Genomic DNA, 72,089 nt, shown 5'->3' on the forward strand with positions numbered 1-72,089 from the left:
AAAAAAGATGCCAAAAGTCTTTCCCATGCAAGAGCCCCACATTTTGAACTCACATGAGACTCTATATATGGACAACTAGATCGTTCTAGAGCATATCCAAGCCGTCCACATAAAAAAGGTTTTTCTTTCACACCATCTGCTGAAGTTTGAGGGAAAAACTTACCATGGGTGAACCACACTAGTGGAAACAATCCAAAATTATCACACAATGCTCATGTAGCTGTGTGCCACATACAACTATATATATATATATATATATATATATATATATATATAAATGATCATGACGTGGGTTCGCGGTTGTCCAATTAAAGTGAATGGAAATCAACCAATGAGTAGTGCCAATCATTGATTTAGTAGTGTGAATCATTGATTTAGTAGGATGCATACCCCATTTTCAAATTGACATAGGGAAGGACGTAAGGTCGAGCACTATCTTCCTTGGGAGGATAACTGTTCCGAATCCGCAGAACTTCTCTGGACTCCTCACATAGAAACTTCGAATCCACGAGGAAGAGAAAATAGAAATAATTCTAAAATGTTCTAAATAATTTTATTGATTATGAAAAATGAGTTTACAACTCTTTAAATAATGCTACATACCCTACAGAGAAGTTTCAGAATCATACTGTTACTGAAGCTCCTATAAATTGCGATTAACTATAAATAGTAAACTTATTATTTATAGATGCCGTGATTTCCACTAGACCTCATGGTTTTTGGCTAAAAATAATAAGTGTCTTGTTTGGTTCAACTGTGATATTCTTCTAATTATTCTAAGGGCCTGTTTGGCCGGGCAAATCCCATGGTATTACAAGGGATGGGATTGCGATATCCCACTCGTCCATCCCGCGTCCGTATTTGGGTAGGGTTGTATCCCTCGGTACGGTGCAGTCCCACGGGATCAATTGAGGGAGTAGAGTCTTCGGTCGAGGGATTGCGAAATCCCTGTAGGATTCGTTGCCATCCCTCTTCCGTCTTCGAGTCAATCCCATTGATTTTTCTCCCATCTAGTTGTATGGAACGAAGTGATGAAGGTGAGCATAGTTTCTCCCATAAAGATAGTGAATTTCCAATCGAAGTTAAATGTAGCGGCGAATTGCAAATGGAGTGCAATTCGAGTTCATCCTAGGCCTGCGATTCCTTTAACGCCAGTAGCGAGGCCTTGTAAGAGGAATGTGGGGGCACATGAGATGAGGAAGAGTGGAACGGTGACAATTGGATCGGGGCTCGAGCCATCTGTGGATTGAATGGAAACAAGATCTTCTACAAGTTCGCAGCTGGTGCTTGTGCTGATGAAGGTGTTCTGAGGGGAGAGACTACATGCGTTGTTGTTGCAGCCAGGACGAGGTCTTGAGAAGCAACTGCTGCAACTGTTAGCATTGGGTAATGAGCATTGGGAAGAATGACAACGGGACGGATGGTAAGAAGATGACACGTAGCTTGAGTTGCAATTAACCCAAAGGAATCGACCGTTGAGATCGATTACTAGCTTTACAGGGACAAGTGGGGTCCATTGATTAATGTAGGCCACGTACTGGAGGGTCCTGACATCTTTGAGTATCGGAAGAACGAGGACATGTGGTTGGAATGATGTTTGGGCGTGGGTGAGAGAGATGAGAAGGGGAAAGAGAGGAGAGGAAGAAACGTTGCTTGCTCAGTTATCGGCAAGGATTTGTGAGTTGTGGGGTCCACCATTTTCTTTATGATAGATCACAGCCCTTGCTTGCTCAGCCATCAGCGAGGATTCGTCTTCAAGTTTGATTTTGGCCATTGAATCTGACATTTTCGTCTGGTATGCAGTGAGAGATAGTATGGTGTGTCTTTTTTCCGCGTCTTTTTTAGTTCCCTCTACTTTACTAAAAGAGTAGAAACGTTGATACTTTGTAATCCCATGCCTAACCAAATATGCCGGATGTCCCTGGTCTCAGGATATGGCCCACATCCCACGGACGTCTCAAACAAACCGTCCAATTCCATCTCGGGATTGGTCTATCCCATGGGATTCCCAGCAATCCACTCACACCACCATCATTACCTTAAATTTGATCCCATCCCTCTTAATACCATGGGATTTGTCCAGCCAAATAAGCCCTAAGTACTTCTCATGTTGGGCACAACTCCTAATGCTCAATGGATGAAGAGTTATACTTAAACTAAAACATACTATAAATATTAAAAATAAATTTAAAATAACAATTTGACGGTCAAGTTGATGATATGTTGCAAATTCCACGTGGGCAACTCGTTATAACAGGTTTGGGTGGCTAAAGTAGCTCCTCCTGCACAAAATCATATGGTACATTTGATAGTAATACTGATATGCGAGATACACACGTTAGTTTCAAGTTCTGACTGTCCGAATCACTTGTGTCATTGACTGGTCCTTGTTTTTTAATCCATCTCAGATAAGAAAGCGTACGCGACGACACGCTCCACGTAATGTTAATGTCTAACCTTTATGACATCATAATTTGGGGCAATTTTAATTAATAACAATATCAACCGCATATCACATTCTGTCATCCCTAACCCGTATACACGTGTTTCAAGATTGAAACTGGGCCAAGTATACGGTAATCCAGACCGTTAGTCTGTTGCATCTCACCGTCAATAGTGCACTTCCATAAAATCACCGAAGATTAACGAAATGACACTTTTTTTTTCAGACGAATTGGACTTTTTTTTATGCAGACTACAAATCAAACGATTATACTTATCCTATGTATGAAATTTTTGGATTTCGTAGTCCATCAACGGTGAATAACAACAAATCAACGGTGTAGATTGCCGAAGGATGGGCCATACTGGTTAGAAATTACGCGCGTATGTTGCGCGAAGACGCGACTCGTGTACCATAGATTCCCTCAGTACAAAAGCACCACCTTCAGCCAAACACTCCACGCTCCTCATTCTCTCTCTCTCGACTCTTTTCTCCAGTAGGAGAAAATCCTCCGACACGTATCGGTACGTGTCCCGAATCCCGAGACTCGAAATGTCGGAAAACCTGAATCTGAAATCCCTTTCCTCAGCTACTTAAGAACCAGAACTCTTGCAAAAGATGATTTCCATTTCTCGTGAGACGGACGGTAGCGAAGACGATCAGGCGGGCGTCAGATTCCGGTGGTGATTTCGCCTGAGAAGTCAGATGCCTTCGGAAATTTCGGCCGAGGAGTCGCCTGAATGGCTGCCGGACGGCTGGATTGTGGAGGTCCGTACGAGGAAGGGCGGTTTCTCAGCTGGAGCCAAAGACAAGGTAATCCGATAGGAAAATGCTGAGGATCGCCACCATGTTTTCCAATCCAGACCGTTCTTTTAGAAGGTCCCACCGTAGGTGGTCCACATGGAAAAGAATTCGTTGTCCACGTGATCCTAACCGTTCGGAAGTGAGATTTCTGGCATGCGCCCATCTAGGTGGGAGCTTCTAGATCAACGGTCTGGATTATCAAGGAGTAGGGCTGATGGGGAAAATGCTGTGGAGGATCGCCACTATGTAATGATCCTGACCGTTCATCTAGAGCTTCCCACCGTAAATGGCCCACACGGCAAAAACCTCAATGTCCGTACAAATCAGATCCAGAAAAGTGAAACTTTTTAACGGATCATTAATGGTTGGAGCTTCTAGATGAACGGTTCGGATTATCACGTCGTGGGGCAGATATAAGGCGAGCGGTACGGGTCAGTCCCTTGCCATTTCTAAAACCGCATCGTCTCTCTATTTTGAAGAGCGCCAAGTGCAAACTCGCTTCGCACGTGTAAACGAGAAAGCGTGTTTTAGATCGGAGCCACTCATCAGACGATTCCCACTGTATAGATGCCAAATCTTTAAAACGAGATTGTAATAATCCTCAGGTGAACGAGTTAAAAAAAATGAACGGTTGAGATGAATTAGCTAAGGGTCCGAATTCTTCATACATATGTGGCCCACCTGATGATCACATCAGCCATCTATGCTCTGGGTATTGCCTAATGGGCGGCTCTGATATTTCACTCGTGCTCCTTGCATCCACGTGTGTGACTGAACTTACTATTTCTGACGCATACTCAAAAATCTATTTAAAATATACGTGTCTGACTGACACTCTGACATCCACAACAATAATCGAACTACTGCGATCTGAGCCGTTGATCTCGCGTTCGCAGTTTGCACGTGGTTCGTTTTTTTCCTTTTTTTTTTTAATTGCTGGATGACGTGTTTCGTATAAAAGCAGTTACTTGAGGCAGAGAACCGTTTTAAGGAAGTTGCGCGAGTATGTTTGGTCATGAAGTTGGTGGAATAAGAAACATACTCACGGTCACATGTGCCAGCTAGGGACACGTGTGGGGGATCTGGTCCATATATTGAAAATAAAAAATATTTAAAAGTATTTATTATGGAGAAATGTTCCAGTGCTCTCAGGGCACTGTAAACTATAGTGCCCCTAGTTGCATTGGTTCACTTCAATAGTCCAGTCAATCGATCTGATCCGTCCATTAAGTCCAGAGCACATTTCATAGGCTACCATTCAGAAATCATGCTGATCGGATGATCCAATCTACCTTTGATTTGGCCTTATTTTCTACAGCCATCTGTTTTCAAGGTCATGTATGGGATGTTTACAATTGCCTAATTAAAGTTATTCTTTAGAATCATAAGCAGTTCATGGTGGGCCTAATAAATAGATGGATCACTTTGTCAATTGGGCCTATTTTTTGAGTAAATTATCACGACCATCCATATTAAAGACCACTGATCAAATGGTTCATATTTGTCAGATTGGTGTGATTTTTGCACGGTAGCCCATGATATGTGTGTTGAACCTAATGAACTGTCTAGATGGATGGATTGAACTTCCTAAGTGTCCCAATGCAACTAGGAACAGTATAACTTACAATGCTTGGAGAGCACTTGGGCATATCTCTTTTTTTAGAAGGTATCAAGTCCAACTGGTTGGACCACAAGTTGTGGCCCACCTAGTGTATAACTTCCAACCTATTAAGTGAATGCACCATCCAATCCTAACAATATGTTGGCCCATCATGGGGATCATCTACTACAGGTGGGCTAAAATATAAAAATCATTTCTAGGCATTGATAAATAGAAAAATACAAGTTTGGTCCATTCGATGAGTGGATTTAACTGAATTTTGGCTAAGAAAATCCTTATGAGGAGGCCAACCGATTGAACGGATTGGATGTGCACGGACGTTAAAGGTTGGAAGTTATGAAACGAGTGGACCATAACATGTGGCCCCACCAGTTGGACTGGAGACATTCTCCTCTTTATTATAAGTAAATATTTTTAATTATTAAAGTAGGATTTTTATGAAACACCACCCTTTTTTGGCACAATTACTAATTAGATGGAGGCGCCCAAAAAATTTATCTTTATACATCAACACCCATATTTTGAGTAGTCTCTTTATTTCACAGCTTCTCCTCAGATATAAGTTATGTCCAATTAGCCCATTCCTAACAATGAAGAAAATACCCCTAAGAAATGGTCATATCATTGCATGTATTGATGGTAGGATTAGTCCATATCAATGTCTCTTGGAATGGTCCAAATCATTACTCACCCACTTTTGAATGGTCTAGATCACTATTCACCAAGTTGGAATGGTCCAGATCATTGTCCACATAAATTTGAATGGTCTAGATAGTTGTCCACCTACTTTTAAATGTCTAAATAACAGACCACCTTATGTTGAACAGTCTAGATAACAATCACCATCTTGGAAAGATCTAGATCAATATCCAAGTACTTTTTGACTTGTCCAAATCATTGCCACAAATAGTTATAATCCATGTAATCGAAGAAACTATCAAAATGAAACGGTTGACGATGATAAGTATACAAAAGAGAAAGAACCCTGTTTTTGTGGTTCCTATGATGCACTTGGTTACCAATTCTTAGGGCTATTTTTGTCATTTTTAAGAAATAGGCAGAAAGGGCTAAAAAATAAAGATGCCCTCAAAATGTGGGTGCTGACATCTAAAGCAAAATTAAAATTTTTTGGGGGCGGGTTCGTTTAATTAGGCCAAGCAATAGGCGGCATGCCATTAAAAAATAAAATAAAATCCTTTAAAACATGTAATGATTTACTTAAAAACTTTAATAAAATTAAGATTATTAATGCAATAAATTTGCGACAAGATCGAGAAAAATCAAAGCTTGTTGATATTTTAAAAATCTCATGATATTACCATGATTATATCATTTGGTTGGGCTTTCATGAATATATCATTGAATAGTGGGGTTTTCAAAATCATGGCAATATTTGTCAAGGTGGCTTCAAGCCTATCTTACAACCGAGCACTAAGCCCCATCTATTTTTATAGGATATGATGGGACCATGGCCATTTGATGATCCAAATCGTTGATCTAATGAGAAACACAACCGATAGTGGTTGCCTCAAAAATCTTCAAGATTAGAGGATCCTAAAATTTCAATCAATGGCCCACTATACAATGGTTAAGAAGAGCCCATGCTAAACGGTTTTGATCATATGGCTGTGATCATTGAAATATGGCACTACTTCCACCGGCTGAGGCCTGACATATCCTGCAGCAGCATGTCAAATGCATTGTAGCATACCTCTTACGGCCGCGCACATTCAAGATGATTGCAGTAAGTACTATTTCCTACTAAGGTGCTAGAGAGAGAGAGAGAGAGGAATATACGTACATGCATGCTATAGGGAGACAGAAGGGAATGGTGGGTGAACGATCTAATATTTTTCCTTGTTATGGCTCACTCAAGTCCCTGATCCGGCTAATTTTTTAGGCTGATGTCCTAAGCCTACGTAACATATGTACACGGTGGAAATTGGTAACATAAAAGACATCTCTATTTTTTCCCAACAGATCTCTAGAATTACGACTGCTTAGCTTTCAATTTGTCTCCGATCTCTCAAGTCATTCGTTTGTTGCACGGTCTCCCTAGCTTCACCTGGGGCTACATGTGGAGAGGTTGGTGCATGATACACACATTAAAAGAATTGAAAGGAAGCAAGTGCAATCTATGCCGTCCCTTGTGCAGTAAAATCTCAACCATTCCTTGCCAAGCAGGTACATGTTTATGATGAATTTACCCTCTCTTAACCAATGCTGTGAAGACTAATTGTGAGGGAAAAACTGTCCAAAGCTATTGGCATTACATATAGTAGAGTTATAGAGAAACATAAACTACTTGATCATTTAAAAGAACCGTAGAATTAAATAGTCATACGTATGATCGCCGATTACTCTAACAATAATGACTAAGACTTTTTTTTCTTTTTCTTTTTCTACTTGTGGGTTTGTAGTACTACATTGACCCAACAATGCAATGCAAATTCCGTTCCAAGGACGAGGTCCTTCGCTATCTTGCAAAAGGAAAGCCCGGCAAGCTCATGTCCCAACCGATGTCTGTGCCAACTATATCTGTGCCAACGATGTCTGTGCCAGTAAGTTTGAAGTTTATGCTTCTTTCGTATCCCTTGTTCTTAGATACTTTCAAGTTTCAACCCATGTTTTTAGTTCAAGTTGTGGATTATCTGAGTTATTTACAAGCTTCTAGTGCAGATGGAAGGTTCACCAAAATGGTTGCCTATGGGCTGGACTGTGGAGATCAAAACCCGAAAGAAAGGTAGAAGACTAGGATCCAGATACAAGGTATGATGGATATTTAACTAGAGAATTTTAGTTTTTTTCAGTGCCTTCTATTTTTATGCTTGTTTCAACATTTGGTGGGCCAGCTTTTGGTTTCATGGTGCACTTGGTGATGAAGTACAGATGCACGGCTCACATGAAAATGGGCCTATGATATCCATGCCCATGATACCCATAAGCAGTGCTATCATCACTTGCACGAATAATGTTTTGGATGGAGTTCTGAAATACATGTCCCTGGAAGGTAAAGTAATTCTCCACCTTCCCTTGAGTGATATGACCAGCGTGTTTCATGTGGATGACATCAGAACCATCCAAAAGGTGGGCCCTGCCTTTAAGATAATTAGGCTCAAACATCAAGATACGTCCATTCATTGGGAAGGCCAAACGAAGAAAAAAAATGATTGACAGCCTTACATCATTGTTTGTGATGATCAGTGTGGCCTGGCCTGATTTTTGTCCCAAGTGATCTTCAAAGTGGGGCCTACCTTCTGGACAGCTCAGATTTCATACAGACATGAAATGTTGGTTGGATACACAAGGTGGATGTTAATTTTACCACCCAGTGAGTTGTGTTTGAACAATCTTGTTTTTACTGAAAGCGCCCCTTTTTCTATGTAATACACATTATAGAGTAGGTTGCATGTATAAGAAAAGGATGGGTGTAAGATATTCCTTAAAAGGCTCTCTCATCTTAGAAATCCTTTTTACTTGACACTGGTCACTCAGTAGGGCTGTAATTGGCCCGGCCTTGGCCAAACAAAATTAAAATTTTCAAAAGGTCCAGCCTGGTAGGACTGGTAAGATCAAAATGCTTGTTGAAGCCAAAGAAGAAGAAGAAGAAGAAGAAGAAGAATCTATTAAAACTACTAATGGCTGTTTGTGCCTTTTCGTAGTGTTACATTGACCCAATAGATGGATACAAATTCTATTCCAAGCAAGACATTTTTCGCTATCTTGAGACTGGAAAGCGTGGCAGACAAACACCCAGAAGGAAGAAAAAAAGCATAAGATTGCTCTCCACAGACAACAATGTTTGCATTTCTCAAACTTCTGAACTTTATTATTTTTGTTACAACATATTTATGCACTTACATTATTCATTTTTCACTAGATGTGCATTAATTGATCCTAATTCAGCAAGATGTGTGTAGCGTTCTGATGCATCTGATCTTTACAAGTGAGGCCATGGTTTAGCAATTTGATATTTATCTGATGGGTTGCATAGCATATGGTGTAATCTAGAATGAAAAAGAAAGATCCTTCCCAAGAAGGGCCCAATATGTGGTGTTTGGTAAACAAAAATAATGTAGGGGCATTTTCACACAGGGCTCGAGCGGGGTTGCCTGTGGGATGTAGGGGCATGCTCGGGGTAGGCGGCCTGTGTGAGGCGGTACCCATGAGATGTGGGGCCCATGAGGGGAGTTCGGCGCTGAGGTCCTAACCCATGGGATGTGGGCCCTGGGTTATGAGATGAAGGGATTAATTCGCCATGCTTTATCAGTTCAGGCTTTTAGAGCAAGTGGTTAATTGTCCTATATCAAAGTGGTATCAGAGCGGGAGGTCTCGTGTTCGAGACTCCTCATCCGGGCTGATTAATACAGGGGCATTTTCACACCGGGACAAACAGCCAAAGCAAACAACTGTCCGAGAAAAAAAAAAAAAAGGGCAAAGATTAGAGTGATAGGATTTCCGAATTTGGGAGATCTTTTGGGTTTCCACCATCCGCAGTAGGATCCATCAGATAAATGGCATTTGTCACCAAACTATGGGCCCCAATTGTGCAAATTTGGGACCATCATTACACTATGTCCCTATGCATAGAGACCCTACAAATACTCTTCTTTGGAACACCATCTCTCCACTACTGAAAATTCCTGATTATTCAGTGCACTATGGGAAGTTCACTGACCTGCCTGCCTCCATGGTGGAATGTGGAAACCAAATTTGAAAAGAGATTTTCGATGGACGGATTCCAAATAGTCACGGTACCAACTTCTACAATGCTAAGCTTTCCCTTTTCTTTTCCACATTTCTTTCATTTTCTGCTTCAGATTGGGTTCTGATTTTTGGTGCATACTTGTTTTGATGAGCTGCTGAAGTTGATTTCTCGATTCCAAATATTGCCAAATTGCTTCCATTTCTAGGATGACAATATTAAATTGTGTTTTTTTTTTTTTTTAATTCTATATTGATAGCCGGTGGGTACTTCCACATGGAATTATAAGGTTTCTGAGTCAAGATTTTTCATGATATGATTGTGTTTTCAGTTCCAAAATGTTGGACGCACAGTTCGGTAACCACAGATCATTGGTCTGTTGTGTGCCATCCACCGTGGAACCTGCCCCAAAACCCTTAGATCGGAGGACCCTATCCTATCTCATGGTTCTAAAACTCGGTGACTCAGCTCCAGACTTGGCTGAGCCGACTTGAGTCTCAACAAGATTTTTCACCTGGGTCGCCATGGAACTCGGTCTTGACTTGAGTTGACTCGGTCACTCGTTGACTTGACTTGATGACTCGGTCAACTCAACGCTACTCGCAACGACTTGAAGCAAGTCACATGTTGGAAAATCATGTCGTTATGAAAGTTAGGAGGCAATAATTGAACCTGGAATCTTTTGAGGTGATTTGGCATAGAAACCTAGCACACAAGTGCTATCTATTTGATATTCCTTGAAATTTTCATATTTTATCTTGATACAACTAGGTAAAATATTTATAAATATTATTCAATTAATTACTAGATATTGAATTGAGTCAAATAAAAGCAAGTCGAGTCGAGTTTTTGAACTAGGTCCTATCTTGGACTTAATTTGAATGTGGATCTTTGCTGTCATTCTCTTCTGAACTATTGGTATGCCACAAGTTGAAAGGCTGTAATGTCTTTTTAGGAGATTTTCAGGATGCATGGTGGGGCCCAACAGACCAATGGTCTGGGTCAATGAACCAATGGGCTCCACTTGTGAGAATTGGAAATTCAAGCATTTAGTGCTCCTTGGGTTGAGGATCTTATATCACTTAATTGCACTGCACTAGTGGTGATTGCGGCAATTATCTTCATGAAATTTAATTATCAGATGGTCTCATTTCGATATTGCCAATGCTTTGAACATGTATGCTTGACTCAAGGTATTCAATAACTGTAATGATAGCCTTAGCAAGCAGCCATAACGGCCCTGCAATGGTCAAAAAAAAATTTAAAGGAAAAAATGTATCAGCTTCATATTGGCCCACAGGACTTTTTTTTTTTCCTTCCAAATAAGACGTTACGGCCTCATATCGCATAACAGGCACCAGTGTTACCATTATGTAATGGTCACTACAGCCATAATATCACTGTATTTTGAATACCATCATGCTTGTACATCCATGCGGAGCCCCTATTTAGGACCCATTTTGCATGTGGGCCACCTCGTGAATTTACAATTAAAAACTAATGGATTCTAATGGCTTTTACGTTTTGGTTTTGTACTTCTCTCAGCCTCCTAGTGGAGCCGAAAGACAGAAATTAGCAAATACCACAGTAAGGAGATGCCTTTTGGGGAGCTATAGCTTGATTTCGGATGGAAGGATGTCACAACAGATTAGCGGAATGCTTTGGGAAGAGCGGCCACTACAACTTACTAACCATGGTATTAATCAGTGTAATGTTCGAAACTTCCTTATAACTCCCTTTGGAAGAGCAGAGTGTGATGGTCGATGCACTGGCACTTAGAAATTGTACATGGCTTACCTTAAATTAAACCATCCAAGTTGTGGGACCCAAATTGGATGGCTCATCATAGGGCTGCAAGCCTGACTGACCCAACCAGAGTTTGGGTTGGTTTGGTCAGGTTGTCAGGGTCCTTGGGTCAGGTTATGGTTGGAAAACTCTAACCCAGTTTTAAACTGGGTTGGGTTCGGGTTGAGCAAATTCAGGTTGGTCAAGTTGGGCTGGGAATAATCACATATAATCACATGCATTTGGGTTGGGTCGGGTCTGGGTTGGTTTAGGTTTGAGTATACAGGAATTTGGTTGGGTTCAGGTTGGGCACTTTGGGTTGTAATCTATGTTGGGTTGGGTCGCTGATTGGGTCCTCTCAAGGTGGGATCGAGCACAGGTTGACCCTCAACCTGACCCAACCCGTCCAAGTTGCACCCCTAGTTCATCATTGCAAAATAAGATTGATTGGATAATCACAACCTCCAATTAATAGGCATTTGTTTGTTGAATTCGTATGATTGACTATTTCTCATTTCAAGTATTGATTAAATATTAACTAAACAGCCAGTTAGGAAATTAAATCATTGTAATTTATGATATTTAATCTATCTTAAACCACAATTTGGACAGCTTAATTTGAGTTACTAAGCTTTGCTAGGCCCACTCAAGTGTGCAATAAAGTTCATGTACATGTCACAAATATGCCAACATGGCCAGATAAGTACAGATCCAATCTATCCATTAGAATGACAACACTATATTGATGCCCTATCCCAAGAATCAGGTCAATCCAATGGTCAGGTCGGCAACAGTTTGCAAAACATATGTATGGATCTGAAAAACTTGGCTGAAGTTTTTTAACCCATCTGCATGTTTTTAATTCAGGGCTTACATACTGATTAGAGCAAATTTTATTTTGGGAAACACATAGAAGGTAAGACAAGCTTGATGGATGGATTAGATCTCTCACGAATGTGCCATGCTGGCAAACCTGTAGCATGCACACGACATGGGCTTTGAAGCTCTGAATTGCTTATATGCCAAATGTATGATTTTTTTAGTGCACACATAGCAACCATCATACTCTTCATGGGCTACGTACACCAATTCGGCTTTAAAGGCCAGCCATTGTTCAATAGAGAAATGGGCTCAAACCAAGTGTAGTATGGTCATTTTCACTAAGGTGATCCTGTAAGAAATTCAGCTAGACTGTCAATAGCTGGGTAGTCCAATAGGCTTTTAAGCTCCAATTTTATTTGATATGAGAGACCCAGTATTTTGAGGCCCACCCTATCTTTGTAGTGATTTCGTACCTATCATCATTGTCACCTAAGCCTTATCGGGTCAGCTACATGAATCCTTTTCCGCCATTCCACTTTGTTGAGGGCCATAACTTCAATTAGACTATAGATCATCCTGTCTTTTCTTACTGCCTCCATCCAAGTCCTTTGGGGCCTCCCCTTCGTCCATTTAGAGCCTCCAACTTGTGACAACTCACTTCTAACTCGCACGGTTCTTGGTCTTCGTCGCATATGACAAAACCATCTGAGTCTACTTTCCCTCATCTTATTATCTAATTTCATCTTTTTATAAAATATAAAAAGAAATAAAAGAAGAAATTTGAATCCTTAGCACGTGCTACTCCGAAGTTCACTCAAATGAATTCATTTCTAATGCTGTCATTCCTCATCTTGCCACTCATCCATCTCAACATCCTCACTTCAGCTACACACATCCTATGAACATGGTTGTTCTGTAACTGCCCATTTTTCTATCGCATAAAGCATGGTTGGTCATATGGCGATGCCATAAAACTTCCCATTCAATTCAATTGGTATGAGGATATCATAAACTCAAGAAGCACACTTCTTCCAGCCAGTTTGAATTCAACAGCAGACATCCTTCCGAATCCCTCCACTCTTATTAATGATTGACCAAAGAAATCGAAAGTGGTCATTTTGGAAAACTTCTTGGTCAGCAATCTTAACTAATTCCTCATTTTTCACTCCTATTGTTACTAAAACTGTACTCCACAAATTGCTTGAGAAATGTTTAGATACAAGTTGTATATGAACTTGATTGTCTCTTCCCGCCAACATATCACTCACACAGAAATCTGACCATTCAATACCGAACGCATGATCAAGATCACCTGTGGTGAAAATCAGGCCAATTCACTCATTAGGTAGGCTACATCATTGATTGAGTCAAACAATCAATGCAACCATTGATTTTGATGGGATAGCCTGCAAGTGGACAATCTAAGGTTTTGGCCCAAATGAACTTTATGGTATGGCCTGTATTTTGCATGGCTCAGATGTTCTAGGCGAGTGACATGTGGGTAGGAAAGAAAGCTTTGTATTTAAAAGTTTGTTTACATGTTGCATATGGACATTTCACTTGTTAGTTGATGAATAAAGGAAAGAGAATTTCAAGGATAAAAGTCTCTTAATTGGGTGAAAAAGTCATTGCATTTTATAGTTGTGGTGAATTGTCCACATATACATGATGTGGGTTTTTAGAGATCTGGACCACTCAAATCGTGGGGCTTGTTTTGGATGGAGCATTGCATGAAAATCACACTAAACGGAAGATCTTAACCATCCGATTTTGGACCATTGACCATGGCATTTCTAACCATGAGCAGAAATTGATTGGATTGGCTTGTTAGAATTATTTGATCCATGTGATTTTTGGCTATCATCCATCGGCAGCTTGCCCCAACATTTGGACCATCTAAATTTCCATCCATCTATTTTGAGGTTTCGTTGAATCACTGCCATTTCGGTGGCGAATGATGTGGGCTTGTTCATCTTAACCTTACATCGGAAGTGCTACTGATTTTGAGCTTGCAGGTTGGGATGGCAGTGGGCCGAGTTGGTGCGCACCTCGAGATGCTGATGACTTAATGCAGGCAATGAGGGGCGCCCAAGCCACCCAGCAGGAAAAGCAGCCTTTTAAATTGGATGAGAAGAAGCAATCAGAATTCAAAGATAGTAAGCCATTGGAGAGTAGGCCGCTGCTGGAACATGAACACAAGGTGTTGTGGGAGCAGCAGTCAATGGAATCAGCTGATCAGAATTCATCACAGATCATGTTGTGGGAGAAGCAGTCGATGGAACCGGATAATAAGAATTCATTACAGAATGCAGCGCTGTTGGAATCAGAAGACAGGTCGATGTTGGAATTTGGGGTGGAAAAGTTCAAGACAGAGAGGGCCCCACCACTCCAATCAAGGAAACACAGAGCTGAAAAACAGACCATTCTGCCTTGCCGGGCATCAAGACGGTTGGCTGGTCTCAAAGCTGACCCAGCACCAGAGCCCACAGTCCCTGATCAATCTTGTAGGCCATTGTCAAAATGGCCCACTTTGCCTGAAGTGGACACTGCCCCTTGTGCTACTGAAGGAATGGAAGTGCCAAAAGCAAAGTTCAAACCTGAAGAGCCAGAATCTCTGCTGACATTTCCGTCCGAGGATTTGTGGCAGGACCCATGTCTTGAATTTGCATTCAAGATGCTTACGGGTGCAATTCCGGTGGCGGATGATAATTTAGCAATCCAAGACTACTTCCAGCAGCAGCTACGGGTGGCCCAATCTCGGATACCAGCTGGGCTCCAAACTCCAAGCTAAGATTTTCTTCCGGCGTGGCAACGACAGCTGCTTATGGCGTTTTTGGGAGGAGAAATGATCAGACAGGCATTTTGAACTTTCAATTGCCTTCTTTCTCCAAGGTGTTGTATCTAGGAGATCCTAAGCCTTGCCGAAAGGTGGGCCACACCATGAGAATTACCTGCTGCAAAAATCAGACTGATCCAGTTATTAGGTGGGCCACCGTTTGCTGTCCCATTGATTTTGAAAGTGTGGCCTACCTGATGAGTGGATCAACCTGATTTTTTGCCCAGGTGATCTTCATGGTGTGGGTCCACCTTACTTTCTCAGATGTCCTACACAGGTGATACATTGGTGGGAAAGATGGGTAATGGTGGCTGTACTCAGCTGTATGCAGCCCCATCTTTCCCACCTTACTTGTAGGACATCCATCCTCCCATGCAAAAGGTGGGCCCCACATTGAAGAAAATAAGGTGGGCTACAGCATAAAAAATAATGGATAATTGTCGCGTGAGCAATGGATGATTGACGTTTCAACTTGACGTACAGGTGTGGCGCACTTAAATGAATCGATCGGCTGAATTTTTTAGCCAAGTAAATCTTCATGGTGTGGCCCACCTATTTCAGGATAGAATGTCCTACAAATGTGACATATTGATGGGCCCCACCACGAAGAAAATAATCAATTCGACTTATAGGTGTGGCCCACTTAAATGAATCGATTGGCTGAATTTTTTAGCCAAGTAATCTTCATGGTGAGGCCCATCTATTTCAGATTAGAGTGTCCTACAAATGTGACATATTGGCGGGCCAAATCGCCATGCAGCAGATTGTAGCTGATCAGACCATCTCTTTTCTTGTCTGGGGGTATGAACTACAATCTAATAGGAAAGAGAGAAAGGAATCCCAAACAGAGAGACCTTTTGCTTGAAGAATTAAGACCAAAGCAAACAAAAAGATGAAAGCGCAAATGCCTTTTAAGTCTCTCTTCCTACCTTCCTTTTTGTTGGGAATCCGGACCATTGGTCCCTTGGGATGGACCGCTTGCCAGGAATCTCCTAGATCTATGGGACCATCCTAGGATTATTAATTTTTATTTTTATTTTCAGTTGGATGTGGACAGCTGTTGTATTTTTCTCCCTGATTGTTTGTCTTTTGACTGAAGGTCGAAAGGTTTAAGATTCTCTTGGTGAGAAGACTTTCAAGGCATAGTCCATAAATGGTTGGACACGGTAGACCAACGATCTGGATAACGAACCGTGGGCCCTAGTTGTCAGACTCTAAGCACCGGACGCGGATTTCCTGCAAAAGCCTTTCGCAAGAAGATACTGCGCTGGAAACCTACGTTGGGCCCATCGTGATGTTTGTGAGAAATATACTCCGTCCATCCGTTTTGTGAGCTCATTTTAGGACTTAAGACCAAAACTTTAGCAGGATCGAAGACTAAAGTGGGCCACACTAAAGGAAAAGGTGTGTAGGGAAATTCTCACCATAGAAACCTCCCTGGGTCGACAGTGATGTTTACATGCCATCCATACCGTTCATAACTTCATTCCTACTAAGAGGAACTGAAAACACAAATATTATCCTGATTCAAAACTTGTGGACCCACGAATATTTCAACTGTGGACGTTCAATCCTTACTTTTTCGGCTCATTTGAGTATTGGATCCGGCTCATAATTTTGGCCGCATGTCCTAAAATGATCTCAAAAAACGTATGGGCGGGTTGGACTTCTCACAAGCATCATAGTGGGGCCCACCTAGGTTTACAGCGCAGGAACTTCGTCCGAAAGCCTTTGGCAATAAATCCGAGTTCATAACCTGAGATTCTGAGAATAGGAAGCGGATTGGCTGGTGTACCACACACCAGCTATGTAGCCGCTGTAGGTACGTGTCGTGCGAAGACGAGCACTGACGCTCCTCGAGCTCCGACTTGTACGAACGGTTCTAAGGAGATCAAAGTTACATGGCCCCACAGTGATGTATTTATTATATCTACACGTTCATCTATTTTTAGTGATCATTTTTAGAGCATTATCCAAAAAATGAATCATATCCAAATATCATCTTGAGCACACCACAAATAGCAGCTGAGATAATGATTTTCACTGTTAAACAATTCGTAGGGTCCACCATAACGTTTATTATCCATCTAATTTGTTCATAAGGTCACAAAGACCTAAATGAAGAGCTAAAACAAATTTCATAATGATCCAAAACTTCTGTGACCTCGAAAAGGGTTTCATTGTTTCAATGGTAGACGTTCAATGCCCCCACTGCTTTTTGCAGTGTGGTCTACTTGATATTTAGATCTGTCTTATTTTTCGTCTTAAGCCTTAAGACGAGCTCACCAAATGGATGAACGGTTTGGATATAACACATTCCTCATGATAAGATCGACAGAACTTGCTGACGTCAATACACTAGCTATATAGCTGGTGTGAGGTACACCAGCCAATCGGCTTCCCTGAGAATATACCTGTATAAGTGTATTTGGGACGCGGATTTCTGCATAAGCCTTCGGCAGGAAGTTCCTGCCTGGAAACCTAGGTGGGGCCCACCGTAATGTTTGTGAGAAATCCACCCTGTCCATCCGTCTTTTGAGTTCATTTTAGGAAATGGGTTCAAAATTGAGCAGGATCGAAGACTTAAGTGGGCCGCACTAAAGGAAACGGTGGTTAGCGAAGTTCCCACCTTTGAAACTTCCCTGTGGTCGACAGTGATGTTTACCTGCCATCCATAACGTCATTCCCACTGGGATCAAACGAAAACACAAATATTAGCATGATTCAAAACTTCTGTGGCCTCAAGAATATTTCAACCTTGAACGTTCAATTTTCACGTTTTCAGCCCATCTGAGTATTGAATCCAGCTCATTTTTAGCCGCCTCATGTCCTAAGATGAACTCACAAAATGGATGGACGGGATGAATTTCTTACAAACATCACAGTGGGCCCCACCTGGGTTGGAGCTTCCTGCGAAAGGCTTTGGCAGGAAATCCGCGTAAAGAATATTATGCACCAACAAGGCGCGCTGATCATATGCGAGTCTCCTAATCTTTTCAAAAGTGAGCTGATATTTCGTAGGCAATGGTGTGCTCTTGCACGAGCTCGTGGGTACTTGTTTGTAGGTTTTCGGGTCCACTAGGTGGGCCACACGGATGTTTTAACGGATTCTTAAACATGGTCCACATGTATTTGGGCCAGGCCTTGATGAACAACCTTAAACCCTTGCCACGTCAATCCATTTCTCTTTCAGAGAATAGTGAAATGGCCAAAGATGGACCAGCTAAACCATTGCCTGATTGTGTGGACGGCAAGGATTGTCTGATTACATCACTATCAATTGCATTTGAGTAATTGAAAGGTGGGGTCCACCTGAAATTGGATGCTGGCCCAAAGAGAATTGCATTCGTTGAGGTGAGGAACTAAATATTCTGTCGTTGAATAAACATGCGGTTGATGCTTTGCGCAGCAATCGTAACTCATCTAAGTGAGGTTGATCTTTTTGCAGTTTTAAGCGTTCATGTGGTGGAATGCAACTTTTGTAGGAACGGTTACGGAGAAAGCGTGGTTGGGAGATTCTTCAAAAAGGTTTATTTGATAAAGATGCTTTATTAGTCAAAAGGATACTAGGTTGATGAGGAAGTTTCTAATAGAAATAGAGACGAAGATATACATTTTAAGTAAACTTAACAGATTCACAACTGATGTTGGTCACCTTTATTAGTATGTAACTCGAATTCCATGTTTAAAGGAAATATGTGGATGAATGGTATGAATGAAATACATACATTAATTTGAGTCCCACAAATATGGTGGATTTCAAAATTCACCAAAAAATTCACATGGGACCAAATGCAATTTCATCCCACTTAATCCTAATCTTTCGGGTTGTCTCCAAATAATGGATACCTAATTTCAATCCTTATTATTGTCTCCAAACATTGGATGAAATTTGCATGGGATCAAATGCAATTCTATGTCACCAAAGCCCATGTACCAAACAGGCTTATAAGCAAATGTAGGATTAGGCAGAATGAAGTTACATTTGGTATATTGTAAGTTTCATCCTAACATGGATGGAATGGATTTGATTAGTCCAAGTATTATATTATTTGTTCCAACACGAGATGCAACTGGACTTTGGGTGGAATCCAAAATCCATTATTGTTGTGAGCTCATGTTGATGCATGTGTTTTATCTACACCGCCAATTCATATGCACACTTTACATATGCCACTCGGCTTTTATACATATAGGTTGTGAAATCTGGTCTGTTGATTACGATTCGGCAGTCCACCAAATGCTACTTTCACTTAATATATAGTTTTTCTCAAAAGGTGGGAGTAAAAAATCCAAAGTATTTCCAGACATATAATCATTATTCAATGATGGTGTTAATTCCTACTAATGCAATACCTAATACCACTTTTCAAAATGGGCGGGATCGGATAGACTTATTTTAGTCTATCATATGGAGTTGAGTATATTTGAAATTATAGCTTTAATGTGAGAGTTCAAAAAGAGCTTTTTTTGGAGGATTTGGATTTATCTCAAATCCAAATTTCACTAATTTCTTACCTTCAAAAAATCAAAAGATAGCAACTCCCTACAACCAACTCTAATTCCAAGCTGCCAAATGAGCCTAAATGCATGTCCACGAAATTAAGAAAAAAAAAAAGACCACATATATGGCTAACTCATAATCTCTACCAAACTGGTTTTAAAACTTACAGATTTAACTCAGATCTTTGAGCGCATGCTCCGGTAGCATGACATTTTGGTGCGCACACTCATTTTTGGACCATGAGACATTTGACTTACAATCCCTTTCTGGACGAGTTAGCTCATCACTCAACTGTAGCTAAGCTACTTTTAAAGAGAAAATAGCACAAAAGAGACGCTCGAGCAGCGACTCGATACTTGATGGTGCTTTGTGGGCCCCACCATAATTTTATTTGTTTTATCCATGAATCCAAAAATGAGTTAGATCAAAATCTCAGGTGGACCACAAACTGTGGTGATTGAACTCTCACAATTAAAAACTTCTTGGGAGACACGAAAGTTTTGAATCAAGTTGGTATTTGCGTTTGCCCTTCATCCATGTATTTGTGACCTGTTCAACAGGTTGGATGGCAAATAAACATTACAATGTGCCTTAGGAAGTTTTTAATGGCGGTTGTTCAATCACCATTGTTTTCCTGTGGTGTGGTTTACCTGAGATTTGGATATGCCTCTTCTTTTTCTTTTTTTTTTCGAGCATACCCTAAAATAATAATAAAAAATGGATGGTCAGCGTGGAAAAAATATATACATAACCGTGGGGCCCACAGAGCACCGTCCAGTAGATTCAGTACGGAATCCGCCTCCCATGCAGTCCTGATAACATTCTAGCTCCTTTACGTGGATGGTGAGGATGAAATAATCTTTTAGCTATGTACATTAATGGTTAGTTTTTTTTAGCTATTTACATGAATGGTTAGGATGAAGTAATATGGTGTCATCTAACGACCAAGATTCCTTGGGAAACTGTGATTTCTCTGCACACTATTTGCATGGTCTATGGTGTACAATAACCAATGGCAGAGCCAGCATGATGTCTGGCTGGGATCATCACAAGCATGTGTAGGATACATGGTTAGGATCATTGAAAACATGTGGCACGTGTGCCGCATGCAAGATGGTGGCGCGAAAAGAGCCTGCTAAGAAATAAAAGGAAAGGAACCAACGGTCCACATTCAAAGTAAATACTCAAATGTAAATGGGCCACATTTGATGATTGGATCATCGTCACTTTTGGGCCATGGCATGTTCATGATGGATTGAAGGGCTCTGGCCATCTTATGCAGAAGCGGATTGCGTACTGCGTACTGAGTAAACTCTGTGGGGTCCACCGTGATTTACGTATTTTATTCACTCCGTCCATCCATTTTAACAGATAATTTTAGGGCTTGAACCTAAAAATTAAGTATATCCAAATCTCAAGTGGACCACACTATAGGAAACAGTGTGAATTGAACATCTACTATTGAAAATTTCTTGAGAGCCATAGAAGTTTTGGATCAAGCTTGTATTTGTGTTTTCCCTTCATCCATTTCTTTGCGATCTTATGAACAGGTTGGATGAGAAATAAACATCATTGTGGCCCTAGAAAGGTTTCAACGGTGGATGTCATTATTCCAACTTTTTCCCATGATGTGGACCACTTTATTTTCGGGTATGCTTTAATTTTTGTGTCAACCCCTAAAATAAGATGGAAAAAGGGATGGACTGCGTGGATAGGCTAGATACATTCACGGTGGGCCTAACATAGTTTACTCGGTACGATAAGATCGTACTGAGTACGCAATCCGATTTCATCTTATGCATGCAAGGATACCTTTTAGCATATTCCTCGTATATTTCTCCCCCCTGACGTTGGGAGCGGAATGGGTGTTAACCGGGTAAAACCGTAGTGAGTGTTTCCCTGACCGTGGGCCCACTTTGATATATATTTTATATATCCACGCCGTCCATCATATTTTAAAGATTATTTTATATCATTTTTCAAGAAATGAAGTAGATCAAAACCTCAAGTGGATCACACAGTACGTACTTAATTTCCACCATTAAAAAATTATTGGGAGCCACAAAAGTTTCGGATCAAGATGATATTTTTGTGTTTTCCCTTCATTCATATCTTTTTGACCTTATAAACATGATGGATGGAAAATAAACATTACAGTTGGCCTTATGAAAATTTTAATGGTGGGTGTCCAATGAAACCGGTTTCCTGTGGTGTGGTCCATTGAGATATAGATCGGTTTCATTTTTTCGAAATATTGACTAAAATTATCTGATAAAGCTTATTTACGGAGTGGATATACAAAATATCTTGATGGCCCCTACGGTCAGGAAAACACCCACTGTGGTATTACCGGGGTAACACCAAATCGGCTTTCTATAGAGTTTCGTCAGCATGCGGGAGCGCCAAAATGAGGTGTCCGTGCGTACCACAGAGTCCAAACTTCCAAGTGTCGGTGCAACTGGGATGCGGACGGTAGCGAGCCTCGCTGCTGAAGTGACGTCACCATGTTCTTTGGGCCTCACCATGATGTATGTGTTGTATCCAGGCCGTCCATACATTTGGAGAGATAATTTTAGTGGATGATCCAAAGAATGAGACATATCTAAAGCTAAAGTGGACCCCACCACAGAAAAGAGTGGGACAGTGACGCCTACCGTTGAAACCTTCCTAGGGCTCACCATGATGTTTATTTGAGATCCAACCTGTTTATAAGTTAACACAGACATGGAATAAGGGAAAACACAAATATCAGCTTGATCGAAAACTTCTATATCCCCAAGGAGTTTTTAATGGTAGGCATTCAATCCCCACTGTTTTCTGTAGTGGGGTCCACTTACATTTGGATTTGCCTAATTTTTTGTCTCATGATCTCTCCAAATGTTTGGACGGTGTGGATACACCACATAAATCATGGTGGGCCCCACAGAAGGTGGTGACGTCAACTGTCAGGTTCATGGGTCTATGTGAGGTCCACCATGATTTATATATTCTATCCGCTCCTTCTATCCATTTTTTCAGATAATTTTAGGGTTAAATTCCAAAAATGAGGCATATTAATTTTTCAAATGGACCCCATAAGAAACAGTTGAATTGAATTTCTACCGTTGAAAAATTTGTGGGAGCCACAGAAGTTTTGGATCAAGCTTATGTTTTTGTTTTACATTCATCCATGTCTTTATGATCTTATGACCGGGTTGGATGACAAATAAACATCACCGTGGTTCCTAGAAAGGTTTCAACGGTGGAAATCATTATCCCCACTGTTTCCAATGGTATGCTCGACTCGATCTTTAGATATGCTTCAATTTCATGCTCAACCCATTAAATTAGATGGAAAAACGGATTGACGGCGTGGATATACGACATACATTCAAGGTGGGCCCAACTGAGTTTACTCAGTATGATAAGAGCGTACTGAGTAACTCAGTACGCAATCCTATTTCCCCATAGTGGTTTGCATCCGTCGCCACCGACGATAGAGAGCTCTCATCACCACCCATTGTGGCCCACATACTAAGATGGTCCCTAGTCGCTTCATCGATGATCCTAGCCTTTGATTTTTAAAATTAAATGCTATAGCCATTGAAAATTTTCTTTTTGTTAATTCAAACTCGTCCAAAGATCGTTCAGTGTATTTTTCTTACGTTGGTGTCTATAATAATATGGGCAGTTTTTGATTATCAAACCATATAGAATGTATTCCACACCGTCCATGCATGCAAAACAACGTGTATTGCAAGATTTAGGCTGTTTGTCAGATGCTGGCAGACACCTCACCTAAAGTGAGAGAGACTACTTCCTGGAACTTTAGTTAGACTTTGAAAACGACGTCCAATCGAATAAAAAAAGTGGTAGGGATGATGGAAACCTCCGAGAACCTACCAACGACCTTTACATACGGAACTAGAACCGGATAAATCAAAACTTTCGCTGATTTCCCTGACTCTCTGGACTTCTGACTGCGCACGATGAATTGAGCCCGAAAGAGGACAAAACATATTGAAAGTAATAAAGTTTTCGCTGGTCTAAAACAATTTTCTAAAATGAAAACTATTGTACTTATAATCACCTAATAAGTGCAAAATAATAATAATAATAATAATAATAATCCCTTTGCATCCACAATAATAAAATTCATAGTGGTAAAGCTTATAAATATGCTTGATTGTGTTCGATCTAAAGGAGTTCAAGGAAGCTCCGAGAGTTCAAATAGTAGTAGGGTTACAAGAAACAATAGAGAGAAAGTAGTCAGAGGTTGAGCTTAGGTAAGCCGGAAGTTGCAAGGGAAGCTGGGAGGCTGCCCAATCCAGGAAAGAAAAACAGAGAAAAAAATAGTATGCAAAAGAAGCCATTGATGCTCAATATATGGTAAGGATTGAAGATATCCAACAATCTCTTTGGTGAAAATGGATATTTGGTCTCGCATTTTTCTTTTCACATCTCACTTCAATTTGCATTACATTCTACACATTCCTTCTACATATACTATATTTGTTATTTTCCTTACATTTCTTTACATCCCATGTCAAGTTACACGCTCTGTCGAGCAATTTCATATATAGCTTCGCTCGAATATAAACTAACCTTGAAAAATGCTAAAATCCTATAAAGTATAAATTACACATAACGCGAGCTAGTAGAAAAAATATGTTTAACCCCTTCATTTTCCATCATTTAGACCCTTATTTAGATTTTATGATCACAGACCAATTGTAGGAATCACTTGGATTGGAAAGTCTTGCAATTCCTCAACCCTTGAATGATTTTATGGTTTCAAGCTTACTGTAGGTTCTATAATTTCATTGGCCGGCGGAGATTTCAAATTTGCATACATCCTACTTGAGTCAAATTACACCTCACATGCACCCAAAGCAAAAATTGAGCAGAAAAGAATAAAGAAAAGTGGGCCCCATACGTACACAGGTAGCATTCCCAATGGGCCCTTAAAATCAAGTGGGCTTCTGTTTCTATGAGCATGGCCCACTTGATGACCTAACTAACATGATTTTTGGGTCATTTCATCATGCATACTAGGCCTGTCTCTTATTGTGTGGTCCAATTGAGCTTTGGTTTTGTCTTGTTTTTGGGTCCTGTCAATTGGCAAAATAGATTAAGTTACTCTATGAATAAAATACACACATCATGGTGGACCCCACAAAATTGGGTTACAATGCGATCATTGGGCAATTTGTGTTCATATAGTACTTGATGGTTCTTATGTTACACTATTCCATGACCTTTAATGTGGAGCCCACCATCCATCTTCATTCATATGGGCTTGTTTGGATTTGGGCAAGTTGTCATTAGCAATCCATTGCATGCGGTCAGCGCTAATTAGTCTTGGACATATTGTTGTTAACTAGTTACTCTATCCACTGTTTGTTAAACACCTTGGACCACGGACCGAATGGTTTGTGGTGCATGTGAGGAACCTAAATATTAGTTGATGGCAGGTTTATACATATATGTGCATTAACAACTGTATCATATACGTTTTTAGTACTTAAAAATTGATAGTGACATGTATGAGGTTCCTTCAATGGGATCGAGGTGGTCCTTGATCGAATCGAGCAAAACGGGATTTCAGTTAAAATATTGCTAGAGAGTTTTGAGACTACTTACTCGATGCCATTGAGTGGGACGTCAATCCCATCAGAACCCATTGAGCCTCTCAATGTGATAGAGATCCATGATATCATTGAGCGGGACGTTGATCTCATCAAAACCTATTGAGCCTGTCGATGTGATCGAGATCCACTCCAAAACTGCTGTTTTGGACATATAATTTCACTGAACTTAACAGAACTTTTAGCCTTACTTATCATATTCCAAATAAGATCATAAGTCTATAGATGATCAAATAAGATTTACTTATAAATGTATAAGATTATCCAGAGGCTAAGGGTTATTTCGGGTAGGATTTAAGTCACACATATACTTTATTTACCTGTTCTTTACATCTTAATACTATATGTCTACTTGTGTCTTCGATTTTTAGTTTCCAAAAGCTTAATGAACTACATGACATAAGGACTCACAAGATTGATAAATAAGACAAATACATCATTGCGTTAACACCGACCACATGATTTTGGGGTCACATCATCATGCATGGTTGGCTCACCATGTGACACACCTGTATCTAACACGATGCTAGATATAACATGTATAGAAAGATCGCGCAAGTTGCCTAGCAACTAAGTCACGGGAAATATGACTCAACTTTGCAAGGCCCACCATTTTTTTTTATTTTTTTTTTTGGGTTAGCTTGCTCGTACACACCCATGTACACTAACCCCGATGTTAGCCACCCCCACTAGGGATTGATACCAAGACCTCAAGTGTTGAAACGAGGTATCTCCACTCAGTCAGCCAGTTGAGCTATGGATCTGGGTGTAGCACCCCCAGATCCATAGCTCCATGTTAGCCACCCCCGTTAGGGACCGATACCAAGACCTCAAGTGTTGCAAGGCCCACCATGATCTATGTGTTTTATGCACATCGTCCATCCTTTTTGCCAACTCATTTTAGGCCATACCGTGTATGGAAATAGCTCAAGATACACATTGATTGGATGAATGTGGTCATCTAAGTAGCGATACATAAAAACAAAGATAGTGAAGAAAATATTAATGGACAAGATTAAATAACTAAGAGTGAAGAAATCAAATACTATGATCGACTAAATGGCAGGACTCTTGATGTGCATAATGTGTTCTGAGACCCTTCATTTTATCCTATTTTATTAAAAAGTTATGCCCACCTAAAAGTGGGCCCCACAACATATAGAAGGTTTGGATTTGAAAGTTGCCATTGTGAAACTTCTTGATATTATGTGGGTTCACCTTACTTTTAATACGCCATCTAGCCCATTCACAAGATGATTCCCACCAATTGGAATGGACACCCTGAAAATTAGGCCATTCCAATGTGCGATGGGTATACTATTTTTTAGTTGTTTTAGGTATGATTTTAAATCAGCCTATTTTTTCTTGAATAAAATGATGTGGGTAATATGATGGACGGATTAGATTTTATAAAAGCTTGGGTATGGGTCCCACACGTTGTGACGTAGGTTAAGCTGAACCTACAAGGCTTTGTAGTGGATCCAGCCTCTGAACTAGAATGCAATTTCCATAACTGAAAAGTACTCGGTGTGATTTTTGGTTCTCTCATGTGCCTGTGGATCCTCGCCATCCATCCAATCACAGGTACGACTGTCGAATTCATGCGAAAGATCTGATCTTTTCATAAGGTTTTAGGTGATGCTGAAATTCTATCTTTCTAAAATGAAGAAATTTCACTCATCACGTGGGCCACGATATATGAGAGTTTACTGAGGTTAAAGAAACTTTTCAGCCGTCCGTTTTATTTGTACAATATTACCCACTTGAGGCGCGATGTAACTTGATTTTTATAACTAAAAAGTCGAAAAGCGCATCCCACCTGATGGAAAGATTCCATCAATCACCACTGATAGTATTAACACGTGCACCAATAATGGGCTCTCACACACGCGTGTGGAATTAGAAAGCCTCTTCACCTCTGGTGATGTTCCAATCAACGCCGTTACCCTCTGCCGTCAACTAGATCAAGATTCAAAATCGTTTTGCCTATGTGGCGACTGAGGATCATGCATTTGTCGCACTTATTGGGGCCCACGTTCCGAGTGTTCTAATGATCTAACCGTCCATCTTTTGGATCCTGTTCCATATGGCCAATTGAGAAATTTTCAAATTTCAACGGCTCTCATTCAACCCAATAATTGGACCATCTCAGTATGTGGGTCCCAGCGGGTGGCGAGAGTCACTCAATTGTCAGTCGCGAGGGGACCGGAATCATCTACAACGCTGTTTGGCGTGGCAGGTAAAATACCCATGTGGGTCCCACCAGTTGTAGATGTAAAAATCAATCCGTCCATCAGGTTCCATCCTCGATTCTATTCCCAGGGGTAGAAAATCAGCCAGATTCTCAGCTAAGCTGGGCCAAAAAGAATGGAACAATGGGGATGGGATGCTAACCGTAGGTTTGCATGTGAGGCTACCGTGGTGTGTATCTTTCATCAAAACCGTTAATCAATTGTGATTCAGCAGTATGAAGGTGAATATACAAAAAATATACCTGATCCAAAACTCAGGCTGGCGACATGCTTGAACTTTGAAGTTTTAGGAGCAATTTTACATTGTCCATGTTGGTGTGGGCCATATGAGTTTCTTTATCAGGTAAATATTTTTATCCATGGTTAAAATAAATTTTATCATCTGGTAGACGGAGTAGATTTACATATAAAATGCGGTGGGACCCATGGATCTTCGACGCGTAAAACAGCCGATTTAGATGATTCCGGTCCGTCGAGAGGTGGAGCGAACCTTTTTCCTTCTAAGGGCGTGCTCCGGTGGTACCAGTAATACTGTAAACTACGGTGGTACCGAACAGAAGTGGGACCCAAGTGTTGTATTTATGAAATTCAATCCGTCCATCAGATGATTTCAATCAATTCATCTATTTTTAACAAAAATCAACCCCATCCAACACTTAGGTAGGCCACACCACAGGGAAAAAGTTGAGAATGTATGCTTGCCGTTGATTTTAATATGGAGCCCACCATGAACTGTATATACAATCCAGTCCGTCCAGACCATTCAAAACTCCTGTATGAAGATTCATGCTGAAAATCGGGCTAAATAATATGGGTCACATTTCAAAATAAGGGAAAGTGTCCCCAACCATCATATTCCTTGTTTTGTAGCCCAAATAAGAAATTTATAAAGGCCATTTTTTCTTTAAGTAAATAAAACGATCTTAATCATCTTATGGACGGTTTAGATTTCCTGTATACATCAGGTGGTCCCCACATCTGCCCGAGATGACGGTGGTACCTGTACTACTCGAGCGCACCTCTTCCTTCTAACGGAAGCTGGAGGCCCTTTTAAAACCGAAAAAACATATATTTCCGTTTGGACTCTCTCTCTCTCTCACTCTCTTTCTATTTAAGAGTCCTCAGTTTCCCGCGGCTTCGTGTCGAATGTCTATCCCAATCTCTCTCTCTCTCATCGATGGCGGTTTCAAACGCTCTCTTCCCGAAATCTCAGTTTCTTTGAAAAATCCAAGCTTCTGATACTCTAAATCTCTTCTCCTTCTTCATCTGCTGTCTCTCAGCTCCCTTTCAAGGTCAGTTCCATATAATCTGCGTTCGGAATCCGCAGGAAGGAATAGAGAGGGATCTGAAACCCTAGAATCAAGATCCTTCATAGATTTCTCCTTCCCGATCTGATTTCACTGTTTCTGGGGCGTCGGATCAACGGTCCGGCAGTCGAACAGGTTGGATTGAAATCTTGCGGCGGATTCCAGTAGGAGATTGGTTCCTAGGGTTTTGATTTTCTGATTCTCTTGAGGATTTCGACACCGGTGAAGATTTAGTCTTTCTTTATTTCTCTTTTTCCTCTTTTTGAAGAGGATGGATGGAGTGAAGAAGGAAACGGATGCGGAGGTGGTAAATGAAGGTGCCATGGCTTCGAATTCATCGGTTTCTGAGAGCAGCATTGACACTGTTCTTCCCAAGATTTCTTCTATTCCAGGGTAAATTCTCTCTCTCTCTCTCAAAAAATTTATTTTGGGAATTGATATTGACACCCACCCTGCTGATAAATACATCCTTCTCTAGCTGTCACAAGACAGTAGCATAGATTTATACTGTTTAACATAAAGTTGAGAAGGTGGGTGTGAATGGTTACTCCATATTTGTATTTGTAGTTCTTTATTATACTATCTTTTTTTTTTTTGAAAGGTAACACTACCAGGGATTGAACCCTGGATCACCCACACACACTACACTACATTTGTAGTTCTTTATTGCTCATTTTTTGTTAAATGCACGAGTAGGATAGAATTTAGAGTCCTACTTGTGGACATGTCTGTGTGAGGTGTGGTCCATTCATCGGGTGTGCCCCACCTTGTGGGTTTTTTCTGGTCTGGTTTTCAGGTGGGCCATGCTTGTATGTTGAATCTTGAACTTTGCTTGATTCTTTTATTTTTTTAGTCCTTAACTATCTGTGTTTTTGTACAAGTGCTGCCTACTGAATGTTCTGATGAGTCTGTTTTTTAGGCCAGAGTATGGCCTGCATCTCCCACACACACGACATTGTGGCTGGCACGTAATTGGATTCTGGTTCTGCATGTATAAGTAATTTCAGTAGGGCCCTTATAAGTTTATAACTCTCCTTATTTTATTGTTGTTATTGTTATTATCTTACCATGTTCATTGCATTTCTGCATAGTATATGCCCAACGACGCAGATTTTATATCCAATATGCTACATGAAAGCAGTTCACAAGCTGCAAAAGTCCAGTGACCTGAACGTTCATTGGCGCATCATGTTATGGACCGGCCACCCTCAGAACATTGCATGGATTGCAGGACAATCCTACCCGCCCAATTAATGAATTATTTCTCCTACTACAGCACATGGGAGTTGTGAATTTTTAATGCTGCAGAGCTGATGACACCACGTAGGCAAATAACTTTCCTTATGAACAGATAATGAAACATTGCAATCTTTCATATGCATCCGCCTACGGACTAGTTCTCATGTTCTTGGCCCATGAGGGAATGCCATGACACTGTAGGCACTATGATGTTCTGTTAAAATTCTGTCCGGCAATTGGCAAAAGCTGCAAAAGCAAAAAGGATAATCACATTTTGAAGAATGTTCATGCACCTATGTTTTTGTTGAGAAAACTCTGGAAGTGGACCGACCATAGGTCACGGCCCTTGAGAAAACTTTGGAAGTGAATCGACCACAGGCCATAGTTGGTTCCGTCCTAGGGGGGGTTCGCACCTAGAATTTTCTTTGCCCATAACCATTAAAAAAATACACAAGTGTTGACTGAGGAGATCACCGACAACAAGTATGAAGGGCTGAGAAAAATCCGAATGTAGCAAGAAAATACCAGAAGGGAGAAATTCAATGTGGCAGAAGGAGCTTGCTGTTGGAAGGAGATCGCAACCCACGCACAGAAACAGAGATTTGGAACTGCTGGAGGTGAGAGGGCGCCGAATCTCGCCGGATCTGAGATGGGAGCTTCTGGAGATGGGCCAGAATCACTGTTGCGTCACTGGAGATGAAGACCGGAGCCTGAACCGATGAAGAATTGAAAGAAGGAGAGGCAACCGTCTGCAATTGCAAAGGGTGTTGAGAGCTGCTATTGGAATTGGAAAGGGGGGCTGGGTTTTAACGATGAATCGAGCGGTGCTGGATTTCAGTGATGGGTTCAGACAACAAGGAGAGAGATCTCCTGCTTTGAGACCATGTCAGTCAGCTACTTGCTCTAAAAGCTTACCTTTCCATGGAGAATCTCAAGAACAGAGCCTCATACAAGCCCTAGGTTGATGGGTTTCTCTACAACCCTCAAGGAAAAGAATCATATAAATACATGAGACCAATTACAGGAATACCCCTTTACAAGAATAACAGTCTAACATAGGGCAGGGGCAAAGGGGGAAAAGATAAAATAATACAAACATATACATAAGTATACATGAGTTAACAGTTACTTGTAGCCCGTTATTGTAAAATGGTAGCTATTACTCCCAGCAATCTAGGAAAATACTGTATTCACCCATGCAGCTGAGTGGTTTGTTTTATTTTGTAGCAACTAGCATACCGGCAATTCGAACCAATATTTGATTCTCATTTTTCAGTTGAGTTTCAATGTATTATGTTCTCGATGCTGTATTGCAATTATTCTTAATCTTATCATTTTAGTAAGAGCTACTTCCATTTGCTATTTGTTTGCTACTGTGTTTCTCTTGGTGATGTTCCAGCTGCATGTTCATGATTTTAGTTTGGTTTCTGGTTTTGAATTTGCCACAAGTCATGACATCAATGAGATGTGGATCATGGCATACTTTTAGTTGGGGTTATGTTTTTGAATTTGTGTCATCGATCAGTTGTGAATTGTGGCGTTGTTGTTTATCATCTTGAATCTTGACGTTTGTTGTAATCTTAATTCTAGAAGGACCACTGGGCCTACTAGGCGATCAACGAAGGGAGGATGGACAGAGATGGAGGTGAGTAGTTCAATGTTCCTGTAATGTTAACTAAACAATGATGCTAAATTTGTGTATGCGGTATTATTAGTTTTATTCATAAAAAAGCTGCTAGTAGTATTTTCAATCTTCAAAGAAAGAAGAAGAAGAAGAAGAAGAAGAAGAAGCTGCTAGTAGTCTTCTAGAGAATCACATGGGAAGGAAGTGTTGCATGATGTTTGTGATCACTCTTTGATGGGAACTACCATGTAATATTGCTGTATCTTGAAGTAAAAAAGTTGAATGGAAAGACAACTAGTTTCAGTTGGTAAATCTGGTTTCATTTGTTGAAACCTGTTTCCCTATTAAGATTATGTAAACTACTCATAACCCTGAACTTATTTCCACTCTCATTTGGCAAAAGGATTTTTAGAACTTCTCTAATATCTGAAACCAACCTTGACAGCTTTTTTGCTTGGAACAGGATGATGCTTTAACCAAAGCGGTTAAAATTCACAATGCGAAGAACTGGAAGAAAATAGGTGTGTACAGAAATTTATATGTATATATATGTTGCATTCATTGGTTTGGATTGCACAATTCGTGAATATAATCAACTCTTGACTGATTAAAATCATTGAAAATTATAGCTATAAGATTACAATGGAGAATTGAGAAGATTATCGAGAGACGTGTCTATAATCTAATGTTATTGCGGTTGTCTTATGGGGGATTGTAATATTGTTGGGTGCCTTAGAGCCCATGACACACACTTCTTGTTTATTCTACTTTCCTAACTGAAAAATTGTAACCTTAACATGACATTATTTTAATGGTTGAAAGCATTTGATTATGCAAAAAGTCTGGCTTAATTTGATATCCGATGGAACACCTATATGAGGAACATCTAATAAGCTTTATCTCTGTTTTTAGTGTGGACACATTTTGTCTCACGGCACCATGCTACAAACTTGATTGTCTTGATCCTACGGATGTAAGCATGAATCCAACACTCTCATACTTCCATTTTGAAGCATCATTCCATTCCTTTCCATTTTCTATCAATAAAGTCGTTGCCTTTCAAGAAAAAAAAAGCATTATTCCTTTTCTCTTTATAAACTTCATTTTTAAGGAGTGTGATTTTTTTTTCCTCGAAAACTAATAAATTTTTATTAAGAAAGCCAAAAGGCCAACAACAATACAAAGACTGGCTTCAGCAAGATGGAAAAGCAACACCCAAAAACTCAGGAATCCCACTCCTGAATATACAAAATGGCCCTCCTAACAGCACCAAAAGGAGAACTGCTGCGATTCTGGAAATTGTGATTATTCCTCTCTCCCCAAAGGGTCCAAAGAACTGCAAGTAGGTCTAGCTGCCATCTTGATTTGCCTTTTTTCCTGGGCCCTCCTTCGTGCCATTCAAGGAAGAGCCCCTCGATAGAGCTCGGCATCACCCACGAGACCTTGAAAATAGTAAGAATGCCATCCCACATGCTCCTAGTGAAGGGATGAAGAGATGATCCACCATTTCCTTGTCTTTCATGCACAAAACTCGGACATTCGGGAGCACAATAGCTCTCTTACACAAGCTGTCGATTGTAAGCACCCTGGTTCTGAATTTTGGAAATTTCTTAGTTTATATTTAAAGATCAATTAAGATCTCTTAGGCTGAGATATATTTTTCTCTTCTAGAATGCTAGAATGCACTTGCTACATTATTTGGTTCAAGGCTTTGGAAAATATCAACGATAAAGTTGGATCCAAACAAAGGTATTGAAAATTGGTTACGTAACGGTTGATACCGTTATGTGATACAGCCCCGAAACAGGGCACCTTTGTTTTTTGGGTCTGTAATAGCCGTTACGGGTATAATTGCCATTGCTGGCCATAAAGGCCGTTACGGTCCCATAATAGCTGTTACACACAAGAAAAGAAAAAGAAAAGAAAAGAAAAAGGGAAAAAAAAGAAAAAAAAAACTTTTTCTTTTCTTCTGGCTGCTGCTCCTCTTCTTCTTCTTTCTTCCTGTGGTGCGACCATCTCTCTCTCTCTCTCTCTCTCTCTCTCTTTTCAGTTTCCTCTCTCTTTCCCTCCTTTTCTTTTCAGTTTACCTCTCTTAGAAAAAATGAATGGACTGTGTGTGGCTATGAAACAACCACACACTTATTATTATTTTTTAAAATGCTCCGCAGTGTACGCAGTGCACTTGCACTGTTTCATTGTGTGGGGCCCACCTTGATTTTCGTGTAGTATATCCATGTTGTCCATCAGTTTTTCTGGTTCATTTTAGGGCACAATCACTGAAATGAAGGGATCCAAATCTTAATTGGACCACGTAGTTGGGATTGAATGCCTATCGTTAAAATCTTCCTAGGGCCTACTATAATGTTTATTGTCCATTGAACCTGTTGATAAGGTCACAGACTTGGATGAAGGGAGAACACAAATAACAACTTGATTAAAAAAAATTGGTCCTAAGAAAATTTTCATGGTGGGAATTCAATCCCTACCATGTGGTTTGGATTTGCCTCATTTTTTGGACCATGCCCTAAAATGAGTTGGCAAAAAGGATGGACCACATGGATATACAACAAAGGCATTGAGGTGGGCCCCACATTTAAGGCGATACTCACTAGTGGTCCACCTGAGATTTAGATATATCTGAACTTTTAGACCATGCCTTAAACTGAGTTGGCAAAACAGATTGACGGCATGGATATAGGTCCACTAGTCGTCCACCCGAGATCTGGATCTGCCTCGTTTTTTTACCATGCCCTTAAATGAGTTGGCAAAGCGGATGGACGACATGGATATATAATACATAATCGAGCGGCCCCATGTACATGGCCCTAAAAAATTGTACTTGGGGTGTATATCAACTCAAAATTAACCAATTAAATATTGGAACCATTATTGCTAAGTCACAATCCCAAAATTAAATTGTTTCAACAATTTTTTGAACAATATTCACCATTAATTTGCAGACACTTGCTTATCTGAAATAGGACAATTTGATATTTTTCATTCTTCACCGTCCAATAAATGTCCACCAATCCATTAGTGGGATAAGTGCCAATAGATGCATTAATTTGAGGCTAATTTGGGGCATCGAATGGTCCCAAAATCAGCCCCGAATTGGCAACATTATTTACCCCAATTTAATTTTAATTTTTTAGATCTATGGGGGAAATTGATATTAAATTGTTTGGTATATGAATTACATAATAGGATACAAAAAGTCCCTAAACTCTATATATTGAAATGAAATGTATGCAAGTCGCGAGTATGTAAGGCGCCAATACTATAAATAATAGTAAAACCTGAAAATATAAGATGTTTTGGTATTATATTCGTTATAGTAAATTTATATAGATATTATATAGTTAGATAAGTAAATATAAAAGGTTTGCAATCAATTCCAGGTTGTCAGGTTCATAAATCCATCAGACAACCCGATATAGCATTCTCACCAAAGATTGGACTATTACATTATCATAAACATATTCAAAATTATAAATGAATGCATATTTGGAATATTTATAAAATTTTGGATTTTCTGAATATTTTTTCAGATTTTTTTGGAGCTATTTTTTTTTTTTTAAATAAAATAAAAATTGATACAGGGGTAAATCACCTGTTATGCTCCCGTATCGTCCGTTACACCGATTCAGCGGATCCTTAATGGTGGACACCATTATGCCCACCGTTACTGCTATGAAACACCTTGATCCAAACAGAATGGAAGCTGCTAAACCCTTTTTAGAACTACTAGAATTGCCAAAGCAAGAAAAAAGCCGGCATTTAGTAGGAACAACATACTGGAGAAAACATTCTAAACCAACTATATTTTTGGTGTTAGCAAGTACCTATTCTCAAATAGACCAGGAGTGCATACCTCAATGTAGTTAGAAGAATGCCATGCTTATGCAAGATTATGTACTTGCTTATGCAGAAATATTCTATGTATCTCAAGATAATATGCATACCTGGTTTTTTTTTGTTCGCTTTTCATGATTGATATGTTATGTGTCCTGCAAAAGTGTTTAGATTGTGCCTGCTCACAGGTGGAAATGGGTAATGATGTTTTTTGCACTAAATAGAGTGAGTTTAACTGGTCATAGGCTTCAAAGAAGCCCATGGGTTTTTCATAGGGTTGGGTTACTGCATTAACTAATTTTGGGGCAGGAGAAATGGCTCTATAGAACAAAGATAATTACTTTATACCAAAGACCACTCAACTGCAGTTTCATCAATTGTGTGTATTAAAACCCAGTTTGGAGGTTCTTTAAACAGAACTTCTGTTTTATTTGCTGCCTGTATGTATTCATTCCATTATAGGGAGTTATTGATGGTGGGTAAACAGGTCAATTCTGCAAGAAGTGCCCTTAATGGAATAAGTGATAATTTGAGAAACCTATTCTGATTGTATTTTAACTTTGATTCATTTTGCCAGTGTAGCTTAATTAATTTATTTCAATAATTGCATCAGGTTTGCAGCTCATTACATTTATGATTTTCTAAGTTCTGCAACATTTGTATCTCCCCATCAGTTTGAACTTTTAGGACTGACAAACAAGTTATTTTGTTCAGAAAAGATAAATGTACTCAGTGCAGAAATTCATATGAGTATGAACTGTTAATGATGCCCATATACTTCAAACTGACTATTATCTTTGACATATCCTGCCTAATGCTTCAATATCAAGTGTAAAATGCCTAGTTTGCTGCAACCTTTGCCATAACACCGTCACTTCTGGGTAGTGATGAACATATCACATGAATTAGTCACTGTTTTTTGCACATGTTACGTGCTTTGTTGTTTTTCTGAGCAGCATTTTTTTTTGATCTTTCACAGCCGAATCTTTCCCCGGTCGCTCAGATGTTCAGTGCCTGCATCGTTGGCAGAAGGTTCTCAATCCAGATCTAATTAAAGGACCTTGGACCAAGGAGGTGCGAGTCAAATATTGCTAGTAGTTTACTGGACGGAAAATGTTTTCTCACAATCATAACACTTGCCGAATATTTTTTCCTGTTTGGAGTTCAGGAAGATGACTGTATTATCGAGCTTGTTGAAAAGTATGGTTGTAAGAAGTGGTCTGTTATAGCGCAGTCCTTGCCGGGCCGCATAGGCAAGCAATGTCGAGAAAGGTATGTGGGAGCAGTCATTGCAAATGGCAAACTGAAGCTAAACTGCGACATCCTTCCAAAAAAAAAGCTAATCCTGGAGTTAGACTCTTTTGAGAAATGTTGCTTTCAATTATTATTGTCAGTCTATCATGTATATATATATATATATATATATATATATATATATATATATATATATATATATATATGTATATATAATTTTTTTATTTTATTTTATTGAAATGCTGCCATTGTCATCCTAATGCTTGAATCCATGCTAATTCTAATATTATTAAATCCATTGCTTTCCGTGAAATTGAAAACTAAACATCTAGTTTCAGGTGGCACAACCATTTGAATCCTGCTATAAAGAAAGATGCATGGACAAAGGAAGAGGAGGTGATTCTTATTCGTGCCCACCAAACATATGGGAATAAATGGGCAGAGATTGCAAGGTTTCTACCTGGAAGGTATATCTAGATTGGTTTTGTATTCAAGCATCTATGGGTTTCTGTTAAATTCCTCATCTTGAACCATTCCTCTTCTTCTATAAATCTGCGCATATCATGAGTAGAATAGAGCTAATGCTTTTTTTTTTTTTGGGAAAGCAAGGGAGGCATGACTCTCTTGTTACTAACCTAGGGCAGAAGCCTGGAAAAATACAGAGAAGGGGAAGACCCCTAGGAAAAAAGAGCTCACACCCCGAGCTCAAGGGGAGAAAAGAAAGAAAAGGGAAAAAAAGGAAAAGAGAAAAACAAAAAGACTACCCCTATGGGGGGCGGGAGAACCCCCATATTTAGCTAGTGCTAATGATTGAATGAATGAATTTGAGTACCTAGTGAAATTAGTGAAGTGAGAAATACCCTCAGCTCATATCTACTGCATAGCATACACCTATTAATGTAAGTTCTTACAGCTTGAATTTGTCTACAAGTTCAATCTGGTTAATGTTAACAGAGCATCAAAATTCCGCGTCAGCAGTGGTATATTTATGCTCAAGGAGAGCCATGGAGAACATCTATATTTAGAAAATAAGATATCTTTCTTGTTGAATATCATTCATACTATCCCATAATAAATTCACATATTTGGCTATAAGTATACAAGTTACAAAGTCTATTCTAAAAGCCTAGTGGGTTAAATCAATGGGTTAATGAAACTATCAAAATATTGAAGACTCTGAACAAACTTAGACAATACTCTGAACAAACCAACCATACGGCATTCACATTCTGTACTCTTTGTAGATAACCTTCACAGTATCTCAATGTTTGTACAGAAGGTACTAAAGGGCTTCCTGTTGGACCAGTTGGGCTTGTGGGTCCTGCAGTCCAACCAGTTGGGGTTTTAAGGCAGTCCGTTGACTCTGGGCTCCACAAGTCAATAGGTTTGTTTGATGGCCCATCCGATGGATCTGTGGGTCCCACAGCCCAATCGGATCATTAATCTTCTCCACTTGAGTTGCATTCAGGCACTTGTGGGGTCCACAGAAGACCCTACATAATGGATCTTCTTGTCCTGCATCCATTGTTGTGTTGCTGTCTTATCTTGTTTGTGAATTTACAGGGCAGACAACTCAATAAAGAATCACTGGAACTGCTCAGTGAAGAAGAGATTGGATTCATATTTAACTCCTGGGTTACTCGGCCAGCTACCTGGAAGTGGTGCTTTGGATCTCTACAATCATGTAAAAGAAGAGAAAAATGTAGTAGATGAAATTGGACAGCAAAATACTGCTTCAATAATTTCTCTTGATCAGAAACCATACCTAAAATTTGGTGCTGAAACTTGTTCACTAGTTTCAGCCCTTGGAAATGAAAGTGGGAGCGAGCAGCATTCAGATAATGAACGTCGTCAGATGGAAATTTCAAAATGTTTAAAATTGGAGGTAAATGATCTGGTGAAGTCAAAGAATGCAACCCCACATGATAGAAATGCCACTTTACTTTTGTATGGTCCAGTCAGTGTGATTCGAGGAGATGGTGCTGATACTTCAAATGATTGGCATGTTACTGCTGCTTTGCAGTCCAAGTCATCCCCTTCATTGGGTGATGGGGAGTCCCTACATTCACAGGTGCATGATCTTGAGCCTGCTGACATTACAAATACCAACCTTTCTCTTGGACCTCCTGGACACATTATTTCAGTATCCTATTCTCCGTCTTTGGACCTTGGAACCAATGTTCCTGTAGGATCAACTATCTGCAGTAACAAGAAAAGAAACTCTTCTGAGATGGTTCCTTCGGTTGCTACCAAGGAAATGCTTGATTCTTGTGTAACTCTACGACAGTATGCAACTGCAAGAAATAGCTTGGCTGATCTAGCTATGAGACTCAGTTGCGAAGCTACCAACACCAGCACTTCAAACTCACCAGAATGTGAGTTTGGCAATAATCTTGAAACTAGTATTAACAAAAGCCCTGGCACACCATCACGTATAAAAAATGCAACTTTTGGTGCCTTATGTTATGAGCCACCACAGCTGACAACTTTGGATGCTTCCATTGGTAATGGACAATTTGCAAATGACAAAAGGTACATCCAACAGGCACAAAGTCCAGTTTCCTTTTCTACTCCACAGTACCATCCACAAAGTAAATCTGGGAGTGGAAACAGCCCCGAATCCATACTAAGGAGCGCAGCAAGGAGTTTTAAAAACACCCCATCTATTCTACGAAAACGAGTCCGTGAAACTTTGAGACTGTTACCTGCAGAAACTTGTCAGAAAGCTGCTCTTATTGGAAGCAATAACGATGTTGTTTGCACTCCTGAAGCAAGGGATCAAAGTTATGATAACATCTCAGGATCTGCATGTTCATGTCTTCATGGGAGCTCGGAGGATCGCAACTTCACTGAGGTTCTCAATGTCAAGCGGCTTTTCCCTTCTCCTCCTCAGTCTTTGAAAACGAAAAGTGCCACCACTGCCGCGAAATCCTTAGAAAAACGTTTGGAACATGCATTTGATTTGGAATGGGCCAATGCCAGCACCAAATATAACACCTCAACTACTGCAAGTGATCCTTCTAATGCTGTTCCCAGTGCAACAGCAGCATTTATGTCTTTGGACAAGTCAGACGATTCTCGAGCGAGATTAAAAAGGCAGAAATTTATGATGCTTGGTTCCAGTGTCAACTGCAGTACATGACTCAAATTCAGTGAGTAATTTCCACATCTTTCCCTTACGGCATGTTTGATTTTTCAAATTCATTGTAAATGCCCTGTAAATACCAGCCTATTACAATTTCACCCTGTTTGGAAATAGGTAGGTACTTCTGCTTGGGAAAACAGTCCAAAAGGATTAACTTAAATTTGTGGGCCCCACCATGATGTATATGACATATCCGCGTCTCCATCTGCTTTACCATGACATTTTGAGGCATGAGCCGAAAAATGAGGCAGATCCAACATTGAAGTGGCCCACACCAAAGTAAACAGTGGCCCCAAGAAGTTTTTAACGGTGGGTGTTTGATTACCTTTTTCCTGTGGTGTGGTCCACTTGAAATTTAAATCTGGCTCATTTTTTGGGTCATGCCCTAAATTCAGTTGGCATAATGGATGGACGGTGTGGATAATCCACATACATCACGGTGGGCCCCACAAATATTTAGCAGCATCCTCGATTTTAGCATTGAAAAAAGTAACAGTCAAATCAATCCTCGAAAACAATGCGGTGATTACCTATGGAAATAATCATTACGTATTTACAATGCAATTACGTTTACCTTAGAAAATCAAACAGGCCCTTAATGTTATCCTAGCGTTCGCTCTTGAAATTAGGAGTTTCAATCATTCTTCTGAATACCATAGATATGATCTCGGATGCATGCACGCCATTGTGCCTTAACTGTTAGCATTTATGCTGCTCTTTTGATTTTATTAACTATCACACCTCAATAGCTGGTAAGCTACCATCTGCTACCAGCATGTGTCATCTTTACAACACCCAGACTGTGAAAAAGGTGGGCCCTACAATGAAGATAACCTGGCCTGAAAATCAGGCCATTCCACTAATCACGCAGACCACACTGTATGAAAACATTGGACGCTAGATCAAAGCTGCTGACAATCTGATTCAACGTACACGTGTTACCCACCTGATTTTTGCACCAGGTGAGCATCATGGTGGAGCTACCTTGGGCGTGGCTTGGATATCATATGCATTTGACATATTGGCATGCATCAAGGGTTGATTCTAGCATACTGTCCATTGAGGTGTATGTGGTCATTCCTATTTTAGTTAAAAATACAGTGTGTCTTTGTGTTGAACTGTTCATATTTATGCCTAACATTGATGGGGTTCCATGTTTGTTCATGATAGTTATCACAAAGTCACATCTGAAAATACTATCCTGAGATCTCTTCTTGTGCTCTAGGAATTGCGGTTGATTTTATTGTTTAGTTCTTAAAAAAAAAAGGTTTAGGGTGCATTTGGTTGAACCAAATACCATGATATTTGATGATTAATCAGTCTAATTTGGTGCAAAATATCATGATATTTCGTGAAATTCAGTGCAACCAAACACACCCATAGCTAAATGAATTAATGTTCATATATTTACCTAATTATTTGGCATGTGATCAGTGATCACTAGGTTTCGATGAATATGTTTGGTGAATGTTGCTTGGATATTCACTTCTAGAGAAGTATAAGTTTCAAACTAAGAAACACCACCGTCATCTAAATAGGAGCTTCTGAAATTAAGGAAGAGGAACCAATTTAGTATCGAAGGGAACAAAAGATCGAGAGCGTATTTCTATTATATATAACAAGAGTGCCCATGGGCAAATTTACATGAAATTAGTATTTCAAATTTTGCTAGAACTATGCTTTATTAAATGACATGGTGCTGGTTTTAATCAAAATAAAGGGTGTTTAGATAATTTGCAACATGAAGCCGTCCACTACGAGTTCTATTTTTTATGGGCTAGAGTCCCATGCTAGTTCATTACCATTTTCAAAATGGCGGTGCCTTTTCAACTGTGCAAATGACATAGTTCAATGCCACTTTAATAATGGTGGTGCCTTTTCAACTGTGCAAATCACAGGATTTCAAGGGAATCCGTACTGTCCAGATCTCTTAACCAACTGTGGATGTAGCATAACCAAAAGCTTAAACTGAAGATAGGAACCATTTGTTGCCTTTGGAATTCGTAACACACTTTATCTTGATTTTAACCGTCCATTTGATAGCCACCAATTGGATGGTTAAGATTTCTTGATCAGTGTGATTTTAGAGATGTGATCCATCCACAATATTCCTCAAAATTTCGACAGTTTGGATAGACGTGCGTGAATACTTGTGTAAGAAGGATGTGTCACCACCATTTTCAAAATGGTGAAAATGGTGGTGACACATCACAAGGAGTCGCACACACTTTTTACCACCATATCTTCTCACCACTTCCTCTCACTCCATTTGCCATATCTACTAGTATTCATAGAGAAAAGAGTTATTTTAGGAATTGATTGAAAGACGAAGCTTGTAGATCCTCTGAAGTTTCCTAAATGTATAGTTGTGGATGTACACTAGCAACTACTAGCAAATGTCAAATGGTTGAATCTGACGCGCAATGGCGTTTTGAAACTCATGCTTTAATCCAATTATTTTCTTATGTTTTTTCACACCCTTTGTGCTTGCATTTTTCATCTTCTTATAGAGATGAAAGGGGGTTTTCATAATGGTAGGATATCTGGCCGTTTTACGATAATCCCAGGCCATTCGATCATCAACCCCTCCAAAAAAGGTAAAGGATCCTATCACTAGTCACCACCTATCCAAGATAGATCTTTAAAACCCTATCCAAAATGGTTACATAGAGCGGGTTTAGCAAAAAATGCTGTTTCTTACTCAGGATTATAACAAAACAATTAGATTAATCCTGGATTATTGGCTTTTAATGCAATCCTAAACCAACGTTCTCCCACTTGGCTTTAAAAGCCACCACAGCTCACACCTAAGCTCCATGCCAATCACATGTGTTTCAAACACTTACCTTGATAAAGGTTTAGTGAATATATACACAATCCTAGGCATCGATCTTTACATGGATGCATGCATGCACACCCACCTACCCACACATTTCTGTGGTGTTTGATACCAGATTGAAAGACTTAACAGTCTTATGTGCTCTATTTAATTGTGCTTGTCATGAAAAAAGCTTTGTCTAATTCTGATTGGCATTGAGGACTGCTGTCTAAGATGTGTCATTTGAAGGCTCAAAACATTAACAGGCATCACCTCTGTTTTCAGGCCTCATTCTTTTGGCCAAGCAAATGTAAATTACTATTGAGGAGACAAAAGTGCTGTACTTGATCCAGGACAGGCCACCAGTTTTATGTATGATGTGGAGGGTTTTGGCTGTATGGATTTGTCTTCAAACATCAAGATAAGTGGTATGTAAGTTAATCCAGTGAACAATATCCATATATTTATATACGCACGCATGTGTTCCTCTTATTTCATGGGTGCATCTAACTTGACTATAATACCCAGATGATGGGGAAAGGATAGAAAAAAAAAAAAAAACGACGGGTGTAAGTGTAACATCTTTGGGTAACTTCTAAATGTGCAACTTTTCCCGTGTTTTTATAGCCCCGAAACATTTTGTAGGTTGGTTGATTTATTTATTTATTTTTTCTGAAGAATATTTATTTATTTTTTCTTGTAAAATTTTCATCCATTCACCCATTGACCCTATTATTTCTAAATATACAAGTAGACTATTCTAATTTATATTTTTTGAAGATTGAAAATTTAGTAAGGGAGCCGAAGCAACCCAAAGACAACAAAAGAAAACTAACAATGCACCCCGCAACAATAAAGGGGCCGAGCAGACCCCAAAAACAAAAAAAAGGGTACACTATACAATTGCCCACCACTGACGCCAAAACCAAGACTCTAAAACACTAAAACAATATACAATTCGAAAATCAATATTCCTAACCAAGTTAGGCATTCCCTGGTAGCAATACGCGTAAACCTGGTTGTGGTAGAAAGTGTGCAACTGGAGTGTTGCAACTGTTGCAACATGGAGTGGTGCATGGTCTAGGGACTTTTTTTTTTTTTACTCTTCATTTTGCTTACATGTTCCTTGGTTTATATTGTTTCTGTATTTCAGTATTTTTCTGGTGGGCTAGGGCCTTGTTTCGTTGGTTCTAGCCTATGGCGGTGGGGTCTTTGGCCCTTTGCCCCTATTCAGGCTTTGTTTTGTATATCTTTTTTTGTTTTCAATAAAATTATTTTGCCTAAAAAAAAGAAGACGGTAAATACAATGAAAAGGAGGTGAATTTATATAGCATAATTGCAGGAGAAAACCGAAGAAGCAAAAGCAAAAAAGATTGGTGATGACTACAAATTGGTGTCTATGGGGAAGAATAATACTAAAATGGGTGGGGAATAATTGTGCACAAAGACCTGAATGATAGAACAGTGGAAGTTAAGATAGTGGGCGATAAGACTTGTGAGATTTTGGGCGAATTTGCAAATAATGTTGTTAGTACATATGCTAGGATTGCCAAATGGTAAGCACTGGATGGGCTAATGCAAGGAGTATCCATTGAAAATGATGCAGGGCAATTAACCACTTGCTCTAAAAGCTCGAACTGATAGAGCATGACGAATTAATCTCTTTATCTTATGGCCCAGGCTCCAAATCCATGGGTTCTGCCCCCTCGTGGGCCCCAAATCCATGGGTTCTGCCTCATATGGGCCACCTGCCTCACATGACCCCCAAATCTATGGGTTCTGCGGGCCGCCCACCCCGAGCGTGCCCCTGCATCCCACATGCCACCCCACTTGAGCCTAATGTGAAAATACCCCTATATTAATCACCCCCGGTGAGGAGTCTCAAATACGAGACCTCCTGCTCTGATACCAAATTGATGCGGACAGCAGTGGTGCATCCTTTAGAGTGTACCAAAGGAGGAGGCGTCGTCGACAGAGTACCAGAATGAGGAGTTGATGTGGATGGACGCCAGGTCCATTAGACTCATTTTTTGATGTGCTACGAATGCAGGAGCGGCATGACCGCACCCTAACCGCAGACCCATGTGGCGGATTTCACATCCTGTCGCGCGGTGTTTTAGTCTTAGGCGTCTTTTTATTCTTTTCTTTGTTTTTAGGGGCTTTAGTGCACTTTTTGTTTTTCCTGTGGCTTATATATATACTATAAGAAACCCTATTTTATGATAGAATGAATGAGAATTTGTATACTTTCTTCCTCTTTTACCAAAGAGATTAGGGTTTTAGGATTGACCCTTGAGTGTTGAGGATTCCACCCCGGTTTCAAATTTTCCTTATTTCTAGATCTCCGAGGTGCAGGAAAATGTAAGAATCATCCGTCTTCTTTTCTTTGATGCCCTAAAATCCGTACTCTCTTTCGTCTCGAACCTATCTCTTCATCATCTCGTTTGTTCCTCTCTGGATATTCTCTTTTTGTTTGAACGGAAAAGAGGGATGACTAGTTAGGAGAATCGGATCCAAACTCGATTGTGGACCGACTTATGCTAGATTTGTGATATTCTCATATCTCTAGGTCCTCTCACATGTCCTTGCATAGATGCATATATAATTAGGTTGAAGAGATTCAAATAATAAATTAATCAACTAACTGTTTTCAATCAATGGCATGAAGCAAATCTCAACACAGATATGAAATCATATCCCTAGGTCCTTTTTTTTTACTGTTTACGTGAGGGAATATTCATAGAGGAACGAAAAGAAGGATGGCTAGTCAGGAGAATCGGATCCAAACTCGATTGTTGACTGACTTATGTTAGATCTGGAACATCCTCATATCCCTAGGTCCTCCATTTTTTTATTTTTTATTTTACCGTTTACGTGATTTTATGTTAAAGGGCACGATCCTAACGGAATGATTTCATTTCTGTGTTGAAATTTGCTTAATCCTCTTGATTGAAAACAGTTAGTTGTTTAATTTTATTATTTGAATTTCTTCAACCTGATCATATATGCATCTATGCAGGGACATGTGAGAGGACCTAAGGATATGAGGATATCTCAGATCTATAATAGGCCAGTCCACAGTCAAGTTTGGATCCGATTCTCCTAACTAGCCATCCCTATTTTCTGTTCAAACAAAAAAGGAATATCCAGAGAGGAACGAATGAGATGAAGAAGAGATGGGTTCGAGACGAAAGAGAATACGGATTCTAGGGCATCAAAGAAAAGAAGACGGATGATTCTTACATTTTCCTGCACTTCGAAGATCTAGAAATAAGGAAAATTTGAAACCGGGGTGGAATCCTCAACACCCAAGGGCCAATCCTAAAACCCTATTCTCTTTGGTAAAAGAGGAAAGTATACGAATTCTCATTCATTCTATCATAAAATAGGGTTTCTCATAGTGTATATATAAGCCACAAAAAAATAAAAATAAAAAGTGCACTAAAGCCTCTGAAAACAAGGAAAAGAATAAAAAGGCGCCTAAAACTAAAACACCCGTGCAATAGGGTGTGAATTCCGCCACATGGGTCTCTGGTTAGGGTGTGGTCATGCTGCTCTTGCATTCGTAGCACGTCAGAAAATGGGTCCGATGGACCCGGCATCCATCTACATCAACTCCTCCGTTCTGGTACTCTGTCGACGACGTCTCCTCCTTTGGTACACTCCAAAGGATGCACCGCTGATGTCCGCATTAGAGAAGACTATCTATAAACTAGTAAAGAGGCACAAAAATAGAAATGTGGAAAACTTCAATGCATATAAAAATGAGGGAAATTAAATAAAGAAAGTAGTTAAAAAAGCTAAATGCACAGTGAATTGTAAGATGGGTTAAGAACTAGAGAAGGAAAGAAGATATAAACTAGTAAAAGTGAGGGAGATGAGCATTAGATGCCTCAAGGGTGAGGATCAAAGGATCTTGGTGAAAGACTGAGATTAGCGAGAAATGGAGAGGCTACTTTCAAAGGTCGTTGAATGAAGATGTGAGCATGGGGATAGAACCACTGTTCTAAAATCCAGATGGGACCTTGTTTTTGTATGCAGCTTGTTCTAACTGTCAGCCCAACCGGTCAAATCCTCTCTGGCCTGTTTTAGTCATATAATATCGTAACAAAAACATAGAGAATTAACAGCCAATCCTTTGTTAGCCTGATGGTTGGAGTGTTTTATTTTCAAGTAGAAGACATGGATTCAAGATTTGGCTAATGTAGTTGCCTGCCTTTTATAAAACAACTACGTAGTCAACTGACTAGTTTTTAAGGGAATCGGCTTGTTTTGGTCGGGGGTTCCAGTCCAAACCAGTCCCCTTCTGAGTTAAAAAAAAAAAAAAAACACTGGGGAGAACGAGGGAGGGGTACATGGGATTTGGACTTGATTTGATTGGTCTGAACTAGGGATGTGAAAGCAGGAAGCAGCTAGCTGATGAGAGGTAAATTCCTTGTTCATTTCTCTCCTACCTCTTCTGGGCATTCCATAAGTAGGGTACTCCTGTTAGAACGATGGAGTACTAAACATGACCGTAGGGGCTTGGGAGCCTAATGTTATCATAAAATTTGGGTAGGGAAGGGGTTCAAAACGTGTGACATGTTGGTGGGAAGGAGAAGGCTGCACATGAATTTTTGCATGCATGGTATGATGCAATAGGTTTTCATGTGTGAATATTTACAGTTTTTATTATTATTTTTTTTTCGTGGCTATTTTATTATATGAGATTGAAGTATTGTAACTAATATCTCGTTTTTATCTGCAGTACAGGTGAAGGAACTCAAGATAGCAAAAATGAACAAGGCATCATGCCCCTTACCCAAACTAAAAATTACATGGGGAAGGGAAATTCAACAAGAAGAGGCAATTGTATAGTTCTACAATACCAATGAGGTGGGAAGTTTCATTTTCCTCTATAAAATCTTTTTCTTTTTTCCTTTTTGTTAGGGTGCATTTGGTAGCACGAAAGCCTAGAGATGGTATTGATTTGTAAAAAATATAGGGACATAAAATAAGGTGCAAAATGTTCCTGTTTGCTTGCTTGTGATATATAACCATAAATGGCAAGCGTATTTCTGTTAGATAGATGAAATAGAGAGAGAGGTTACTGCGGTATTTTTCTTTTCTTGTTAGATAGATGAAATAGAGAGAGAGAGAGAGAGGTTACTGCTGTATTTTTCTTTTCTTCCTCCCCTCCCTTCCTCTTCTCCTTCTATAGATAGATGAACAGGTATAAAAATGTTGAGGCTTGCCCATTCCCACAATGCAATCATTTAGAATTCCCAACTGTATGTAGGTTACATGCAAAACTCTTTTCTCAGTCCATGAGAATTAATACAGAGGTCAGTTAGAAATGTCGGAATTCCATATGAGCGGTTCTTTTGGATGGTTAGCATCTTTGGTTGTTGAGATTTTTTCCCATGCGGTCCATGCATGGGGTGAGCTTTTGGAATGGTCTGTATCATCACATGGTGGGCCAGTAAGGAGAGCCTCAGCATTTCTGAAACAGGTAAGTAGTTTCGTTTTTTGTAAGAAGATGAAAGCACCAATTGGGCTTTGGATCAGGGATGGCACCAAATCGTGGTTAGGACTTCCATCTGCGGTCTGCATTGGTGCAACCATGGTTAGCCCAACCCAAACTTTTGACTCTTGACGGTTACCAGGTTGGGTTGGATTGACTCGTGACTCGGCAGGTCAACCAGGTGGGTCAAGAATTAGTTTTTAAATTTGTATTTATTGTGTGAAAGATATATAAATGAACTAAAAATCGAAAAAATAATAATAATCTAGGAGTGACAGTGGGCCACAGCATAGCCAAAGGTCGTACTGGAAAGAATAGTTGGCGGTAGAGAATGCAGGAAAAGATGAAACTCGGTGGTGGGGAGTTTCTTGTAGTAGGTAGCCTAAGAATACAAACTCTCAGTTGTGCCAGATCATTTGAGGACGTGAGTCCAAATATCTGGCAGAACCTAAATGCCAGTGGGGCCATACTAGAGGAAACATTGGGAAGGGGCCAAACACCATCCAAACCTACTTGGGCATCATCATGATGTTTGTATGCCATCCAAATCATTTATAAGGTGAGTCACTGCGATGAAGGGAAATTACTTCCCTCTCCAATTTCAGTTTTAAATTGTAATTCAACACCCCCCGAACCCAACCCCCCCCCCCCCCCCCAAATTTTGAACCGTGCGAGTCCTCAGGTGGGCAGGACTGAGTTCCAGGCTCGGGCCAGTCGGTCCGAGTCAGATGGGTCAGGTGCAAGAGAGAAGCCAGCTTCGTGAGGCTGGGGAAACATCAACTTCATCAAGGCCGTCACTGTGGGGGCTCATCTTGATCTGTGTTGTATATCAAGTTGTCTATCCATTTTGCCAGCTTGAAGCAGATCCAAATCTCAGGTGGATCAAGCCAAAGGAAAACAGTAGGTGCTTGAATGCCTGCCATTAAAAACTTCTTGTGGGTCCCAAATTTTTTGGATCAAGCTGGCATTTGTGTTTTCCCTTCATTGAGGTTTGTGTGACCTTATCAACGGGCTGGATGGCAAATAAACATTATGATGCGCCCCAGGAAGTTTTTAATGGCGGGCTTTTAATCACCACTATTTCCTGTGGTGTCGTCCACACCAGATTTGGATCTGCTTCATTTTTTGTCTTATGCCTGAAAATGAGCTGGCACTATGGGTAGACGGTGTGGATATACAACACATACATTAAGGTTGGCCCCACGGTCAGGGCCTCACTGAAGTTGGGTGTTTCCCAGCCTCACGAGTATCCAATCCGCTATCCATGTGCAACTCCACGGATCCACTGCCATTCTGATCTGTGCAATCTGTCATTAGTAGAATATTCAAACCTGTGCAGAAGTGCGCCGCACCATGATGATGATTGCCTAGCGTGAAAATCAGGCCGATTGAGGTGCATGAATGCATGGACACATGGGATTTGTGTCCACTAATGGACACAAAGATAGGGCATCTCCCATTTCATATGGACAGGTATGCACACCATGGCAATGTAGTGTCGGACCTAACGGGTCCAATCTATTCCAACCAATGAATGGCAGACAGAACTCTTGCCGTTAAAATCCATAAATTGTAAAAGGATTACATGTAATCGGATGTAGTTGTGCATAAAGGCTTTATAGAACCTGAAAAAAAAGCCATGTTTTAGATTTACAGTAAAACCATTTCAACTAAAAAGACATTATAAGTAATAGAATCCTGGTTGATATACACTCTTAATGTGTGGGGTCTACCATGGACATCCAATCTGTCCATGTGCTTCCCTAGATGCTCTTCCTTGATTGATCATCCACCGCCGGACCACATGTGAGGAGAGGATGTCTCCATCATTAAAAACTTCCAAAATTCATTAGGGGCTTACTATGAAGGGTGGAGGACATTTAATTTGTCCAGTGTGTACATGATGCTCTCCTAAAGCCCTTCAATAAATCAAATCCTTTTTACCTGATTTGCTGATTTCGGCACTGCCCTAAGTTCCATACGGTGTGAAATCCTACTAAACAACTCATAAGTTAGCAAGTTCCATGCGGTGTGAATGACTACATTAAAGCCATATAAATAGTTTATAGTTAAAGCATTTTAAAAGTGTAATATGTTTACAAATTAAAACTTTACAGGGCATGGATTTTTTTTTTTTGAGAAAGGCCGAATGGCCTATCAAATGGCCTGATCTAGCTATCCCATGCTTATTAGGGGCCTGTTTAGGGCAAGCTGGACTACTTTTTAGGTCCTGCTTGGATTTATGGAAAGCATGGAAAGAAACATTGTTTCCTTGATTCTTTTTCTATAGGATTTTTCCCCCCTAAAAATTAGGGATATATGTTCCCTAGTGGGATTTCACCACCTATGGGTGTTTTTCCTAAAAATTGGAGATATTTTTTCCCTAGTGGGATATCACCACTGAGTACCAAATTTGGCCATGTCCAATGCCAAAAGATGAATAGTAAAACATGTGGCTTACGTGGAAGCTTGAAGCTAAATTGTAACACACAAGGACATATGGTCGTGCTTGAAGCCGTAGCGGGCACAAGTGGGACAAGGCATGTGTTGGCACATTTGACATGTGGGTACTTTAAAGGTAGATGGCAGCAGCACTTGTGCATATTGGCAACACTGGCGCATGTGACATATTTGGAGTGCTTTGCACGTGTGGGGGCAAGATAAGATGAATGGTAGCCCAAGTAGGGCAAAAGAGAAGATGAATAGTAACACGACACTAGCACGTGGGATACTTTACACATGTGGAGTGGAAGAGGAAATGGATGGTGGCACACTCAGATGGATGGTAAATTCGACTAAATGGGAAGCCCCGGATACTTATACACAATAATTTCCCAAAACAAAACTTAAAAACAGAGGCTCCTCAGATGTCTCTTCAGTTCCACATCTATTACAGGCCAGAAAGGCTTCAGAAATTGGAACGATATGTAGCTCGAAAGCGCATCTGAAAAGATTAACATCAGCGGAGCATTTTAGCAAACACCCGTTGTGTGTGTGTGTGTGTGAGAGAGAGAGAGAGAGAGAGAGAGAGAGAGATTATGCAAAAAAAAAAGAAAAGCAAAAAAGAAAAAAGAAAAGAAAAGAGGGAAATCCTGTAATGGGATTTTGATGTGGCGAAAAAAATGGACGGATGCAAATGAATCAAAGAACAAGGAAAAGAAAAAAAAAACCCTAGAAAATGGATGAGACGTAGAGCTTTGATGCCCTAGAAAGATCGAAAAGCCTTGAAAAGAAGAGGGTCGTCGAATCGAATATGCTAAACGCATATCGGTTCCCGCACGACTGCCTCAAATGCTTCGGTTTTCCCCTTTCCGGCTTCGTAAAGCCCCAACTTTGGGAGCGCACTTTCCCCTTTTATCTATTCACGCGAGGACCGAGAGCAAGACGTGAAGCGCGCAACACGCGCGCACGTGTTAGTGGTGAAACGACTTTACATTCATGAAATCCACGCCGTCCATCACATACTCCCCCTATTTTTGGAAGTTTATCCCAAAAATCAGATGATTCAACAGTCATGTAAGCCATCCCAAAAATTCACACAAGCATCTATATTCAGATAGTATGGCCCATTTGAGTTTTGAATACTATAATTTTTTTTTAATGAAATCATTAAGAGGCATATAAGATGAATGGATGGATTAGATGGCATATAAACACCACGGTGGGCTTTACACAAAATCTATCCCAACCGTTTCCTGTAGTGTGTACTACCTGAATCTTCGATGGTGATGTATTTTAGGTTCAATGGTTAATACAGCGCATCATACCTAATGGATGGAGTGGATCTCATGAAAGTTTCATCCACTTGGCTGTTGGTATGTGAGTGTTACTTTCACAAACCTAGAGCACGTGGATGGATTTTCATGAGATCCATTCCACCCATCAGGCATAATTCCTCATTTTAACCATTGAACCTGAAATTTATGATCGTCCAAAACTTACGTATCACTAAACCACAGGAAATAGTTGGGATGAAACACCCACCCTTTGCTTTGTAAACACCCACTGTAGTGTTTATATATAAAATAAAAAATTTACAATATTCTAAAACTCAGGTGAGCCATACTACATGGATCTAGAGTATTTCTGGATAATTTTTGGGTGGCCCACTAAATGTAACCTTGATCCAAAACCTGCACCCTTTAAGAAAATTTCAACGGTAAACGTGAGACGTTTTTTTTTTTTTTTTTCCTGTTCAGTACGTGACAAGGTATAACCCAACAATTGAATTGGATCGTACCAGACTTGAAGTAACTAGCCGTAGAAAAGAGGTGGTTTTGCCTCGTGTAGATGCTCATTGGGCCCACGTATTGATCGTTACAACAATCCTAATTGCAAGAAAATGGATGTTTTTTGGACAGCTATCATTAAAGAAACTTTTAAACGGCTCACATTCTAATATGAAAGTGAAAAAGCTATGGTCATCACTGTAGTCCGGCCACTGGGTCATCTCTTATCTACGGCGGAAATGAAAACATGAATGGTTTAAATCATTAGAAAATATTAGTCTATGATAGTATTACACCATTTTTTAGTATCTAATTCATTTGCGAGTTTGATTGGTGTACAATATTATTGGCATTGATTATAGAATTTTTAATAATTGTTTAGATTTAAACATTGTAAGTATGAAATAAACATATTTATAATAAGATGTTATAATAAATGAACGATGTTTGAGATTTAAGTTATTTGAATGGCCGTGAAGATTTATATGTCTGATTAGTTAGTGCTAAATATTTTGTGTACATGATTGGAATTTGATAAATTTGGGTGGAACTTAGAATGAATGTAATTATCGTATTTGATTAAATTGATCAATAAATGAAGTTAGTAAATTTATGTATTAATTACAAATCGAAACTCAGGTATAAAAGTGCATACTTTGCATTTGAATTTTGGAGCATGACAATAAGCACTTTTGAATGAGTCTTTTTTTACCTCGAAGGTAAAATATTTTCTTTCAATGATGATAATTTAGATCGTGTTTTTCAATTAAGTGAAAAAAAGAAGAAGAGAAGATAGATGATATAAGACATAATTGTTGACTTTATTAATCAAAATATTATACAGTATAATCAACAAAAAAAAAAAAAAATATTCAAAGAAGATTACCTACGACGATCTATGTTGATGAAACGGGCGTGCTCTTAGTGGTGCTTTAGAATTAGATGATAATAAGAGGTCGAGGAAAATACTTAATGGCTATAGAATGAGGTCAACAAAATGTGACCAAAGATGTACTAAATAAGAACTCAATAATCTAATAACCCAACAATGAAGTCATGGTTATTTAATCTATTGGAGCAATATAAATGAGTGCTAGATAGTAGCATAATTAAGCTACAAAGCTAAACTAAATTCTCCGAATGTATTGCACCATTGTATTCAACATAGCTAGAAAAACTTAAGACTTAAATTTTGATAGATGTCCATAAGAGAGGAAAGGGATTGAACAGAAAAAAGTATAGCTAAAATTTTTATACCTAATTGTATTGATGTGAAGCAAATAAGGCAGAAGTTTCTTGACAAAGGATCTGGATCAATCCCATGCTAATTTGGTGGCTAGGATCTTTCACTATCCACCGTGGGCTCACAAATTATGGTCACTATTTACACAAGGCACATAAGGACATTATTATTCCTGTCGCGATGAATCAGGACCATCTACATGGACAAAGGTTGTGTGGTGACCTTGCCACAATTGACCTTTGCGGTGGTAAGACTCTATGAGGCCCACTGTAATATATGTGTTTTATCCATGCCGTCCATCCGTTTTCCAAATCATTTCAGGGAATCAGGGCATGCGACCAAAATAGAAGACTATCCAAAGCTCAAGTGGACCACACCACAGGAAACAACAAGGATGATGCCATCCACGTTTGAAAACCTTCCAATGGTCCATGGTGATGTTAATTTGTCATGTTATCTGTACATAAGGTCACAGTGGCTTGAATGAAGGGAAATCACAAATATCAGCTTAATCCAAAACCTTTTTCAATGATGAGTGTTCGATTACCACGGTTATGGGTAAAAATGGACTAACCACTAAGGAAAAATCAGATCAGACATATATGCACAACACAAGGAGGTCGGCCAACGCTAGTCATGACCAAGAAGTTGCTCAACGGTTGGGAAAGAACATTCTGTTGTACTTCACTGAATGACACCGAGTTCGGCCACTAGGAGATGGAGTGTCTCCACTTCCGTCAGATGCCGAGCCATTCCACGGACCCATATATTTATGAGTTGATACTTGAAACATTTCCTAATGAAGGAGTCCGAAGACCCCATGCCATACGACGAAATGAAGAGGATAGTCATCCGTCCATATGTTGTCCCATCGTGCAGCTCAAGTAACGTAACCAAGTTCTGTGGGCTCCACTACGCTGTATGTGTTTTGTCCACACCGTCCATCAATTTTGAGATATCATTTTAGGGCATGAGCAAAATAGTGATGTAGATAAAAATCTGTAGTGGACCACATCACAGAAAAAAGTGGGGAGAATGATTCCCACCGTTGAAACTATCCTAAGGCCCACCGTAATGTTTATTTGAAATCCAACTGGTTCAAAAGTTGAAAAATACAGAAATAAGGGGAAAAAAAATCAGGTTGATCTAAAACTTTTGTAGCCTTTAAAAGTTTTTAATGGTGGCCATCACTGTCTATAGAGCTTTCTATGTTGGGGTCCACTGGAGCTTTGGATTTCATTCATTCTTTGGATATTGCCCTGAAATGATCTCTCCCAATGAATGGAAGGTTGGATACAAAACATACATCATGGTGAGGCCCAAGGAACTTGGTTAAGTCACTTTAATATATACTCCCGCGGCCTACCATGTTAGACGTGCAAAGCAAGTAATACAGGATTGGGGCAGAAACATAATCATCTTCCTGTTGGGAATAGGAGAGGGTGGAGACTGCTATGTAAGTTTTGCACCGTTTAAAACATAGTGGTCCCTTCTCAAATGTATGCATGGCCTAGTTTTACCGCAATCTGAACTGTACAAATATCTTACTCAACTCTGAATGGTACAGTGCCGAAAATTTGCATGGAGAAGATAATATTAAGCATCTGACATGGACCACTCTATACTTTACTTTTAACTCTCCATTTGATAACATTAATTAGATGGTTAGGATTGTTTGATTCACGTGATTTTAGAGATATGCTTTGCCCGCAATAGAACCCAATTTGGATGGTCTTGATAGTATTAGATAGCGCGACCGAATGAGTCACCTCCGTTTTAAAAATGGTCCTAAACTCACGTACAACTCAACGCGGCAGAGTGGCGAAACTCCTACAACTGCTGTTGCCCGCCTGTTAACGTGCTGTGCAAGTAACTCGTACCCTAAGGCGAGTGAACTCTGTTGGGGCCCACCATGAATGCATGTGGTGTATCCACGCCGCCCATTCATTTTTTCAGATTATTTTAGTTGTTGAACCCAAAATTGATGAATATCCAAAGTTCAAGTGGACCACACCACAGGAAAAAGAAAAAATATTAATTTTCACTTCGGATCTGGTCGGATCGGAACGGTCCGGATCCATTCGGATCGGGTGTTCAGATTGGAACGGTCCGGATTTAAGGTCACAGTGGCTTGAATGAATGGAAATCACAAATATCAGCTTAATCCAAAACCTTTTTCAATGATGAGTGTTCGATTACCACGGTTATGGGTAAAAATGGACTAACCACTAAGGAAAAATCAGATCAGACATATATGCACAACACAAGGAGGTCGGCCAACGCTAGTCATGACCAAGAAGTTGCTCAACGGTTGGGAAAGAACATTCTGTTGTACTTCACTGAATGACACCGAGTTCGGCCACTAGGAGATGGAGTGTCTCCACTTCCGTCAGATGCCGAGCCATTCCACGGACCCATATATTTATGAGTTGATACTTGAAACATTTCCTAATGAAGGAGTCCGAAGACCCTATGCCATACGACGAAATGAAGAGGATAGTCATCCGTCCATATTTTACTAAGGAAAAGAGCTCGATCATGACCCTTTAACGCAACTCCCAAGGGTAGGTCGGTAATCTACTCAATGTTGAGGGAAAACTTGACCACGGCTCATTAGAAGTTTCAGATCGGCAAGACACCATTCGGACCGACCTTATAAGCTATGCCGAACTCGCGACCTTGATCTCTTGCCATACGCTTTTACTAGTCCCAACCTGGTATCGACTGTCCATATATTACTAAAACTATTTGTAACATCCTAAATTTTCACTGTTTTGGATTTCCAAAAAAAAATCCTTGAAATTTTTTTTCTATTAGTTAACTTATAATATCACTTAATGACCATTAGCACTCAATGTTAGTTTATACAAGGGTGGTACCAGTAAAGAACCGCACAAGTCCGATTAATCAACCGTAGGAAGCCAACGAATCCGCCCGATCACTTGAACATCAGGTGTAGCCCCATGATTTACTCACATAGGACCCAAATCTAACCAACTCATCGCTAACCAATTAAGATAATCATGACCAAATTAAAGATCTAACCAAAGCTGAGTCAGATAAGGCCCGGATCTTGGCTAATAGACCAAATCAACCCCGTTACTCTTTTAACCTAAAACCGACGGTTTAGAGTAATCATGACCAAATCTCCACTTTCACTAGTTATAAATAGACCATACTATGAACATAGTTAATCCAAATCCTAATTATTGCCCACGAGAAATCTCAATACCTAATTCATTCCAAAAATGCTCCAATTTTTCGAACAAGCTCTAGACTGCTCGTTGGTGGGCCACTAGTTATAAAACTATAGAATAATGTTCGTCTTACTGGGCTTGATGTCCATCGCGGGAGTCAGACCTAAGTACTGTCTAGAACCGCTCAACTTGAGTTGAAGGGCGAGTGCAAGAGAAGTGCAAATGCCCTCAATGAAGAAGCTGAAACTTAAGTGAATTAAGTTGTCCACTCTTATGCAAAATTGAAGATTTCGGATCATCGGTTTATGACCAAACTTTACACGTGGAATAAGGATATTTTCCTGCTCATATCTGTATAGTCACGGGCTCGATCGATAGTCGGTGACCGTTGAACTGAATTCTGATCCTACCCATCGATCGACACATCCAAATGTCAGGCCGTTTGTTTCTATGGGTAGATCGTCATTAGGCCCAACTATCCAACGGTGGGTGTCGACTCCCACACCCCGTGTAGCCCCAAAATGATATAAAAATACCCGCTAGGGCTAGTATAGTGAAAACCCATCCCTTAGGGCCATTTACACCAAATCTGACACTATATAAAGGCCTCATTTGGGCACCCCTCTCCCCATACGAATTTGCCCTAGAGAAAGGAAAAAGAGAAGAGAGAAAAATGAGAAAGAAGAAAGGAAGAAGGGATGAAGGGAGAGTGAAGAAGGGAGAGAAAGTGGGCCATAGTTGAAGGTGGGGCCCAAGAGAAGTCGATCCTTGCAACTCCTTCCTTTTTTCTTAAGAGATCCCACACCCACAACTCTAAATTCGAATTCCAACCGATTGGAGAGGTAAGTACCCATCTTCTTGAGATCCTTTGTGTTGAGCTAGATGTTGCATATAATCCTAACATGCAAAATTCCTTTGACCCAGGGTCTCTATGAATCCACTGCGAGTTTGACAACCTTAGATCGTTTCCCAAGACCTCAACGATCTATAGGTGCGGACTATTATGCTTAGGTGGCCTAGCACCAATTTTTGTATGAATTTCATGATTATGAGTGTTTGGGTGGAATATTTGTGTAGCATAGGGAGAACTTAGTCAAACCCTCACATGATAAATCATCCGAATAATATGAATGATTTTGTATTGCTTGTTGTTCCTCAAACATGTTTGGGCATGAATTTGTTGAGTGCATGTTCATCTCATATATGTATTCTTATTCCATGTTTCCTTGTAGCAAGTATGATACGTTTACCCTTGTTATATTTTTGTGTTATGAAATATATACTTCTTGATATCTCTACTAACTCCTCACAATACACATGCACATTCATTTCTTAATATTGCTAGTACTTATATTTATGAAAAAATCTGGATTCCTATGTTGATGTATGAGTGCATGATATTATTTGAGTTTAGATAGTAAACCATGAATTGTTGAAGTGTTACTGAATACCATTAAATCTCTAGGTTGGTCAGAAAACTGAGGTGAGGGAAGGTGGCCCGATTTGTAGGATTGCCTTGAAGCTAGGCGGGCGGATTTGGGCGAGTACGGATGGGCGACAGTAGTTGGACTACATGGGTCGTTGTACTCGATGTCGTCCGTCTTGTACACGCCTGGACTCGCAAGGTCTAGTCCACGTACTGACCAATCATGTTTGTTAACCATGTTTGCCCACACCTGTATGGAACCTGGAACACCCTTCAACCATTGGAGCCCATTGCCAACCATTTGAAATCGATCCACTGACTCGAGAGCCGGGCATGGTGGAATGGGACACTGTGTCCGAGCTGTCGGCCTACGCTGGGGTGACGCGCCTCCCCGTAGTGACCGCGAGCGATCCCACATTTCAGCACTCCCCATGTGCTTGAAGTCGGGGATGGGGGAAACCCGACGGGATCAAGGATCGCGGGGTCTCGGCCTCACACGTTGGGGGGCCTTGGCCTCGCAACCAGTTTAGGGCATTGATATGTGGGGTGTACCCGTTTTCCCAATCTGCTGGATAAACTGAACTAACTAAATACCTGGTTAACATTTCTTATGCATTGCATTAGTTAGGATTTGGCGACTCGGCAGTCGAGGTCGCATTGAGGGAGTGTTAGTCATACGCGATCGTTAGACGGAGTCGCTCGAAGGAGTGTTGTTTTGAGGGCATGCATCTTATCATTATACATGCACATGCATAACAAGATTATGCTAGTTTTTATGAATGTATTGCCTTTCATTTAATCTATAATTTAATTGATGCCTGTTGTAACTTAAGACTAATAGCACCCACCGAGTTGATCACTCACTCCCACTCTAGGACGGTGTTTTAAAACACCAACCGAGCAATATTATTGATGCAGATAATATAGAGTATGAGGAGCCTGACGGCGGGAGCCTTGAGGAGGAGGACGAGCATCCTATTTTCACCGGTGATGGACGATTCCCGTCGGCCCGATGACGGGATTTGGATCGTTGAGTAGTGGACTCGGCTTCCTATTCTTTTGGACATGATGTTCTTTTTGTGATTTTGTTAGGCACGCTTTGTGCGACCCATTTATATTCTTTTGGACTTGTATATATTGCTCTCTTTCCTTTCAGTAGATTGATTGTGATTATGTTTCATATTTCAAGAAATTTCACGCTGCGTATTTAAACCAAATTAATCGCAAATTAGTAAAAATTAGCATAAGTGATACTGGAAACTTGGGAGTCAAGTATATGTACGACCCCCAATTTTCAGGGCATTAACTATTTGTCCGAGATCTCATCTAAGGATCTCGGGAAATAGCCGCAACACGGGTTTGTCTCAAAGATCTCGGAATATCATTGCGATACACCTGAGATCCGAATCCCTCTACAATACACTCTTGCTAAATAGGGAGATTATCCTTTATGCCACCGTTGCCTCTTACCTATAAATATATGAGCATCACTAATGGAGAAAGGTACGCACAAATCACACCAAAAAACCTTACGTTGTATTAGATCTATTTTGCTAGTCTAACTTTGGCATCGGATGATCCCCTGCTGCAGCAAAGGTCTTTATTTTTGTCTTCTTTTACCTGTCTCAAATGGTCTAAGGAGGATATCCAAATTTCTGCATCAACAACCACTACTTGTGGTGTGGTCCACCTAATATTTGGTCACATGCCCTAAAATTAGTTGGAAAAAACCACGGACAAGGCAGATATACAACTAACACATCATGCTGAGTGCCACGGTCACACCGAAATTGGTGTCTCCAAAATCAAGCTGAGCCCGATAGTAGCAAGCCTCGCTATTGATGTTAGGTCACCACGTTTTTCAGGCGTATGCATTGTATCCACACCATCCAACCATTTGGAGAGATCATTTCAGGGTATGATACAAAGAACGAGGCAGACCCAAAGTTCAAGTCGACCCACCGCATAAAAGAGTGGGGCCAGTGACGCCCACCATTGAAACCTTCCTAGGGCCCACGTAATGTTTATTTGAGATCCAATCTATTTATAAGTTAATACACACATGGAACAAGGGAAAACATAAATATTAGCTTGATCCAAAACTTCTATGGCCCAAAGAAGTTTTTAATGGTAGGCGTTCAATCCCCACTGTTTTCTGTGGTGGGGTCCACTCGAGCGTTGTATCTGCCTCATTCCTTAGCTGATTCCCTAAAATGATATATCCAAATGGATTGGCCGTGTGGATACAACACATACATCATAGAGGGCCCACAGAACATGGTGACGTCACTTAAGTAGGGAGACTGCTACTGTCGAGTTCAGTAGCTAATGAGCTGCCGTCCTATCGTGATCTTCCGAAACTGATGGACGGAGTGGATTTCTTATGAACATCACGGTGGGCCCCACATGGCTTCCTCCTTACAGGAACGTGTCCTGTTCCTCGTAATGATCTGCAGTTCAGAGTTCCGTAACTGAAAATCCGCTCCACCTAACACAAGCCCCCGACACTTGCAACCGGGAACCGGCTCCCGGTTCTCGTCCCGGTTTATTGCAGTCTCGCAAACGAGGCGTTTCGATGCACTGCAGCTGTAGGAGAGTTCATAAACATGCACCTATATGTAGTACATGTGGCACCCACTTCACTTATTCCAAACCGTCCAATTGGCAGGTCCTACTTTAGATGAAGGAAGGAAATCTAAAAATATGAAAAATGAAGCTGTAATGAGCTTCCTTTCATGGACATTTTTCTGTTTAATTTGAACCATTGATTTTTTATTTTTTATTTTGTTTAAGATTCCTTTTCATGTTCACCAATCGATTCTAGTTTTTGGGTTATGGCCCATCAGATATACGGTCCAGGATTCTGACGGTTCGATTTGAGGTACGTACGTTACATTTGTACCGCTTCGAATGACATGTCACATGCGTATGGATCATGGACGGCTGCATTGCAAACCGAAAACTCGTGTGTGACTTGACCAGGTATGCAGGACGTGAGGGGAAAGATTTTACGTGCATGAGATCTAAACCGTACATCAGGTAGAATACCCTATTTTTGGACTTGTTTCCCAAAATCAGGTAGATTCAACACTCAGGTGGGCCATTCCTTAGAGAATTATACTTAAAACCGTCAAAATCACTTGTTATGGACCCACGTTTTGTAATAGTGTGATTTTTTTAGAATACTTTCATCCTAATGGAGTAAGTTAGATCAATGGACTGGATAACATATAGACTCAACGGTGGGCACTGCGCAAAACTAATGGTGGGTGTTGCATCCCAACTGTTTCCTATGTTGTAGGCTACCTGAATATTGGGTCATCATGATTTCTGATTTCCAGCGTGAAGGGGAGGCATCGTACCTGATGAACGGTTTAGATCTAATGTAAGTTCTACCCACGTGGCGATATGTACGCTCGCTGCTCACGCAAGCAAAGTTGATGAGGTTTGCTAGAATACATCCCGACGTAATGGAGAACGATACGTCGGGACTTCAACCTTTGATTATGTGTCATCTTCCAATTATCCAAACCGTTTATACGAAGACTATCACTTAAAAGATCTCAACTGGATTATTTCAACCGTTTAACAATTTGGCCTTTTGTATTTAACATGAACGGTGATCATAACCTTTGTATAATCAAACGGATAAAATACTGGATCTGAGATTTCTTTTATGGAATCCCTCATCCCAGATAATTCCTATCAATAAACGGTTTGGATCAATGAAAAATAAACAAAATCTTACAGATATGCTCCCAACCGTTCTCATTGTAGTAGGTGATGTATTCGAGGAAAACTTTCATTGAAAACCCACTAAGTTTCTATTTTTAGCATACGCGCAGTTTCATAACAGTTTCGTAAGGAAGCCAACTTGCATGAAGCTTTTCTTCCTTAAAAGGTAAGGAGAGAGAGAGAGAGAGAGAGAGAGAGAGAGAGAGCATTTGCTATGGATTTCTCAGCTACATCACTTTGGAGGCGAGCTAGGGTTCGGATTAGGGTCAAGGTCTTGGAAGAAAAGAGGGCCAGACTCTACATCATCGGACGGTGTGTGTTCATGCTGGCATGTTGGAAGGACGGTGGAGATTAGATGTTGGTTTAGAAAAATGCAAGTGTGATTACATTGTCATTTTCTTCTTTTCTTGTTATGTTCTCACTTTTCTGTCAAGTGCTACTCTCAAGTCCAACCTGTTGGACCACAAGCTACAGTCCACCCACCGGATAACTTCCAAGTTTTCATGTGCATGAAACATCTAACCCATCCAATAGGTTGGCCCCACCATGAGAGTGATCTTGTGCAAAAATCAGCCACATCCGCTCTCGATAAGATCAATCTTGTATTTTACTATTTATCAATGGCTGGATATTTTTTCTATAGTGTAGATGGGGATGATTTTTGTACTATGTGATCAACATGGTGGGGCCCAACTTATTGGAAGGGTTAGATTTACATGCACTTAACAGGTTTGAATTTATCCACTGGGTGATCAGTAACTTATGGTCCAGACGGCTGGACCTGAGGAAATTTTCTTTCATGAGATCACCTACGGCAAAAATTAGCCCTTATCTACTCATCAGGTGGGCCACACCATAGAAATTAAAACAACGTCTACCTATTGATAAATAGCAATATATGAATGTGGTCCACTCGATGAGTGGAAATGGTGGATTTTTACATATGGTAATCCCCATGGTGGGGCCCACCTAGATGTTGCATGCAGATATAGGTTGGAAGTTATTGGCTCGGTGGAGGGTAACATGTGGTACAGCCGGTTGGACTGGAGAACTTCCTTATTGAAAGAAGATCCAGTACAATTTTTGTTGACCCGCCTATTAAACGGTTAGGATCAGTCGATCAGATTGATTTTCCAGTTACGGCCCTTTCACTATTAGTTCTACTAAATGTACGGTCTCGATCTCATCCGTGGGTGCCAAAACATGCGTGACAGATGACGTAGAAGCACAGCCACTTGATCAGTTTGGTGTGGTCAGTATTCTAGTATGTAGATTTTCTTATTACTGCCATGCTATATTGTGGTGTGATTCTCTACCATTTTAACAGATTGATAGTAATTCTTTTGAGTTGCAAGTGGTAGACATTTACCCGAACCTGACCGTCCAAATGGTGGGCCTCACTGTCCATGGGCAGCCGCCCAATTTTATACTGATCAGATAATCTGAAGTCTAGAGCTGTACATGAGTTGAGTTAGCTCGGTCAGCTCTCTCTACTCGACTCGGAAAAGCTTGACTTGCCTCGGCTTGAAATTAGACTAGGATCAAGTTGAGCTAGTTTTTGGAGCTTGAACAAATTTCGAGCCGAGTTCAAGCTTGCCCAAACTCGACTTGACTCGAATCGACTCGGATTGAACCTCAACTCAAATTGACTCAGATCGAATCGGTTCGGTGACTCAATTATTTTGATATTGATGCTAATCATTGAGTGTTTGATGAAATGACTCAACGAATTATTGTTTCATGTGTATAAATTTTCTACGGGATCGACGGGTGGTGAGGAAAGAATGAATACGAAATAAATCACTAAAAAAAAAAAAAAAAAAAAAAACTTTACATTATAAAACCAAATGCATATTTTGATTTTGATGCTGCATGCTGAGTGTTTGATAAAATATTTGTAAACTGTTGTTACTGTTTTGTATTACGTAAGGAATTGAAGATGGACCATATGTGTTTGAGAAAATGTTGCACATGCTCGAACTCAGTTTAAATTGGCCCGAGCTGCTGATCAAGCCGAGTTCAAGCTGGGGTTAGCTACTGGCCGAGCCAAGCTGGGCTCGGTTTTACTCACGTACAACTCTTCTTAACCATCTGATTTTGCTCATTTGAATTTGTATTGCTTGCCACATAATCTTATACCATTTTCATTTGTACTGCTTGATTGAATCCTACAAGAGGCCCACCACATCAAAAGTCTCAATTACAATTTTGTTTGGTTTCTTTAGGTAGAATATGTCGGTTGTTTGGAACATCAGAGCCTTGCAAAAGCTGGTCCGAACCATCCAGATCATCTGGGATAGAAATTATGGGATCAATCAAGACATTGGGTGGGCCATAACCGTATATTGAATCAGATCATTAGTTGCCCATCAATTTTGACGGTGTAGCCTGCCTGATGGGTGGACCATCCTGGTTTTTACTGATGGTGTGGCCGACCTTTTTCATGGGTAGGATCTTCTACACAACTGATTCTTATAGTACTCTAATGGAGTACCATGGATTAACGGTGAAATATATAAGCTAGGTATCAGTAATTTGGAAATCCGTATGCCCACTGAGTAAACTCTATGGGCCCCACCATGATCTATGTCTCTTATCCACTCCGTCCATCCGTTTTACCAGCTTATTTTAGAGTATGAGCCCAAAATTGAAGTATATCTAAAGCTCAAGGACCACACTACAGGAGACAGTGTGAATTGAACACCTATCATTGAAATCTTAACGGGCCACAAAGGTTTAGGATCGAGTTGATATTTGTATTTTTCCTTCACCCATGTCTGTGACCTTTTGAACAGGTTGGATGAAAAATATATATCACTATGGGCCATAGGAAGGTTTCGATGGTGGACATCGTTATCCCCGCTGTTTCCTGTGGTGGGTCCAGTCGAGTTTTGTATACGCTTAAATTTTGGGTTCGACCCCCTAAAATGAGCTCCAAAAACGGGTGGACGGTGTGGATAAGACATACATTCTCGGTGGGCTCAACAGAGGTTACTTAATTACTACGATAAAAGCATACCACGTTATCCAGCACGCGATCTGATTAATTTATGTAATTTCTCACCGTCCAATGTATGTTTACCAATCCAATAGCCAAGAGTACTGCATAATAATGCTTTTGGAGAGGGAAAATTTCAGTCAAGCCCCTATATTTATATTTATATTGTAAGAATTTTGATCAAAATAGCCTCCTAATACCGGCCAAACTCTCTAAAAAAAGTTTTTAAAAATTCCCTATGCAGATCCAACAAGTTTTTTTTTTTTTTTTTTTTAAACTATTTAATATTCAGACAAAATTGCCCCTGTGCTTGAAGCCTTGCCCCGCATGTTGCATATTTCAGTGTTGTTAAAGTACGAGTCACGTTGTGAGGCCCATTGTGATTTAAATTTTTGATCAAATTTACAAGCTCATTTTAATACTTGACCTGAAAAATAAAGTTCATTTATAGAGGAAGTGGACCACTCAACAAGAAACAAAATGAATTACCCGCTACCGTTTGAAATTTCTTAGCATGCTATAAACATTTTTGATAAATATGATATATGTGTTTTCTCTTCATTCAAGTCTATGTGATTATTATAAACAGGTTGGATGACATATAAATATCACTGTGGGCCCCATGGAGGTTAGTGTACATGGTAACCGGTCATAGGTTTGTACAACTAAATTTGCATAAGTGAGAAGTTTCAAATGAAATGCTTGCCAATGCAACAATTTACATCCGTTTGATCACGGAGCCCATCGCAAGGTAGATTTAATTTATTGATAATGTTCTTGGCCCAGGATTTTCCTGAAGAGATATTATCTTCATATCGTTATGAGCTATCTGTGGCCCACAATGAGGAAAAAACTCTCAATGGTTTTCGGAACAATACATACTATTTTGTTGTGGTGTGGGCCACTTGATATGAAGATGTCGATTATTCTCTAAATAATTGTAACGCCCCGAATTTTGAGGGTCGAGCAAATGCTCAACTCTCAAGATTTCGAGCATCACTTATGCTTTACGGAAGCTAGTTTCTCAGTTAATTCTACATTAGATGTTCACTCCCCAAGTATAGGGTTGTGATGTAGTAATAAACTCGGTAAGACCGAGGTCGAATCCATAGGGACTGATACCTGTACGTTATCTGAAACCAAGTAGAACTAGAACTAGACTAAGATGTAATCTAAACCAAATAGAATTTAAGAAATAATTGTGGAATAATTATCTAAAACTTTAAGGAATTCAGAGGAAGAAACTAGGGATTCAGAGGATTCACTTGTAGAGATCAGGGAGAAATTATGCCTGCTTCGGGAATCATGGAAATCAAACTGAACTTACTTGATCTGGTTTTCAAGAAATGAAAGGTATATGAATTAGAATGGATTCCATCATCTAACCATGCCTAGGAGACAAAGCAAATAACAAGATTAAACTAATTACCAACCAATCAAAAGTACATGAAAGTTAGGAAGGGTACGATCATCCAACCATGCCCAGGAGACGATGGTGAACAACAGGGCTTCCTGACGTCATAAACATCAAAAGGGGAGGAAATACTCAAAGCCATTGCAGATCTATTGTAATTTCAGTCACAACACACCATTAAAAACTGAAAGTATTCCTTTAATTAAACGAAAATCAAATTCAGTTCATGAATAAAATTAAAGGCAATGAATAAAATCCCCCATCTCGCTACAGGCTTCACCTCTTAGCCCTAGCTAAGAGGTTTAGCCTAACATAATTATGATTAGGCTAAATCTCAAAAAGAAAAGAAAAGAAGAAGAAGAAAACAAAAAAAAAACTAAAGAGAACAAACAAACTCTCTCTCCCGTGAAGGCTTCACGTTCTCGCTTTCCATTCCTCAGCTTTTTCTTCTTTTCTTCTTTTTTTCTTCCGTTCCTTCAAAGCCAACCCAGACGTCCAACCCAAACCACCCCTTGACAGCAGCCAAAACCAAGCCCTCCTGCTCCAGCGCTCAGCAGCAGCCAAGGTGCCTCCACGGCTCCCCTTCCTCTCCCCGTTTCTCCTCCTTTTGTACACTTTCTCTCTCTCTTTTTTTTTATAGCACCCTCGTCGGCACCCAATTTTCGACCTCCATGCGGAAGTTTTTTGCATCAGAGACTGTGTTGGAGTCGGAATAGAAGAGCTTTCGCAGCAACTGAGTTCGTCTGCGCAGCGAAAACGCAAAACGACTTGCGTTTGGAGTGTCTTTGCGGCGTGATATCGACCTGCCTGACAATTCTGACATCTTGGCTAGGGTATTGGACTCCCTGTGGACACATTGGACGGTCTGGATCACTCAAAGTGTTAATGATCGTGACACACTACCTCCCGCAAATCCCGAATTCCCCGAACGCGCGTAAGGCGTACGCAGAGGCGCTGACGTGTTCGGTGGGCCCCACAGAGGTATTTTCGGAGAAATCCACCCCGTCCATTGGATTCAGGACGAAATTTCGGTCAAGAATGGGTAGTTTTGAACGTCCATTGATGCGGAATCAGAGAAGAAATAACCCAAACATCAATTTAAACGTTGTAGGGCAGTCCACTTATGGCCTCTGTATCGTGCACGTGTGCTTGCATGGGTCCAAAAGTTTAGCATGGGTTTGAAGAACTCATGGCCCTCTACAAGATGGACGGTTTGGATTTCCTACTGGGATAATGTGTGGGGCCCACTAGCGTCCGCAAAAACGGACCGCGTCCGTTCGTCTCGCCGCGTGAAACGGAAGTTCCGTTTTTGGGAAGAAGATGCGGGTCAGCGCTGCTGACCCGCTTTAGCTTGTTTGGTGCGGCTCGGGTATGTGTGTACCTCATATACACACGTTGTATATGTGGGGCCCATTGTAATGTTCTATCAAAATCCAAACCATCCATTTGTTTCCTCATCTTATTTAAACCGCCGAGACCAAAGTTGAGACAGTTCCAGATATCAGGTGGGCCCAGAATCAATGGTTTATGGTCTGATCTGTCAGTTGGGGAACTTCCATAGTGATCCGATGGCTGAAATTTGATATGTACGGCTAATTTATGGCCCTCAGGCCATGTATAAAGTTTTGAGCCAATCAGATGGCGGAAACTATGTGATCTTGCATTCTTCACCAATTTCGGGCCTCTTTAATGTGAATGGCCTGATTTTCTCGGATCCTTGATGCATAATTCCATCGATCTTCGTCCCCTGGAGTCCGTCCCTTGCCTTGGGTATCATCAGAGCGTTAAATCCATGGTTTAAGCACCCTTTTTCAGTTCATGCTTGTAAATACACTCTGCATCACAAATACAATTAAATCAGGCTATTAAACGGTATCATGCTTGTAAATCCATGCAATAAATGGGTCTGATATGCAATATTTGACCCTCAACATTAGACAATCAAACATGTATAAGACTATACTAAACAGTGTATCATACTATGAAATAAACACAATTAAAGCAGAAAATTAAATTGAAACACATATAGTATGATTATCCAGAGTATGGGTCCAGTTGGGTCTAATATACAATTCTAAAATCAACAAAAATGTGGAAAAGTGGCATCAAGCTAAGCTCGATCGCTCGACTCTCCCTGTCGAGAAGTGCGCAGCCTACATCGGCCCATTAGAAAGCTGGAAGTAAGAGAACTCTTCTTGGTCTAATGCATCGGCCTCAGTAGTCCCTGCATCTATATCAATATCTAGTTGGTGTTTTAAAATACAGTCCTAGAGCGGGAGTGAGTGATAAACTCAGTGGTTACATAAAGCATGGGTTACAGATGTTATCAAGTCTATCAATACAGAAATGATAAAGCAGCGTAAAATAAGTATTTCCTAATTACTCTTTTTAATACGAATAATGGAGTTTATGAAATGATGCATGCTCTTGCCATACAACACTTTCTCAACATGCGGCTCCAACCACTTGTTTTGCAAATGATAACATTTCCTCAGCATGCGACTCTAACGCTTGTTTCGCCACATTCTAAGCTAATGCAATGTGGTGAATGATTATGTTAGCCAAATAATTAATTATGCCCATTCATCCAACAGTTTGGGGAAGCTAAGACACTTCCTTTTTAGTCATTGGTCTCAACTGAATCACTAGACGCGGGACGATCACAACGGTCCTACGCCTGTAATCCCTAATCCGTCTGGGTTCGTCACTCCCAACTGAATACATACGAAAGACAAGTTATAAAAGTAATGCTCGCGGTCACTACGGAAAGGCTCGTTATCCTAGCGTAAGCCGATAGCACGGACACAGTGTCCCATACTACCATGCCCGGCTCACGAGTCTTGAGGATTGAATAGTAATGGTTAATAGTAAACCTTTGTAATTGGTAAGATGGGTGTCTTGGATTCCAACAGTTATGATCATACATGGTGAACATATATAAGGTTAGCCGGTTCTTTGGATAATTTTGATTGATACGGATGAACACCGACGTAATCGGCATGGAGTGTGTAAGCATCCCGCATGGCTCAGCCACTGTCGGTCGTCCGTGTTCGACCCATATCAATCGAACACGTCCGGAGTGGCCAACATAATTGGTCAACCCATATCCGGGAATTTGCTGACTAACTAGATTACTCTTATAGTCCTACTTCTTAATCAAATTAAATCAACGAGCATTAAAGATGATTGGATTTACATTTAATCATTAAAATCAATAACTTACTCATTCAAGCATTTCATCGAACATGTATGTGTCGCTATACTACAAATTGCAATCCATTGAGCATAAATTGAAATATATGTAAGTTATTATGCACATACAACATTAACAATCATAAATCTTTAACTGGAACAGTAACATTGATAAATCGCAACCTAAGCACTTACGGTCCGCACATTGTGACGTTTCGCCCAATTCATGGCGCTCTTAGAGTTAGAGTTTTGAGAAAATCATTGAAAGACCTAAATAAGCATACAAGCTTGTGAGATTAGAGACAAATAAATATTGAAACCCTATATTACAAGTGAGATTCAACGCTTACCCCCAATTGTTGTCGGGAAAGCTCCGACAATGGCTTAAGTTATGGTGAGGCGACTAAAGATGAGATGAGAGGGTGGATGTGCACCGATACTCACACCCCAAGCTTTTTCTCTTCTCCTTTCTCCTCTTTCTCTTCTCCCTCTCTCCCTTTTTCTCTTGTTCTAGGGCATAAAATTCGTATGGGAGGAGGCGGTGCCCAATTGAAGGCTTTATATAGTGCCAGATTTGGTGTAAATGACCTTAAAGGCTGAGTTTTTACTATATTAGCCTTAGGGGAGTGTTTTTCTACCCTTTGGGGGCCATTACGGGGCGTAGGAGTCGACACCCACCATTGGATAGTTGGCCCTAGCGATGATCTACTCATAGACACAATCGGCCTATCATTTGGATGCGTTGATCGGTGGTATGATCAGAAGTCTGTTCGACAGTCATCGACTATCGATCAGGCCCGCGACTATATGGATTTGTGTAACACATTACTCTAAGTTGTTGCCCCAAATTTGGTTTTGATCTAACGGTCCGAAAGCCACAACTTGGGCAAAGACCGAATGCAGATAAGTAACTTAAGTTCTTAGTTAATTCAAGAATATTCACACAGCTTGTGCACCAACCTTGTAAGTCCAAGTTGAGCGATTTGAGTCACGATCTCGACTGGATGTCTCGTGATAGACATCAAGCCTACTAAGACGAACGTATTTCTATGACATCGGGTTTAGTGTGCCACTAATGAATGGTCTAGAGCTTGTTTGGATAATTAAGGCATATCTGGAATGAATTGGGTATCTAGATTTCTTAGGCGCAATTATTAGGGTTTGGATTAGCTAAGTTTGTAGTGTGACCTATTTGCAATTAGTAAAAATGATGATTCGGTTAAAGTCAGTCTAAGCCGTTGGTTCTTAGGCTAAAGGAGTAATTGGATTGATTTGGTTTGTTAATTAAGATCTGACCCCTACTTATCTCAGCTTTTGGCATGTCTTTATTTAGTTACGGTTGTCTCGATTAGTCAGTGATAAGTCGGTTAGATTTGGGCCGTACACAAATAAATCATGAGATTATACTCGATGCTTAAGTAATCGGGTAGATTCGTTGGCTTCCTACAGTTGATTAATCAAATTTGTATGATTCTTTATTGGTATGATCCGCGTATTGGCTCACTTCGAGCGTTAAGGGCAAATAAGCGACAACGTAGGCTAGTCATATCGAAGGTTTTCAAAGGTTTTTGGAAATCCAAAACAGTGAAAATCTGGAACACTATAAAAGTGGCCTTCCACAAAATGCCAGAGAGAATAGACAGACTTGACCAAAAGCCAAACATGGGACCCATAAACGTTGTATGTAGGAAAGTATATAGTACCCAAGCTAACCGTAAGGCCACATACTCAATCCCAACCTTAACCCTATTCATCCTTTCGAAGCTTCCTCTTTGGGACCTACCTCCACCCTCTCCATCACTGTTTTTTGACATGATTGTCTCTGAAATCATCTTCTCTAGCTCTAGCATATGCTGCTTGTGAAAAACTACTTCTGCAACCAAAATTCATAGAGATGGCGTGTCAAGCTTAAAAAATTGGCACCTAAGTATGGTGACTCCGATCCTAAGTTCCCGGGTGTGAACCTAACAAAAATGCATGTGAGTGAGTTCCTACGTGCCCGCGCAGTTGAATTAATATTTATCCATAATCAGTAATCAAAGTAGCTTTAAATCAGAGGCATGAAACGTTAAGTAGAGATAACTAAACCCACAAATATATGACTAATATTCAAAATTTACAATTTCAAAAGTGGTGTCCGCCCATATGGGGATTATACAAGCCATAATGAATATTTAAAAATATCGATACATATAGTACACTCAACTGGGGACTTCAATATATACATGCACAAATTTGAATAAAATGTTAAAAAAAATTATTTTCACTCAACACTCCTAAAACACCACGGTAGAAGTGCAAGCCATTCTAAGGTAACACTTCTAAAATACCACGATATAAGTGTAAGCTAGTTTAAGCCCATCCGTTTGAGATCTTGGTGATACCTGCATCCACAATATCACATGGTTGGTGTTTTAAAATACCGTCCTAGGTGAGACTGATTAGCTAACTCAGTAGTACTATGCAGATAATGATAACATAACAAAAACAAACAATTTCCTATCTAATCTTTTT

General features: G+C 40.2%; 2 protein-coding genes across 9 annotated transcripts; both read left to right on the forward strand.

Moving 5' to 3' along the window:
- Nucleotides 1–2,921: 2,921 nt before the first annotated feature.
- LOC131231048 (uncharacterized) lies at nucleotides 2,922–15,071 on the forward strand. 4 transcript variants are annotated; one of them, XM_058227128.1, is made up of 7 exons: nucleotides 2,922–3,256; nucleotides 7,289–7,429; nucleotides 7,548–7,637; nucleotides 8,531–8,668; nucleotides 9,524–9,622; nucleotides 11,119–11,281; nucleotides 14,196–15,071. In XM_058227128.1, the coding sequence occupies exons 1-7, from the start codon at nucleotides 3,149–3,151 to the stop codon at nucleotides 14,969–14,971; spliced, it is 1,515 nt and encodes a 504-aa protein (XP_058083111.1). In that variant the 5' UTR covers nucleotides 2,922–3,148; the 3' UTR covers nucleotides 14,972–15,071. The 4 variants fall into 4 exon arrangements, with proteins under 4 accessions (XP_058083111.1, XP_058083114.1, XP_058083112.1 ...); XM_058227131.1 differs by having other exon boundaries at nucleotides 2,923–3,256; nucleotides 7,543–7,637; XM_058227129.1 differs by having other exon boundaries at nucleotides 2,923–3,256; nucleotides 11,119–11,269.
- A 13,407-nt stretch (nucleotides 15,072–28,478) lies between these two features.
- On the forward strand, nucleotides 28,479–47,735 carry LOC131230974 (transcription factor MYB3R-2-like). 5 transcript variants are annotated; one of them, XR_009164157.1, is made up of 10 exons: nucleotides 28,479–28,691; nucleotides 28,975–29,099; nucleotides 31,536–31,590; nucleotides 32,033–32,090; nucleotides 36,401–36,495; nucleotides 36,590–36,693; nucleotides 37,014–37,142; nucleotides 38,239–39,827; nucleotides 42,924–43,066; nucleotides 47,391–47,516. XR_009164157.1 is itself a non-coding variant. In XM_058227007.1 (9 exons), the coding sequence occupies exons 2-8, from the start codon at nucleotides 28,978–28,980 to the stop codon at nucleotides 39,815–39,817; spliced, it is 2,142 nt and encodes a 713-aa protein (XP_058082990.1). In that variant the 5' UTR covers nucleotides 28,479–28,691; nucleotides 28,975–28,977; the 3' UTR covers nucleotides 39,818–39,827; nucleotides 47,391–47,735. The 5 variants fall into 5 exon arrangements, 3 of the variants coding, with proteins under 3 accessions (XP_058082990.1, XP_058082991.1, XP_058082989.1); XR_009164156.1 differs by having other exon boundaries at nucleotides 47,386–47,509; XM_058227007.1 differs by lacking the exon at nucleotides 42,924–43,066 and having other exon boundaries at nucleotides 47,391–47,735.
- Nucleotides 47,736–72,089: the final 24,354 nt, after the last annotated feature.

The sequence above is a fragment of the Magnolia sinica genome, chromosome 17 (assembly GCF_029962835.1).
Source record: "Magnolia sinica isolate HGM2019 chromosome 17, MsV1, whole genome shotgun sequence".
Lineage (NCBI taxonomy): Eukaryota > Viridiplantae > Streptophyta > Magnoliopsida > Magnoliales > Magnoliaceae > Magnolia > Magnolia sinica.

Coding starts and splice junctions, on each gene's coding strand:
- LOC131231048 (XM_058227128.1), top strand. CDS start 3,149: ATGCCTTCGGAAATTTCGGCCGAGGAGTCGCCTGAATGGCTGCCGGAC. Junction 7,638..8,530: donor GACTAGGATCCAGATACAAG/GTATGATGGATA, acceptor GCCTTTTCGTAG/TGTTACATTGACCCAATAGA. Junction 9,623..11,118: donor ACGGATTCCAAATAGTCACG/GTACCAACTTCT, acceptor TACTTCTCTCAG/CCTCCTAGTGGAGCCGAAAG.
- LOC131230974 (XM_058227007.1), top strand. CDS start 28,978: ATGGATGGAGTGAAGAAGGAAACGGATGCGGAGGTGGTAAATGAAGGT. Junction 32,091..36,400: donor GAAGAACTGGAAGAAAATAG/GTGTGTACAGAA, acceptor GATCTTTCACAG/CCGAATCTTTCCCCGGTCGC. Junction 36,694..37,013: donor GGCAAGCAATGTCGAGAAAG/GTATGTGGGAGC, acceptor ATCTAGTTTCAG/GTGGCACAACCATTTGAATC.